The 72,089-nt window shown below is 36.7% G+C and overlaps 1 long non-coding RNA gene and 1 other non-coding gene across 2 annotated transcripts; one reads left to right on the forward strand and one right to left on the reverse strand.

Annotated features, from left to right (window-relative positions):
- The first annotated feature begins 22,435 nt into the window (after nt 1-22,435).
- Nucleotides 22,436-41,495, forward strand: LOC145583212 (uncharacterized). Its single transcript, XR_014100093.1, has 3 exons — nt 22,436-22,689; nt 25,314-26,786; nt 40,903-41,495. It is a non-coding gene; the product is annotated as an uncharacterized LOC145583212 (long non-coding RNA).
- Nucleotides 41,496-42,938: 1,443 nt separating this feature from the next.
- Nucleotides 42,939-43,043, reverse strand: LOC145566601 (small nucleolar RNA R71). The gene has a single exon (XR_014095456.1). It is a non-coding gene; the product is annotated as a small nucleolar RNA R71 (small nucleolar RNA).
- Nucleotides 43,044-72,089: the final 29,046 nt, after the last annotated feature.

Here is a 72,089-nt window from a genome sequence, read left to right on the forward strand (position 1 = left end):
GCGCGAGCATCACCCTCGTAGCATGATTTTGATGAACACTAAAGTATGCAGTAGCAAAACACCTTTTTAATGGGTTCAAGACTACCCGGTTTGCGAGCGCAACTTGAGAGCGCAAGGACTTGAACTTGGAACAACCACCTACAAATCACAATTAAAACCAAGGAAGAAAATCAATTAAAATAAAACTAAAACCAACAAAAAATATAAAAAGAAATAAAATGAAAATGAAAATAATAAAAGAAGGACAATATAATAAAATGAAAATAAAATAAAAGAAAGAAAATGAAATGAAAATGAAAATGAAATAAAATAAAACTAAAATAAAATAAAACTAAATCTATAAAATCTAAAATAAAGGAAAAGCAACTAAAATAACGAAAATAGAACAAATAAAGGAGAAAATACTAGAAAAACCATGGAAACGCACAAAAGCCGTAAAATACGAGGAGAAAGGTAAAATAGAGAGAGAAAGCATAAAACTAAACATTTATTGAGCAAGAACGCTATGAAAAGAGGATAAAAACGACCTAAATGCTCATCAAATGGCTGCCATTTATGAAACTGATCAGCTGTAGTAAGGAACTTGGATGCACAATGGAGAGATAGAGAAGATGATCTTCCATTCCATTTGTCATTAGGAAGCAAAACTGTCATTCGGTCTTTGGATCCTGAAGGAGAAACAATTTACCCCAGATATCAAACAATTGATTCTAATCCAAGCATCCCTGTCGACGATGACAGACATTGTAAACAGACTATATAATTTACATATACAACCATAAAATCTGTAAATTATATTAGAATGGCATAATACAGAATATAAATATTTAGTTTTTTTTACTTTTCTGTTTCAGATATTCTCGTGATAGTTCTCTATGCATCAGAAGAGCCAAGAAGAATAGTGATAGCAGCTAACAAAGAGACATCAATTCGAGATCTTATGGTGATAAATCACAGGTAATTGCTGATAAAGACAGACTAACATCTTTTCATTCATTTCAATACATGTTATACTAACACAAGTGAATATTTTAAATATTCTAATTTCAATACTGATCAGCCAATGAAAGTATGCACTTGGAACGACCTTGCTGGAATACAACCTGAATCAATTGTCTCAAACAGTGACTCTTTCAAAGTAATTGGTATCACAGCTCTACGACCTGTTACTCGACAAGGTGATATAACAACTTAGATCATATTTAAATGTTCAAATGACAAACATATATAAAATATCAGAATCATAACATGAGCTTTGGTATTTTTTAAAATATCAGGATTTTCTCTTGAATCAACCATGTCAACTTTCATTCTGAATGAATGACCCTTAAGGTGAAAAGGCAGAAGCTTTAACTGAATGGTAAATTTTTGTATAAAGGTCCGTTTAGAATATAGAAAGTGTTTGCATAATAATTTCTTGAACATGAATTCGAAAATTTATGAGAAATTCAAATTACAGTTTTGGTGATTTGTATAAAACAAACATTGATATTTCACCTGTTAATTTGATTTACTAATAATAGCTTAAATGTTGAAGTTTTTCTCAATATTGAACATGCAGTGATTTACAAGACCATAATCTTCTTACGATTTTTTATTATTCTTGAAAAAAGGGCAAAAAGACATCGATGTATGCTGATTAATGAACAACACCGAATCAAGGAAGTCTTTAATCCAACAGCAGAAAAAACTGTGACAACTATTGGCCGCCTAAAAGCCAAGAAGGTATATTTTTGCAGCATATCTTTGAAATGGTAACCAGTATCAATAAACACAGCAAGCACTATTTCAGAACATGTTAATATCTAACATCATAACAACCTTGATTAATATATGCACAATGCAGTCAGCAGGTACACTTCCACAAGAAGTGTTTTGGTTGAATGTTGTAACTACTGATATAGAATTTGAAAGATTAAGAGCATATATAGGATGCTCCCACTGTGGAAAGCGAACAGATCTCGCTCTTGGAACTGTCTACAGCTGCAAAGCATGCTCGAGGAAAGACATACATGCTTCTCACAGGTGTAATAGTCATTATAATAGTATATTCAATAATTTTTTCACAAGAATGTTGTCATACATCTAATCATGCTAACACTATTGCTTTCATTGAGCAGGACAACCATAACTTTCAATGTCTCTGATGGAACAAGATCATTGGAACTCACTGCATTCACTGAAGTTTGTGATAAGCTTTTTCGAATGTCAATTCAAGACATCTATGAAATGAAAACAATGGTATACAACATGTTTTTCAATAATTATCACTTCATTATACAACACTAACCTCACTACATATTACAAATGTGAATTTTTCTTTATCCTTGATTTCTATGTGATCAGGAGCTGCTTGACAAATTCCAGGAGGTAGTTTACAAGTTAACTACAGAGCATTTACTAATTAAAGTTGGACCCACAACTTCACTGTCAAAGAACAAAGTCTTGCAATGGGGACTTAAGGGTGTGCATAGGATAGTGGAACCAACAACAGCCACTAATGAACAAGTGAGCGCATCAAATGTTATTTCTGGTTCTGAAAACAAGAAAGCAGCGACAGACACCATCACAAAGAATGCAGAGGGTGAAGTGATTCAGAAGACATTACTCCAGTCAGCTAAACGTGCAAGTACAAATGACACGAAAGAAACGCCGCATGAGGATGATCTTACAACCTCCAGCCAAGAGGAAGAAGATGCTTGTGTTTTTGCTGAAAGTTTGATTACAGGTAATAATGTAATACCAATAACCAAGACAGTGTTGAAGATATCAGCCAGAAACGGAAGAGACTTGAAAATGAAGCAGAATCAAATATCCACACACCATCGAAAGAAGCGATTGAAATGGCGGCTGAAGACATAGCTACCAAAATAGTCATTGATAGTGTAGTTGAATCAGATCGGGCTTCTATAGGTGAGAAGAAAGGCAAGGCTATCGGGTCTGAGGAGCAGGTGAAATCTAAAATCATGTTACGCAAAGTCAAGCAGGAGAGGGTTACCAGGCGCCGAACACTCATATTGCAAGATGATGATCAAGATGATTCCTAAGATCATGAATCTACTCTCATAGAAGATCATGTGAACAACAACTTCAACAAGTATCAATAGTCTCAAAAATATATTTTATAAATATTTTGTAATGTGTGGCATTAACTAGGAACAAGTACACTAAAATTACTTGTTCCTAAATAACACCACTTATTAAGGAATTAGCCTAAACTTGGCACCTAAATATTTTGCAACCGACTAGGAACTATAATGCTTTTGGGTGTTAAGACTAATGTAATAACTATATAGTATGCTATATGTGTAAATAGGTAGCAATCTACAATGTTAAGTATTAGTTATATAAAAAATCAGCAGCTATGTATATATTATGCTTGAAAATGTAACCCATATTTTTAGTTATATAAAAATATATAATCGGATTATAGTATATCATTTTCCACCTGTACTTATCAATAGCTCCCTTTCAGCTCACTATGTATTTTCATAATTCAACTAAGATAATGTGTTGTTTGATAAATGCAATATAAGATCTCATATCACCAAATGAGTGATTTCAGTAGCTTATGAGTTTCTCTTAAATTCAAGTGTTTGAATGTTCATTTGGTCTTTTGTACATTGCTTTGCAGGTATATGAGCTGTGAGACTGACATTCTTCATTTATTTGTAGGTCTGTAGGATAAGTTTTTCTGGATGTAGGCTGCAGGAAGTAAAACATGCTTCGGAGAAGACATTTGTAGTTGAATATATTAACAAATTATTGAGTAGCTAACTCAAAGACTAGCATCTCAGGCATCCATCTGTTTATGAGTTGAGTATTATAACATAAATATGCCTCACCCCACAGGTAATTCAAGAATTTAAAAGCTTACAAAATTACAAGTAGAGTAGTAAATTAAACATCATTATATTAGTTCATTTTTCATAAGAAAAAAAAAACTTGAATAAATAACTTAGGGTTCGTTTGGTATCGCTGTGGTTTTCTGTTTTTTGGTTTTTTGTTTTTAAAAAGTATATTATATATGTCACATAATAAATTAAAAATTATTTAGACTTATTAAAATCATGATAATTTTGAAAACTGACAAAAAAAAGTGGAAACACCTTTTTCTTGTTTCCTGTTTTTGGTTTTTAGTTTTAAAAAAAAACAGAAAACTGAAAACAAAAAATGATGCCAAACAAGCCCTTATTTTACAATAAGTCTTTTTTTGCAAAAGTAAATCTAAGGTTTTACAACATAAACTACAATAAAACATCAAAATTCTTACGTAATCATCCAATAACAGACTTACAATACTACCAACATTAATTAAGCACTAGATCAACATCAAATATATTAGGTTCACCTTTTATAAACTTGATAAGTACATTTTTATCCTCTTGAACATTGTATTTTTTTTAAAAAAAAAAGGGAAACTTAACAATAACAAGGCCTTAATTAAGATGGTCATTCCATAGTATTACATTGAAACTAAATCAATGTCAAACACAATAGGGACTCCTTTTCTATATTTAATCAAAGCACCTACATCTACTTAAACATTATAAAAATCAATGAACTGACTAACACCATTTCTAATGGAACATTTACTGATAGCTCCCTGTTTCTTCAAGACTTTCAGCTGCACGTTGAAATGTGTATCGGCAAGCTGAAGAATGACATCAGTAGTCTCAGGGAAATCAATGTAATGTCGTTTAACAAAATCGAATGGAACATTCTGTCATTGAAAATAAAACACAAAATCAAATAATCATGCCAAGAGAAAGAAGAATAGTAAAAAAAAAAAAATATAGTTAACAAAAACCATACTATAATTCCTTGATCAACATAAGCTTTGGTAAAAGTGAATAAGAAATGATGTTCACGACAGGCAGTTGCAAGCTTGGCAAGGTAAGCATTAATTTCGATCATTTTAGATGAAAGCCTCTCAATAGTAGGTTTCCTCCCATGCTTTTTACCTGAAGTACCCGAACTTCCACCACCATATCCAATTTCCTCAGCTCTCTTACTTCCTCTAGGTCTGCGGATTTCAACATCAACTGAGCTATCCCCTAAATAAGTAAATATCAAAGCATCACCAGCATCTACACCATTATCCTCTACAAAATCAGACCACCCAGCATCAAGATATGTTCCCCATCCACTACCATACTCTTCATGCACTAGAGTAACAAACCATGACTTGTCATTACCATCCATTGACAACTCTATGTTTAAAAAACGATCATCTAGGACATCCCCGAAGCCATCTGGAATACGCTATTTAGAGGCACACAAAAAACACACACCACAGTACAAGCATAAAATCAAAATCCAAAATCAAAATTCCAAAAACTAATCATCAACAAAAATGAATTAAATAGCACAAATTAGCAATCACAACACAACTAAAGAAAACAAAAACAGAAACAAGAATGCATACCAACTTTTCATGTTGTTGAATATCATTTTCATACAGAATGGTAAACGAAAGAGAGATTCTGTCCATGAAAATTTCTAATGTCAGAATACTTAGAACTCAAAACAAATGAATTAAAATGTAAATCTATGTAATAGCTTTACTCATAATACTTTATACCCTTCACAAAATTATTCAATATATAGGCTAAGTCAAAACTTTGAAATTACAACACCATTAATTTAATTCAAGTATGAACTAAAACTAACACTTCTACAAGAAACCTTCACAACACAAATAAAACTTCAAATTCCATTTCACCAATAATAACAACAATAAAAACATAAAGTCAAGTAAATGCCATAATAGTCAACTAAATTTACATTTAACTTACAATATTATAAATAAATGCCATAGTCTGTATTCATGGACAAATTGTGATGTGAGATAGAATCAAATAGCAATTACAACATTCATACACAGAAGAGCAGAAAAACTCCTTGTCAGCACATTCACACAAAACAATTTAAACCAATATTTCCTTCTAAAACTAAGAGTTCTGCACCGGAATTAGAAATCAAGGGTTACCAATATCAACTCTTTTAAATTATCGACACACTCAACAAACCACTAATGTGTAAAGCAAATTAACTTTACAAATTTGGATCCTTTTTCAAACAGACTTTTGATTAGGCTTCACACTCTAATTATCAAGCATTCATTTTTAGCATTACCTATCAACAAACTTTTCATTAGGCTCAACACTCTAAACTTCTTCTCTAACTTATAGCTTCTGACTACTGCAATCAGACAACGGATAGAGGAGCCTAAGATGAAGATATTGACACCTTTGACAAGTTATTTTAAAGACAACTAAACAGTAATATTTTAAATGTCATTAAAACAGCCTAAATGTTTGAAATGCTTTAAATATTTCACTAAGTTTTTTTCCCTAATTTGTGCATGCATTTAGATTATTGTAATATATGTGATTTTACTCATATCTTTTAGCCTTAGATTCTGAAAACTAATAAACTAACAAGCCACAATATATACCATTTAGACATAAATTTACTAATATTATACTCTCTAAACATCTTGGTATTAAACATTTTCAAGTTATTACTAATCACTAACCAACTCTGCCATCTTGCCCTAGATATCTTAATTGCATTTTAAATTATCACTATATCCCTCCCTCTCTCTATCGCAGAACCTCTTTTTTCTCTTAAATCATCATTACATCCCTCCCTTACTTTATCTCAAAACCTTTTTTCCCTCCAATATACATTTCTTTTTCTTTAAATCACTAAATTATACATTTCTTTCTCTGTAGATCTCAAAATAACTCCTGAATATGGATAGAAAGACAAATACAACAATATAGATAGTGAAAATTTAAAAATGAAATATTTGATTAATAAATGTAGAAAAATCTCAAACAAAACTAAAAACAATAAACATCAAGTCATGTAAAACTTAAGCTTTACAAAATTATATAAATAAAAAAACCAGAAACATCAAAAATCTTAAATTTATTAAGTCATCAGATATAAAAAGTTCAACACTCTTGCCTACAATATTAATACATCAAGAATAATTACTCAGCTGTAAATTTACATATAAAACAATAGGATTCCGCTGCAAAAGCTCAATTACAACACCTTCATCAACCTGAACTTCATACTCATCGATCACTGCATCAACTCCATCCTTAATAAAACATTGCACCATTATTCCATCGCGACTCTTTATCTTTAATTTGGCTTTGAACTCTATATGATAAAGTCGCAACACAGCATCAGTCGTCTTCCCAAGTCTACGAAAATGCTTTCTAGCAAAATCTATTGGAACATTCTGCATCGCGAAAACGTGTTAATGAAAAAACAAACATATGATTGACTAAAACATAAGCAAACTACATTATAGATACAACTGTCCAAACAACACATACAATAATTCCATTTGAATGGTAGCACTCTGAAAATACAAAATGAAAATCTGCCCCTTCACAACTAACTGACATACTATTTGCCCAAGCATTCGCCTCAATCATCGAAGACGACAAACCTTGAATCAAAGGCTTTCGCCCACGTTTTTTTTACCATCCTTACCAAAAGCGACCACAAGACCAGAAAAAAAAGAAGTATTCAATTTATAACCAGAATTTCAACTAACAATAAAAGAGTTTAAGCACAAGTCAAACATGCTATTAATTATAATAACATCTCCAACATAAATATTTTACTTAAGAGCTCATGCAACCTGATCACACTCATCTAAAGGCATAAATGTAGGAGTATTTGATTCAGACTTTGTAGATTGATAAGAAACTTAATCAAAAGACCTGAAAATCCAGAATTTCAACTAACAAACAAAGAGTTTAAGCATGAGTCAAACATACAATTAATTATAATAACATCTCCAACATAAATATTTGACTTAAGAGCTCATGCAACCTGATCACACTCATCTAAAGACATAAATGTAGGAGTTTTTGATTCAAACTTTGTAGATTAATATGAAACCTAATCAAAAGACCTGAAATTTAGGAAAAGACCCATTTTTTTCAAAGGCTGACATTCTATACTTAGCATCAAGTTCCATGGATTCAGCATACAGATATTAACCTTTCAAAGCTTTTAAAACTTAGTTTCTCTAAAAACATGTATAGCATTAGACGATCTTTGAATTGTGTCACCATTAAAATTTCTGATCCAATAATTAAGAGTGCTCGAATAGTCTAAAATTTTTAAAGCTACTACCACTCCGCCACAATGTTAAGTTAGGCCTCATTTTTTATTACCTCGACACTCTCATCAGTATTTTCAAGATAGCTAATCACAACATAAATTTGCTTGAAATGCAAAGTGACCCTAATAAGCCATACAAGTTCAAAACAACAAATCTTTTGGAAGAAAAATAATAACATTATACGTCAAGACCAATAACACGTCTCAAAATACTATCACAACACACAATGTTACAAAAGATACATATACTATTTTTAAAACAAAGGAACAGAACAAAACAGAACTCCAAGAACAATAATCTGAATATTAACCATATTTCATTTACTTAGAATTTTCAATTACAACCTACTACCTAATAAAGCTATATAGATTTACATCTAATAAACTAAAAAGATACTAACAACTTCAAACTAATACCAAAAACTATAATCTAAACTTCAAAAACTTGCCAAAAAAAACAACCTAAACAAGCTACTACCCGAATTACTAGGGCGACGAAAACTTATATGCTTCCGAATCTACATCAGAATCCCCGGGAGAGTAGTGATATATGTTACCACCAATTTCATCCTCAGAGTTGATATCCCACTCCCCGGGATCCACTTGTTGTTCCTCATCATCATCATCCCCTGCCTCTTCTTCAAACACTTCATCCTGCACCTGCTCCTCCTGAGGTTCACCCTCCTCATTCACCTCATCTTCTTCTTCCTCATCTCCTTTCTCATCTTCCTCATCTTCTTCATCATCTTCCTCCTCATCTTCTTCCTCATCTTCTTTCTTCTCCTGTTCTACTTCAGGCTGAACTTCCTCGTGAATCACCGGTGGTTCCTGTGGTTCCTGATGAACCACAACAACAGCCTGATGAGCACCTTCCACTTGCACCTCCTCGGCGACTCGACAAGGGACCTCTGCAATAAACTGAACATCCTCATCATCTGAGGAAATGTCCATGTCAACAACCCCACCCTCGACATTAGCCACCGCACCCGACATCTCTCCTAAAGCACCCACAGACCGAGACGCCTTTAACTTCGAACCAACTTCCGCCTCACCATAGCTATCACTAACAATTTATATAACAGCAACACAATCACTATCAATCCTAACCCTCTTATGCCCTGTTTTTTTTTCAAGATCCTTAAATTGAGACATTTCAGCCTCCAACACAACCAACTCCCGCCGTAAAACTTTACATTTCTAATCAGCCTCTGTACGGACACGCAAATTCACGGATAAAGAATCTTCATGTTCAGATTTTCTCCTAGCCAACGAAAAAAATACAATTTTTCATGTTCGCTCAAAACAGAAGGGAACTTTGACGAAGAACCGCCATTAAAATCAGCCATTTTAAGCAGCAAATGAAAATTCAGAGGAACTCAAAGTTTTTTTTCTCTAAAATCGCTTTTGGGAAGTAGTATTCACAAAGAAAACCACTTATGAAAATAAATAAACATTAAACTGAAACCATTATGTCAATTTCATGTCTCTTCATCTGCAATTGCTACAGTGAAATAGTGCAATTGAAAATCGTAATGCATGTATCTTCATATTCTGTTTGTAATAACACTGCAAACGTACTACACAAGAATAAGAATAAGAACATTCTAAAAATAGCTTTTATACAACAAAATTAGTACAAAATTAGCGTACCACAAAAATATCGCGCCAAAAAATCACCCGGTAGCATGGACTTCTAAATTTGAATGGTTCATTCGAAATTTTAAATTTTTTTCGTCTTTAAAAAAAAGGCACGATAATTTCCACTTATAACTAGCAAAACCTTTACACACACTTTAAAATCACACGGTTTTTTTTTTGTTTTTTTTTATTTTATTAAAGTAATCATAACTGATACGCGCCCTTTCTGTAAAATAGGTTGGAACGCCTTTACACAATACGAAGTATATATTTAACTAATACATCAAAATATCATGATTGTGAGATTGAAATACCACTTATTTTAATAAAAATAACATACTTTATTCCATTATACAATACAAATTATTATTACATTTAAAAGAAAACACTAAATTCTCAAAGTATATACAGAAACTTAAACTAAGAAAAATGATAAACAATATCAACTCCCATTTTAACCATTTTGGACTATAATCCTATGGGACAACTAGTATAAATAAAAATCTATAATCCTATGTTATATGATTTGAAACGAATTAAAGGACTTGGCTAAGACTAGCTTGACACTAAAAGATATAAAAAAAATAAAAAATAATAAAAGAAAGAAAGTTGAAGCTAAAAAGACAACTAAACTGGACAGGCTGTAGTATATAAGTTATAACTTTTTATCTGTGACTCTGATTGAGACGAAACCAACTTTAAATGAAAGATAAAACTCGGGGCTATAGATCCATAAGTGGCACGGCACGTAACTCTTTCTAGAACTCTGGCTATAACCAAAACAAGTTGACTCTTGTACAGGATACGAGGATAAAAATCCGGGTTGACTAAAAAAAAAATTTCTTTAAAAAAAAAAATCTATGACTCGACTCTAAAAAAAAAAGGGTTTGATAAGAGAAAAAAAAATTAAAAAAAAGTCAATACAAAAAATGTACATATAAGCACATCGTCAAGCATGATGCAATGAAGTTCGCAACCTAAAGTCAAGATCTATGTTCCACTATGGTCAAGCTTTTGGGTGTCAAAGGGTACCATGGTTAAGAGTTTGGACGCGTTAGCAAGGCAGCCTCCCTTGAGGGTGTATGCCAACGGGCGGCTCTGCGAGTTCGTGATGAAATCAAACTCGACTCCATGGTTTAGGTGGATTTAAAAACTCGGATAAACCCTTATTGTCATGAACGTTTTCGGGTTGATAGAGCTTAAATCCCTCGGGCTAGCCACATACATAGAACACGTACTATAGTGGAAAAATAGGTGACCTAAAATTGCATATGCATGTGTGACAATGCCAATTAAATCGCAGGAATACAATTCAAGAATCTTTCAAGTCTCATCCACTCTTCTCAATTAAATACCGATCACTCAAATCAATAAATAACCTAGAATCCTAAAAGGCAATCACGGATCATAAAAGGTAATCACGAATAAAGGGACAACGATAGGCAACAACGATTGACCTGTGAAGGTTACACCCCATTCATAATCCATGAGATTACAAACTCCATATGGTTCGGAACCAGAAAAGGAGGATCGGGGATGATGGTACGAAGTGAGTCATGTAGTCACATTCGCCCGTATTGGCCTCTACTCGATTCTTATAGTGAAAAGTGATTCATGCGATCTCAAAGGCATGCAAACAAAGATTCAATTTGCTCCAAACTATTATTATGCTAAATTGGTTGAATATTAATGCAACATATAATTCTAAAATATTGTTATCACTTGAATTAAATAAAAACATTAAAAAGGAACCTAAACCGGTTGTCCAAATTATCTTATTAGGCGTGATTTTCAATTACATATTCCCTTTAAACATGCAATATGGTGATCATAATAAAAATAATAGAATTAACATTAATATTGGAAGCAATTCAACAATAATATCGTTAGTCAAATAAAATCATAACCCTAATCATGATAATAGAAATATTAAAATAAGAGTAATTAAGCGAATCAATTACTTACTTTTCCGCGTTTCCTTGAATTGCTACATCATGAATAAACTGTTAGTAACTTCAATTAAAATATAAATCGAATTGAAAAAATTAAATTAAATAAATGTAGAGTTGATTTGGTCCAAACCCTTTGTTAATTATAACTTTCACATCTTAGTTTAAGTATAGAACTTCGGGTATTGTATGGACTCCTTGGAGCGCTTAGGGGAAGTATTATGAAAGAATATGATGGCTAGTGTTTAGGCAAAAGAGGGAGAAAAGAATTATTTTGTGATCAACCTTGTTGATGATTGTAAAAAGGGGAGATATGACCTCTATTTATAGAGAAAAAAGAAGGGTCGAAAAAAACAAGATAAGATCCGAATTAAATCGGAATAAAACTCGATAGACTGCAGTTTTTGTGTTTTTGTTTTTATCATTTCTTTTGATCTACAAATCAGAATAAGATAAATAAGACATAGTTGGAAAGCTCTTGAAGTCTAATTTCTAACCCAATTAGAATCAGATTAATATATTTTATAGAATAAAAGATATGGCCTAAATAATGAGATGGTGTCAGTTTTGGATAGAGTTTCATATCTTATTCATATCTTTTCCGTTATAGCTCGGAATTGATATTATAATATATCATTGGAAAGATAATTTCAAGGGCTATGAGGCACAAAAATAATATCTGTCTATCTTTGAATGTGTTTCAATTCGAATAAAATTAGGACTTTAAAAAAAAGGAGTTTTATTCAATTTAAAACTCTTTAATCTTATATTTTCAAAAAGGATAACTAGGATCTTTTAGAAACTTATATAAGTTTCTAATTAATCCTAATTTTTTTAGGAATTTGATTAAATCATTTGGACCCTCCAGATGATCATTGGGTCATAGGTAAGGTGGGCTTAGGTTCGGTTTGGGCTTAGTTTAATATTTTGGCCATAACTTATTCGTTATAACTCGGATTTGGGCTTATAATATATCGTTGGAAAGATCTTTTCAAACCCCATCCAATTATTAAATCATTTGACCTAGATAATGGACCAAAATAAACTGTACTAAACGTTTTTTTAAAAGGACACGAAATGAATGATTTTAAAGGACACGAAATGAATTATTTTGGGTTTAAAGGCACGAAAAGAGGAAAGTAAGTTATGGTTTGGGGAAATGGGCTAGGAATTGAATTTTTTTTATGAAATGGAAATTTGGATTTAAGCACTCCAAGATTAAATACCCAACTCGGCCAATAATGGCGGTGAAAGTTTGTTCCTCGTCGGGTTTGGTTTTGGGGAGACATTTTTTGGTGTCTACACATAGAGAACTCTAACATGCTCCACTCCCCCCGCATTCCATACATTATTACCGCGTTCCCTCATCTAGATTAAAATCCACCCTTGGAGGTAGCGTCTCATTAATCCACAAAGGAGCCGTAACAAAGGTAAAACAATACAAAATAGGGAAGCCCGACATCTTACCAAGTCATGCCTTCTCCATATGCTTGAAGTCTAGCTCCCTCCACCGACTAGTGACTCAACTAATCCAAGTCAAAAGGAATTTTTAAAGGGGTTGTAACGTAGGCTAGGGGGTAGAGGTGAGGAAAAATTTGAAAATTTTGGTGGTATCTCCTAAGTGAAGCAAAAGAGCGGCCGTCTCTCAAAAAGGAACTTTCGAAATCACCAAAACATAAAACAAAAATGCCAAACTATCATCTCCCTCCCCCAAGCTTATTCATCTAACACTCTAAATGCAAACTAAGAACCACTCCCCCAAGCTTGAACGGAGCATTTTCCTTAATGTTCAAGCTAAGGAGAAACGATCACAACTAAAAATGGTTTTATTGCCCCTTTTTTTTTTTCTTCTTTTTTCTTTTCTTATTTTTTTTTATATGCACTTTTCTCAACTTTTTTTTTGTGCTCTTTTCTATTGTCTATTCCTGTAGCATTTGCTAATAAACTAAATATACAAATCTCAACCTTGTCATACACTTTGAACTTAAACTAACATGAAGTCACTTCCATCATCAAAACCAACATCCAACCAAAATTTGCTTCACAAAACTAAGGGTAAAGGTCGTATGGCTTGTAATGAGGCTAGTAACAAAGAAAGGAAATAAGCTCAAAGGGGTAGCAAGAGGATGAATGCAAATGGAAACAAGAATGTAACAAAAAAAGGAACATAAAATAAAATGAAGAGGTGCCTTTGTCCTCCCTAGATTTAGTTCGGTCGCGATCTTAGGTACCTAGACGTCAAGTTCTCGATCTCAGCATGCCTTGGTAAGGATCCTATGCCGCTCATAAAAAGAATTATTGGAGGCTTGAACAATAAAGCTCACATCGGGTTTACAAAAAGTACCTTTAGGGCTTCAAATCCCCTAATGAGAGCAACACCTTGTTACCACAAACAAGCGAATTTGGGTTCGATGGGCCTTACGAGTTCTAAACTGGCTACCTTAGCATAGACATATCCTAAATTCAACCAATGACACTCTCAAACTGTGCACACATTTACCACTTAGGAAGGTACATATTCAAGAACACAAGTCCAATCAAGGAACGTCCAAAGTAAGAACATACAAATCACATTTTTGCTAAACTTGTCTTGAAGTAAACAAAAATAGTTTTGGATTTTCCAAAAGCATGAAAAACATGGAAATACATGTACTCAAGTGCATGGCATAAATGAATCCGATAGAGAATATCCATAGAATATTCTCATCCTAAACCTAGGATGAGAATATTCTATGGATATTCTCTATCAGAATCAACATCCCACCAAACATGATAGAATACCCTCCCCCAAGCTTGAATGAGACCAAGCTCTCAAATCATATATAATGAAACCAAGGAGAGGAAACAAGGAAAAATTCATCCAACATTACCAACACCTGATCTTCAAGTCACAATAAGTAAGAGAGAGGGAAAACAAGGATATTACCGGATATGGGATAAATGCAAAATCACACAAAAACCCGAAATAACTTCATAGGAGCCACAATCTCTATAAATAAGGCTTGAACTCTACATGATAGGCAAGTTGAGGTAGATTTCCTTGATTCTTGATCATCACTAATGCGCAAGAGTATATCGAATTGTGTACCTAGCAAGGAACACAAACACGTCCATGAGAGAAAATATAATCTAAAAAGAAAAGAAAAAGAAAGCAACAAAACACGGGTTACTTCCCGCAAAGGCTTGTTTAACGTCCAAGCGAGACTGTTCTAGGAAATAATAATTCAACGCACGCAAGAGCTTATCAAATGTACTACTACACATTTCATGGGGGTGACGGTAGGAAAATGACGGAAATAGAGTGTGCAACAAGAACATTGCACGCAAGTGAGAAGGGAGATGCAAAAAGAAAGAAGAAGATGGATCGAAAGGAAACTCAAGAAAGTAAGAAGTAGAAGAGGGAATAGAAGAATGGAAAGAGTAAAAAGGCAAATCCTCTCACTAAATTTTTTGTTGACAAAATTCCTCTCATCCTCAACAATGATGGAATGAGGGACATGAAAATACTCCATAGAATGCGACTCCCAAATAGGCTCTTTGAGATAGGAAGGGAGAGAAATAGGGCAAGGAGGGATATGGTCGAACCTTAGAGAAAAAGAGGTGTGAGAAACAAGAAAAGGGGTAGCTACTTCCTCACCACAAGGTCTCACATCGCCAATGAGGGATTGAAAATCAATCATAGAATCTTGAAATGAAGGACACTTAAGATCTACACTTCCCTCAAGCTCAAAAACTCTAAGGGAATCAACCTAAACCATCTTTTCACCACAATAAACAACCTTTCCTTTAACTATCACAAAACCTAAGGTCCCAAAATCGTGCATGAATGGAGGTAGATTAATCTCAAACTCATCTAAGTCCCAAGGAGTGTTCTCGATGAAGTCATCCAATAATCTATAAGTCCTCATATGACTCTCGAAAAATATGTGGGACATTACCTCAAAAGAGTCTATATACTCATAGATTGAAGGGTCACAAACATACACTTGAGACTCATCAAGATGGTAGAGGGGGTTAGGGGTCACAAATTCAACATTAGATTCATTCTCAACTCCTTCAACATCACTCAAATGCTCTCTAATGGGATCCTCACTCATATTGGGGAAGGGAGAAGAAGGAGGGGCAATAGCTCGAGATTGAGCTAGGTGGGAGATTTGGCTCTCAAGCATCTTCATTCTAGCTTCCGTCTCCCTATTCTCAACTTCCCTCATCTCTTTATCAATCTCCATCATCTTCATTAACTTCTCCATAATCTTTTCTTTCCTTAAATTTTCCACAGAATTACCCTCATCAAAGGATTCATTAGAAACATACGGGAAATCATTTGGAGCAATGAAAGAACAAGAAGATGAGGATGGAGGATCATTCACATTATAAACACGAGCATCATCATATTGGGGAGAGGGGGCATAATCAAGCGAATGAGATTCATCATCAACAATAGGAGAATAAGAGTTAAAATCACTTGTTCTAGGTTCACATACGAGATCACAAGACAAATCATTGGGATTCATGCCACCAATATAACTATTATCACATTGAGAATCAAAATTAGCAACATTACATGCCCTATTGCGTACATCCTTAGCAAACCATATAAAAAAGTTCCAAGCACTATGAACCAATAATGCTTGAAATTCGCCATTAATCCTACTTTCAACTTCATATCTCGTTTGTTCATTCATGCCATAATAACAAATCTCACAAGCTTCACATGGATTACAACCATTATAGTTCAAGAACCCTATAAGTCTATGGAAGTAGACATAAAAAGACTCACCATCAAATTGAGGAAAAGAAAAACATATCATTTTTCAACCACAAAAACAAAACAAAGAGAACAAAAACAAATCAAATGAAAATTAAATACAATGGATTAGTCTCAATAAGATAACCCTTTGTTGCTCAGAGCGTTCAATCAGGTAGATGGAGCATGAATTCCCAAAGGGTTATGTCAATATGTAGAACACATATGGGTTTTAGAAAAGTGAGAAAAACTCAATTAGGAAGTAGAATCGGGACAACAGTGCAAGAATGGTCGAAATTAGAACTCATATTTCTGGCTCGGTATTGGAAGAACGCAGCGCCACCCAACAGGGACTGTCGCCGTGATATAGCCCTGTCGCATGGCAATAGAATTGTCGCTCGGCGACAGAGCCATATCCTTGGCGATATGCTCTGTTTTCTAGACGCTAGTTCCTACATGCCTCAGCTCGCAGCTTTCTGTGTTCGTAAAATTTTTCAGTTTTTCACAGAATTATTTCGGTTCTAGTTGTGAAAGATATTCCTCTAATTTCCTACGTGTAAAAATCCTATGTTTTTGATTCATTACGGATGGTCTTTCCAATGAGAACATTTCTTATGCATATGACAATAATGTTAATCAAAATTACGCACATGAAATACTTAGAACTTTTTGAGTCTCATCCAGTCATTCTAAATCATTGCCAAAATAAATTTAAGGAATTAAAAGAGAAATCCTCCCCAGTGTAGTCGCCAAAAACTGTAGGGAATATTTCAAGCATTACCCTAAACTTGAACCCCACTGTAATCATAAACTTAAGCATGGTGGCGTCCAAAGGGAAGGAAGCTAGAGCAAAAGAGTCGCCAACAAGTTTTGGGAACTTGTAAACCGTTCACAGGGTGAAGGGTACACCCCTTAACGATCTAAGAGATCGTTAACGCCAATAGGTCTGGAACCATAACTTAAAGTTCGGGGATGAAGGTACAAACCCAAACTAAAAGAGATTGAACCTGTCTTAATAATAGGCCTCTACGTTATTCTTCTCGTATTCATGTGCGCTTTCAGACTAACATACAATCAATAGGTTTACCCTAAATTTGTTTATCTATGTTGGTTGAATATTAATGCACAACAAAACTATTATTGGCGATCACTTGAATTATAATCAAATTAACCCTAAACAAGATTATTAATTATCTTATTGAGCGTGATTACAAGTACCAATTCCCTGTAAACATACATAAAATGTTTGATCAAGCAATAAAAATAAATAACAAGCAACAATAATCATCATAAATTATAATAACCATAGTAATAGAGCATAATAATAGCCAGATCCTAGGCATGATATTAACAAGAGTAACAACAAACCCTAGCATGTCACTAAACAATAAAAATCAAAGCTTTAGCCCAAAATTGATACTAACATGATGTTAGGAAAGAAAATAAGAAGCATCATAGAAATCATAATTGATATAAGCAAATCACCTTAAACATCATACTAAGAAAAGCATCCTAACATTATACTAGGAAAAACTTCCTAAACATGATACTAGGAATCAAAATAACAATCTAAATATGAATTCTATATCATAATATCAATTAAACAATTAAAGTACTTACTTGGATGCCTCGTACCTCTTTCTTTCACGTCTAGGGCGAAGGCAATTTCGAACTTGGCTAGGTGTGTCTAGATCTTGTGAATCCGGAATTTTGTTTGTAAAAAGGTGGTTTAGAAAAAGAGAGAGAGAGAGTATTAAGATTTCTTGATGAGAATTAGTGATTAAAAACGGAGGTTTAAGGAGGATATTTATAACGAAAATCATCCGGAATATGATAAAAAAGAATTGGAGTTTCGAGAAAATAAAACACGACGATGTCGCCGCACAAGCCTCTGTCGCCGAGTGATAGACGTGTCGCCGTAGCGACAAGTATATCGCCAGGCGACTGCCTGTGGTGCGGCGCTGCAGATAATTTTTTCACACATTTTCATATTTTGATAGAATTTAAGCGTACGAGGGATAAAACTGTAACACTTAAAACACTTCTTTTGTTCTAAATAAAACTCTTAAAACTCAATTATCAATGCTAATGACATTAGGATTCAAAAGAACCTTCTAGGAAATTCTAGAAGACTATAATCAATCTTAATTGCATTAGGAATGATAAATCATAATAGGCCCTCTTCTAGATCATTGAGCCGCATATAAAAATCAAACTAGGCCCAATTTAGTAATTTGGCCATAACTTCCTCATTATTCATCGGAATTGGGCTTATAATGTATCGTTGGAAAGCTCTATTCAAACCCAATCCAACTACACTATTATTGGAACTTTTCCATGGACCAAACTAAACTGGGTTGGCTATTTTCATAAAATTAGTTTTCAAAAATAGAGAGATAGAAAATTAATAAAAACTAACCGCAACAGTAGACTTTCCACACTTTCACTTCATTCGATTATGATACGACGTGAAAGGTATTCATCATCGGGATTGGTTTTGGGGAGAAAAAAATGGGTCTACAAAGAGTTATGGGTTAATCTCTTAGGAAACCCTTACGAGAGTATTACTCGTCCTCTAGGACGATCTAGGGGTTTAAACGGCTTGTCTTTAGCTGCTAAAATTGACCGTGATTCCTACAAAACTGAGTTAGTGTATATTCTTTCTTATCTCGTGTTTTGTTGTGTTTTTTTTAATAAACTCGTCATTTTCTTTCCCTTGGTTTTGTTTTGCTCGAGGACGAGCAAAATATAAGCTTGGGGGAATTTGATGGGTGTCATAAATGGCACCCATTTAATGAGTATTTAGGTTGTTTTTACCTACTTTTCATAGCTTTTGCTCTATTTTTTTTACATTTTCTTTCTTATTTTGCGATGTTGTGCAATTCTATGGTTTTTCTAGTGTTTTATCCTTTATTTGTTCTCTTTCATTGTTGTAAGTATTGTACGAGGTTCGGATCTTGATATGGATGGATTATTAAGGTGGAAGATGCATTTGGAGCAAGCTTGTAGCATTGGGAAATCTCAAGGTGCAAGGAAGTGGATTCTCCAATTTCAAGCTCTTGCGCTCTCAAGCCGTGCTCTCATGAAGATGTGGTGTTGAACCCACTGTCAAGTGCTTTTAGTTACTGCCTCTTCATAAATGCGTGTTCAGTCAAAGTCCTTTAGCGAACACACGAAGCCTCGAGAAGAACCGTAGAAACCCAGAGGAGCGCGGGCGCGCATCCCATCTGAGTGGGCATACCTCTTCGAATTCCTATTTTTGCTCGATTTCGTTTCTTTCCTCTTATAAATATCTACTTGTAACCCGATATTTTTAATTAGAATTAGAATTCATAATTTTAGCTTAGTTGAGAGCTTCTCTCTCTAGAATTAGGGTTAGTTTAGGAGTAGATTTTAGAGAGAGAAAGTGAGGAATTTCAATGGTGATTGAGAGATTGAAAATTCAATGGTGACAATTGTGTTGAAGATCTTCTCTATTATTAATGAGAATTTCTAACTCTATCTCATTTTATTGTTTGGTTTAATTTCACCTTTGTTTGGTTTGATTTTGATGATTGGTTCTTGATTAGTGTTATGAAAATGATTCTAGAGTAGTTTAGCTAGGAATTGGGTGAAACTTGTATGATTTATTGATTGTGCATAATTTGGGGATTATGTTGATTAATTGTTGATATTAAAGTGATTAATGGAAATTGTGCATGTGTATAATTCGATTAGGCCTTGAGAATTATGCTAGATTGCATTGTGAGTCTACATTGATACGGACCATTAATTTGTAGCTTGCAATTGTCGATTGAGCTTGGTTTGTGACGTTTTTAGTTTGAGTCTCTTGTAGTTGGAGCTAGCTAGACCTCTAAGAGTTAGCCTGTCGAGCTCTTTTGATTGATGTAACCATTAATCTTCGCAACTATTGATTTTCATGTTGTTCCCGAGTTGCTACAATTTCCATGATTACTTGTTGATCCCAATTCCCTAGTGCTTTATTTTTTTTGTTTCTTTGTTTGTTAGATGTTAGTGTTATCTCATTATCTTTGTCTTCGACCTAGCTTAGGCGCCTAAATTGAAAGCATTTGAACGTTACCGTTCATTTTGGTTCGACCCTTGACTTAACTCTATACTTGTATTTAGGTTTGTTTAGTGTTTATAAATTTAGTTTTACCAAGGGAGGATTAGTCAACGACCTAGTTTCACCTCTCGTCAATTGCGCTCCCAAGTAAGATGAAGATGTGCGCCCGCGCTCTCTGAGCAAGACACTTCTTTGGTGCATGCGTGATGTGAATGGTGCACTCCTCGTGATAGTCACTAAGAATGGAAGAATCAAATAGACTTGATGGTGGGTTCAACACCATGGTTTCATTAGAGCACAGATTGAGAGCGCAAGAGCTACAGCTTGGAGCATGACGCTTTCTTAATTCTGTATCATTCCCAATGCTATGAGATTGCTTAAAAGGCATCTTCCAACTTTGTAAGCCTCCAATATCAAGACCTGGATCTCATACAATACCTACAACCATGAAAAAGAACAAATGAAGGAGAAAACACTAGAAAATCCACAAAATTGCAAAAAACCACAAAATAAGAAAGAATAAGGAAACTCAAAAGAAAATGAATTAAATTAAGCATTTATTTAGAAAGAAAATTATATAAAAATAAGGTAAAAACAACCTTAAAACTCATCAAATGATTGCCATAAATTGCAGTCATCATTTTTTAGCCAATTTTGTATAGGAGTTACTTTTATCTAATGTTTGAACATAAAGTCATGAAAGCGAAAAGTAATTTAGGAAGAATCAATTTTTTATGGATGCCATTTTTATCTAATGTTTATTGATTAAGTATGATTGTTGCCTTGTAAATCCTGAGATCAGAGGGAGTTACGACAGTGACGCCTCCATCGAGTTAGGTTAATTTTGCTGCTAAGATTCTCATAATAACTGAATTAGAAATCGGGGCGTTACACAAATTAAAGTCCCAAACCTTATACCGGCACAAATTAAACACCTTACAGAAGGTTAGAGCTCTTTTTGCGTTATTTCATTGTATGAAATAGTTGTTGTTTCTACAGGTTTTCTAGGGCTTAGTTACTTTTGTGACAATTCTTAAAGAAAAAAGAACTCTTCAAATTTAATTTGCTAATAATCGAACATTCTAATGAGCTCATTGTACTAATACAATGATAAACTATGTTATATTCTCTTGCCTATGACTTGATTTTATTTTATTTTATTATAAAATGAATTATTAATTTTGTTTCTAATATTTAAATAAGCAACAACTTTGGTGTATTGTTGGCCACACTGTGTGGCCAGCTAACACACAAGTAAGCCCTGACTGACCGAGCAACCCATGACAGACCTAGTAACTCTGACCGGCCGAGTAACTCACGACCAAGTAAACCCTGACTAACTGAGTAACCTCTTTTCTTCATTTTATTCTTCAATGGATATCCTTCAAAGCTACTCCAACAGCGCCAAAGATGACGACGACAAAGAAATTCAAGTCCACCAAATCAACCCAGAATCTCAACAACCCCCGTTTTATGCCTTTTGTTGCGAAATTGGTTGAGAATTATGCCGAACATCGCACGTTAAAACCCTAAAAATCGATTTTGAGGTTTTCAAATTACTTGCTCTTTGTGTAAATTTCTTACATGAATTCGTTCGTAGATTGTACCAATTATACACTAGTAGAAAAATACTAATACGCACCGATAAATTGGCACCGATTCTTTAAGACCGATGGGAAAAAAACAATGTAGAATTTAGTTTACTAGATTAAGCATCGGTTCAAACCAAACCGGTGCCAAATACCTTAAAGGCCACCGGTTCAAACCAGTGGCATTTTTTTAAAAAAAACCCGACCGTTTTTTCCCCTGTCCCTACTCATTCTCTTAATCTCTTTCCCTTTCTTTTTTTTATTTTCATTTTCACTCCTCATATGTCGCTCCTCCTCTCTTTCTCTCCTTAACCAAACCCATTGAAGCTCCATTGAAGCTCCGTCTGCAAGATTAGATATGCAAGCTTTATTGAAGCTCCGTCCCTTCTTCTCCCTCGAACTCCCTTCTCTCTCCATTGAAGAGTAGAACCAAGCATAATGGCGGTGGTCGGTGGTCAGTGGTCAGTATAACCAAGCACAATGACGGTGGTCGGTGATGGTGATGGTGGAGTCTGATTTCTAGGGTTCAGATTGATGTTCGTGGTATGCGCTTCTTTAAACTTTCCCATTTAAATTCCAAATTTAAGGTTCTTTTGCATAATTTCAAGTTCAAATCTTATATTTTGTTTGATTTATAGTGTTTTGATTTAATTTCTAGTTCAAATCTTAGATTTTGTTTGATTTATAGTGTTTGATTTTGTTCAATTGCATGTGGTTTCTGTTTTAATAAAAAATTTAGGGTTTTATTGAACAAAGTTATATTGGGGTTTTGATTATGATCTTGCTCATCTATTTTGAAATTAGGTAATCTGATGATAAGAGGTGAGGTAGTCTATGTGTTTTTTTATACTGGATTTTGTGAACTTGTATTAAGAAACTTTGTGAATTACCTCGCCAAAAGCGGTTTTCAATGTCCTGATGTTCGATCGTGGGTGTTTTTGTTATATGTTCCATAAAGAAGCACGCCATTGACAGTAATATTGAACTCCCTGACTTGATTAGCACTGAGTGTCCCACTCAGCCAAATGAAGGTAGATATAAAATTCAATGCTCTCATTAGTAGTAGGTGTGTAGGTGAAGTGGATAGGTTCGCTAACATTTACTGGTATGATTGTTGCTTTTATTACTGATGATGGAAATTGAAACACATTGAGGGTAGAAATAACATCAAATTCAGTACTGATTTGGCTCCCATTAATCAAGTACATTGGTTCCCAAATTCGATCATATATATCATCATTGTACCTAAAATATGGTGAAAAATTAATATGATGATTCAATTAATAATACAGGAGGTAAACTGATCTTGTTATAATATACTGAGGTACAAATAATGAACTATGTTACTTCTACATGTTATATTAAAGCCAAATTATACCAAGAATTAAAAACTAGGAAAAATTGCTCCCATTAATCTGAATTTTGCCTCGTCCGCCGAAAATAATACCAACTTTCGTTTATTATCTATGGCACCGAACTTTGGGGGGTATTAATTTTCGTTGCACCCAACATGTCATCTAACCTGTTGTAGCAAGTTACCTAGACACGTGTCAGCGTATGAGCGGCTTTAAAAAAAACAAAAAACAAAAAAATAAAAAAAAACCCTAAACCACCCACGCCCAGCGGCTGCCACCACACCCCCACCCCCATCACGCCAGAAAATCACCCCCACCCTCGAAAAAGCCCTCCCCTGCTGCCGGAAACCGCCGCCCAGCCTTCCCCCTACCTCAAAACCCACCCTTTCCCTTCCCCCACCCCCGAAAACCATTCCCCCACCCCCGAAAACCCCTCCCTCACTCCCGGAAACCGCCGCACAACCCTCCCCCTTCTCTCAAAACTCCCCCTTTCCCTTTCCCCACCCCCGAAAACCCCTCCCCCACCCCTATTTCCTCCCCTCTCCCCCGCCGTTTTCCGACCCGAATCCCCTTCCCCTTCCCCTTCGTTTTCGTCGTTTCCCCCTCCCCGTCGTTTCCGCCCCCTTCCCCTTCGTTTTCGGCAGGTGGGGAGTGGTGGTCGGGGGTGGGGGCGATTTTCCGGCTGCGTGGGGGGTGTTTTCAGGTGGGGTCTGGTGGAAGGGGTAGGGGAGGGCTGGTGGATGGGGTGGTTTGGGTGGGGGGCTGGTGGTTAAGGGGGAAGGGGTGGGTTTATGTTTTGTTTTTTTTTTTTTTTTAAATTTTGTTTTTTTTTAATTTTGTTTTATTTAAATTTTGTTTTTTTAAATTTTTTTTATTTGACCATTCATGTAGTGACACGTGTCCAAAAAAATGTAACACACAAATGTTGACCGGATTAACCGGTTGCAGGTAAGTTGGGTGCAACGAAAATTAATACCCCCCAAAGTTCAGTGCAATAGATAATAAACGAAAGTTGGGATTATTTTCGGCGGACGAGGCAAAGTTCAGATTAACGGGAGCAATTTTTCCTAAAAACTATAACATTGAAAACTTTGTGATAAACTCACCTTATGCTATTGACAGATGTTTTGTGAGAATAATATCGATAGAGAAGTTCAAGAGATCCAGATTCCGTTTTATAGATTGAGCCATTTAGTTGCCTGAGTTCCAATGCTGATATAAAAGGAGTACCACATCCAATGTTAGCAAGACAAACATATAAGAAATCTGTAGATGGTTACTGCATCTTTGTGAACTTTGAGATGTTTAAATTGAAATGCTTGGATTATATTGCAATTGTTCCTGTTTGTGATGAATTCAACATGTTTAGCTGTTTGTTGAATTTGGGACGAAACTTTTTTTTATTATTTTTTTTTTGCCTTTTGCTATTAAGTTTTGATGTTTGGTTGTTCACTAACCTGATGATAGGAATACAACTACTATTTTTTTTTGGTTGAAAGGGGCAATTAAATTATGTAGTAGATTATGATAAACCATATTTCATTTAATAAGCTTACATAGTTGATGGAATAAACTCCGGAGGGTTTCTACTTGCAAAGTTTTTCTGATTATTGAAATAATAAATGAGCTCCTTGCTTCCTTTTCTAATTCATTTTCTACCTTATTTCATCCTTTACTCTTGAAGTCTTTTACAACTCTCTAATTTCTTTTGCTACACATTTTTTAATTTCTTTTGCAACTCTCTCTCTCTTTTGATTTATTTTGTTATAAAATTTATTTGGTTAATTTGTCAATTTCTTTTACATCCTCAAGGTTTATGGAGATTGATTCTGGAGCATGGTCTGGGATTGAAGAGACTACCGGCGCTTCACATTCTACTCATCATGTTGGAGCGGTCATTCTCTTTCTCTTCCTCCTGTTCTTTTTATATTATTCATATTCATATTATATGCACTAGTAGAAAAAACGCATTAGGCAGCGGTTCAAACCCGGTCTAAGGCACCGGTTTGAACCGCTGCCTATTTGAGGGGTGCCAAAAACCTACTTTTTGGCACCGGTTCAAAACCGGTGCCATAGGGTTTAATAGGCACCGGTTAACCGGTGCCATAGGGTAGAATAGGCACCGGTTAACCGGTGCCTAATACTACTCTCCCGCCATTTTTTTTTTGGGTGGTAGATAGTTTAGGCACCGGTTCCTGCCTAACCGGTGCCTTTTGTATAATTTTTTTTTTCCTTTTTTTTTTCCATCGTGCAATAATATTTTTAAAAAAAAACCTGCAATAATAATAACCTGTAATTCCAGCAATTATATTAAATATAATAATTAATAATTTTATTATTATAATAACTAATAATAATATTATTTATTATTATATACAAAAATAATATTAGATACAAGAATTCAATTATATATATATATAGATATAAATATTCCCAAACGCAATACAAAAAAAAAAAAGTTGCTTACATATACAAATAATAGTAAGTACACATATATAATGAATAATAAGTTATATATAGTTCAAAAGTTAACATAAATAATTTACAATTACAATGCATGCCATTTACATGTTGAAGGTGATGAAAGACGCCAACATGTCACGAACATTTGAATTACATATTCTAATATTCTGTTTTGATTCCCTTTTTTCCAAAGAGTCTTCGACATTTGAATGCATGATTATTTCATTAATAACACATTATTCATTGTTAGTGATTCTTTGTAAGGCTAATTTAATATTTAGGGTCTCTATAACATGTTACAAATTCTGTTCATTAATTTTTAATAGAATGCTTTCAAATCTAGTTTAATAATTTAATCTTAACATCTAATACCAAATATTCAATTGACCTTAACGTTTGAGTGATATGGATTCATTGATTAAGCTTTTTAGGTAGCATAATTTGAGTTGGCAACAACCCTCTTTTTATAACAACTTGGTAATATGGATATGAGTCATATGACTATATGAGCTAGATATTTATATAATTTTCTATTATGTTTTTATTTTTTTGTCTTTTTTGAATTTAATCATCTGTGTTTCTTAGCTTTAAATTAAAATTACAGCTTCATTTAGTATTAATGCATGCCTTTTATTTTATAATCTCTTATAATTTTTGTTACTACTTGTGACTCATGGAAGTATCTGAGACTGCTTTCAGAAGAAAGGGAGGAAAGTTCCTCCGGAAAAAAGGATCAAGAGCTTGCTTTGGCAAAAGGTGTTGATTGTATGAAGGCTAGCATGGAAGCTTCTACCAATTTTGTAAATAAGAATGGTAAACAACGTGAGAGAAATCAGTCTAGGTGAGAGAAATCAACACTCTAGGTGAGAGAAATCATCCTTATGGAAAGGTAGGAGGGAGAGTAAAGTATGAGAAGAGAATATAATAAGCAATGAAGGAGTGAAAAGTGGCAAAAAAAAATTATTGTGGATGGCCATGCATTGTTGTCAACCACATATGAAAGTTGGTGTTAAAACCTATGATCTATAATTAATACTAAAATAACAACCGCAAACATCATCCTAGAAACGTGTCAAGTTGTTATTTAAAATTTTCCCTTCAAAATTATACATGATGACATTATTTTATGAATTTTATTAAAATTTTGATTAGCTATATTATTATTAGTATTGGCTTTCTAAATACAACATAAATAATTTAATTTCTCTTCCTTAATACCCCTTTCATCATTTAATTTTCTATAAGATATTTTTTCTAAAAAAAAATATTTGATGTAATATTTATTTTGGGTTTTTTTAAAAAAATTTTGACAAATTAAAAATGAAACAAATTTAGAAAAATTTGTTTATTTATTTTGTGCATTGCGCGAGTTTACTCTAGTTCTTAATACGAAAGAATAATATTTTGGATCAAGGGTTACACAAACTGTTAGGGGTTACACAGTTCATGTTTTAGTGTGTCTCAATTGGCCACACGATATGGCCAATCACACAGAAAACCTGCTGATGTAATTTTTATAATCAATATAAAATTTTAGATCTAAAATAAACTACAATTACTTTTTTTAATGGCAAAAATATAACATTTTCCTATGTGATGTTCTAAAATATCTAGAAAAAAACTCTACTTTATGTAATTTGTACGTAAAAATTTATCAAAATTTTTGTTCTATTAATCAACCAAATAAATCATTTAATTTTATTTATAATAATTCTTATAAAATAATGATCTTATGTATCACTTTAATAAATTTTTATATTTATTTTATTCAATCCTACTTAGCGCTTTAAATACTAATCTTACAAGGCATAATCTTATTGTAGCATTTTTTATTATGATCCTACATATCGCTTTTAAAAACATTAATCTTACTTGGCGTAATCCAATTACAGCGTTTCAAAAATATTAATCTTACGTGGCACCCTAATTAACTTTTAAAAATTGAAATTCTACGTGGTACTCTATATATAATAGTTTTTTGCCCTGATGATGCTTGAATTATTGATAAATTTTAGGACATACTTTTTGGCTCGAATGTTAATTTCGGTCATATAATCCCTTTTGACATATGATATCATATTTCTTATTTATAAAATAGTGTACTTTTTGTAGTTTGGAAATAGGTATCTATGTTATTATGAACTTAATTTTTTTTTTATTAAACTTAAATTAATTTTGCCGAAACAAAAGTATTATTACAAACTACATTGTTTTTTCTCACTAAAACTTATTTTACAAGTTTTTCTATTATTTTTTTTAATTAATTAAATATATTATATATGGATCTTATTTAGCCGAGTGACGAGGGGAAAACTAGGTCGTTATCTAATCATCCCTCAGTCAAACTAAATTTATTAAAACTTAACAAACATAAATACGAGTATAGAGTCAAGTCAAGGGTCGAACCCAAAGGAACAGTAATGTTCAAGTGCTTTCGATTTTGGGTGCCTAAGCTGGGTCAAAGCCAAAGATAAAGAGAGAATACTAACAACTAACAAAACAAATAACCAAGGAAATAAAACACTAGGATCGGGGATCAACAAGTAATCATGTCAATTGCAACAACTTGGGAAGATCATGCCAATTAAAGGTTGTGAAAACTAATGATAAGAGCAGTCAATTGGAATCAAAGATCTATCTCCTAATTGTTAAGCTTGGGTTCACTATGAATAACAAACTACGAGAGTCACAATCAAAACCAATCAATAATTGCAATTCCTAAATCAATTGGTCGTGTCATTAGCAATTACAATGCAATCTAGCATAATTCTCAATGCCTAATCGAATTACAAACATGCAAACTTCATTAATAACTTTAATCTCAACAATCAATCAACACAATTCCCAAATTAATCACAATTAATCAGTCATATCACCAAATTCCTAGCCAAATAACTATTTAAGAATCATTATTTATTAACTAACAACTATGGAAATCAAGAATCAACAAAATATCAAGAACAATTACACTATTAAGAATCAAACATCAAAATTAAACCAAACAACCATGAAATTAAATAAAGCAATAAGGTGAGTAGAGTTAAGAATTCTCTTTGATAATAAAGAGGATATTCAACATTATTGTCACCCTTGTATATTCAATCTCTCAATCACCATTAAACTCCCTCACTTTCTCTCTCTAAAACTACTCCTAATCTAGAGAGAGGAACTCCTAATCTACCCTAATCCTCCTTAGAGGAGAGAGAAACTATTCTAAAACTAAAGAATTTCATGTATGAAGACTAAAGAAAGTCGTACAAAATATATACAAATGGAGAAAAGAATTAAATCGCGAATAAAACCCAAAAAGCCGCGCCCGCGGAGAAATGCGCTGCACCCGCAGAGGAGAAAAGCTGAAACAGAGCACCCGAGGCCGCGCCCGCGGCTGAAACCCACGCCCGCAGGGAAGGGGCTTGAGCCCGCAGCCATCCCGCGGTGGCATTCTGCTTGAATATGCTGCTTTTGAGGTGTAGCCACTCGCGCCCGCTATGGCAGACCCTGCGCTCGCGCTGGCAGCACCCGCGGCCAGCTAGCCCGCGCTTGCGGCTTCTAGCTGCGCGCTGCTCGGCTTGCTCAGGTGTGCTGCGCGTAAGACTGCTCGGGCTGCTGCGTTGTGTGTCTACACGGGGCTGCTGCTTTGTTGCTCGGGGTCGCGGAGCTTGCTTGGTTTCTTGACTTGCATACTTGGCTTCCCGAACTTGGCGTTGTTGACTTCCTTGAATGCGCTTGAGCTCCCTCTTCGATAATAAAATACCGGGGAACTCGACACACCTACAAAACAAGTCAAATAAACGGAGAAGTGAGAGAAATAGCCGAGAAATGAATAAAATAATAAGAAAACCATTAAAAGAACGCATTTCCTTATACTTACACACAAACACACAATTCAAGCATTATTACCTAAAAACACGACATAAAAGACTAAAAATGAGCATAAAAATAAGAAGAAAACCTAGCCTAAGAGTTCCATAAATGGCACGCATCAAATTCCCCCAAGCTAAACTTTTGCTTGTCCTCGAGCAAAACGAAATCCAACCCAAGGGATAAATGATAAAAATATTCACGCAAAGAAAGAAACAAGAAAACTAGAAAGGATGGGAATATACACTAACTTACTTTCATAGGAATCACAGTCCATTTTAGCAACTAAAGACACGTCATTTAAACTCCTAGATCGCCCTAGAGGCTGAGTGATGCTCTCGTAAAGGTTTCCTAAGAGATTAACTTATAACTCTCATAATAATACAAACAATGCAAATAACACATGTTCGTGAAAGGACTTTTCAAAATGTACAAGCACAAATGAATGCAAATCATTCTAAACAAGTAAGGGAGTGCATGATGAGTGGCATTTATGCCACTCTTTTATCCTTTTTCTCTAAGGATTCTGTTAGGGTTTGGTGAGTCCGACTCACCGCGGAAAACAAACCCAAAAACAAGACCGCACTCGCAATAAATAAAACCATAAACATAATTAAATTAATCACAAGATTAAGATAAGCTAATTACCCTTGACGCGTGCTTCGCTCCAAATGAGCTCTTACTTGAAAGCTTCAAGTCCCGCTCGCACGGAGACCTCCAACGAAGTCCACCCGCACCAACAAAACCGACTAGGTCCAATGTCTTGGAGTTAGCAAGACCCGACCAACAAAACCCGAGTAATAATATTGAGTTCAAAGGTTTTCACTAAATGTGATGCCTTTTCCAACTCTTACTCAAGCATCTTTCCCAATGCCCATACTTGGGTATTTATAGGAAATGATGGGAGTATCATTTGCTCTCCCATCAATGTGGGATACTTTGATTTTTCCATTTTATTTTAAAGCTAAAATAAAATTAATAATCAAGCTAGTAATAAATCAACAAGTGGCAAGCTCATGTGAGTGGTTAGGTGAGGACCATTTGGAGAAGGGGGGGGACCAAACTTGCTCCCCACTCCCTCTCCCATAGCCGGCCAACACACTCAACACACACACATGGACCACAAGCCACATGGCACCCACCCTTGGGCACCAAGGCAGCCAAGGTGGGCTGCCATGTGGTGCTTGTCCTCGGCAGCCACGTACAGCAGGCCCAGCAAGCATGCGGGCTGCTGCTGCTGGCCTTGTGCCTCGGCCAGCACTGCTAGGCAGCAAGCAATGGCCTAGCCATGCTGCTGCTAGCTGTTGCGGGCTGGCGCGCCTAGCGTGCTAGCTCCAGCAGCTTGTTGCGGCATGGCTTGCTAGCCATTGCGCGCACAAGCCTAGCATGCTAGCACGCACTAGGCAGCGCCTAGCCTTGCGATGCTAGCATGGGTGCGCTAGCACGCACCAGCCAGCCTAGGCTCGGCTTGGTGCGCATGCTAGCCACCATGCTAGGCCATACGCCCTTAGCACTCGGTTTGCTAGGGCATTCCGATGCTAGGGGTATTTTGGTCTTTTGTTGATTTATTACTATTTCTCGTCTCGTCTTTCACTATTTTTCGACTCGACTTCCGACGCTCGGTTTCGACGCTCTAAGCTCGAATTTCCGACGTCTAAATAAATATTACTCGGTTGACTCATTAATTCCTTCCGAATTAATTCGTCGATTCGGTTTGTTGAATGCTTGGGTGTGACCCGAAGGGTTCAGTCAAGATTAAGCTGTAACATTAATTATCCATTAATATTACTGATCGGAAGCGGCCTCCACCCAGGCATTCCGATCACTTGACCTTACTGAATATATTAGCTTTCTAATAATTCTGAACCCGCTAACGGAATAGTACACTTGTTCGAAGGACACCATTCCTTTCAATCTCCCACTTGTCCTTCCGGACAAGTGCTCATTTTGTGTACAGCCCTTTCCTATGTCGCTTAATGTCTCTTCATGAACTATAAGGTAAGATTTATCTTGTCATCCTTATTACGTCCAGAAGTGTTTCCCGATTCCGAGTCCGACTGTCAATAAACAGATGATTTCTAAAATCCATCCGAGCACGGCCATGCATTTTACAGTCTCGCTCTACGAGAGGCCTTGAATACAACAAAGACATCTTCCCTATTTTACTAGGGGGACATTCCCAGTCTTGTAATGTAGCTCCTCTTACTGAGAGGACCTAGCCGCCCGAGTGTTGCCGTTATAATCCCCTATTACGGCAGACGTTTGACAACATCAAAGCGAACTAGTACTCAAACAAGAGAACTCACAATACTCATGGTCGAGGAAATAGGTTCCGATAGCCATAATGAGAAGTATACTTATGACAAATTTTTAATTTCTTAAAGTATTCTCATAGGTCGATCCAGTATGGTTCTAAACCAATACCTGTGCAAATGATTTATGACAATCATGTCCTCGTAGCACATGAAACGGTGCTATAAATCAGACTACACACTAATCTCAAACGGTCATTAATCGTCCATCGTTTAAATGACCTTGATTAGGGATAATTTTCGATTATAATATTCAATGTTCACTTAATAGGTGTTTCCTTACCAAGACTGGTCTTGATACCCTATTTTGAATATTCTCAGAATCGAATGGACTCATTATTTAATCCTAAACCACAATTAAATAGCATAACGGAGTAATAAAATGTTGCATGAAATTTTATATTACTCCAAAACATGAATGGTTTTCCTTAGTGTCTTACATTAACTTTTTCTCAAAATTAACTAAAACACTAAACAAGGAAATCAAAGCCAGTCTCCTACATGCTTGATTCCCATTGCCTCAACGTGCTTGTTGTGCTTCACTTGAGGCAAAGGTTTAGTAAGTGGATCGGCTACATTGTCATCCGTTCCAACTTTGCAAATTCTGATTTCACCCTCTGATTTCCATTCTCGAATCATGTGAAATCGCCGCTTGACATGTTTGACCTTCTGATGTTCTCTAGGCTCTCTGGCCTGAGCAATAGCTCCATTGTTGTCACAATAGAGGGCTATTGGACCCTTTATAGAGGGTACAACATCAAGTTCGCCAACGAACTTACGAATCCAAACAGCCTCCTTAGCTGCTTCAGCAGCTGCCAAGTATTCGGCTTCAGTTGTAGAATCTGCAGTTGTACTCTGCTTTGCGCTCTTCCAACTAAACGCCCCTCCATTTAGACAGAACACATATCCAGATTGCGATTTGAAATCGTCTCTGTCTGTCTGGAAGCTTGCGTCGGTATAACCTTCCACAACCAAATCCTTTGTACCACCATACACCAGGAATTTATCCTTGTTCCTTTTCAGGTACTTTAGGATATTTTTGGCCGCAGTCCAATGCGCCTCTCCTGGGTCTGATTGGTAACGGCTCGTAGCACTCAAGGCATACGACACATCTGGCCTAGTACATATCATGGCATACATGATAGATCCAATAAGCGAAGCATATGGAATCTGATTCATTCTTACCCGCTCATCAGGTGTCTGTGGACACTGCTTCTTGCTTAGGGTTATGCCATGTGACATTGGCAGGTGACCTCTTTTGGCCTCCTCCATGCCAAATCGAGCAAGTACCTTATCAATATAAGTACTCTGACTCAATCCAATCATCCTTTTCGATCTATCCCTATAGATCTTGATGCCTAGTATGTACTGAGCCTCTCCCAAGTCTTTCATTGAGAAGCACTTTCCAAGCCAGGCCTTTACAGACTCTAACAACGGAATGCTGTTTCCAATGAGCAATATGTCATCGACATATAAGACTAGGAAGGTGATGTCACTCCCACTGACCTTCTTGTAAACACAAGATTCATCTGGATTCTTGATAAAACCAAACTTACTGATGGTTTCATCGAAACGCAGATTCCAACTTCTGCTTGCTTGCTTTAATCCATAAATGGACTTCTTAAGCTTACAAACTTTCCTAGCATTGTTTTGGTCGACAAAACCTTCAGGCTGTGTCATATACACAGTTTCTTCCAAATAACCATTAAGGAAGGCGGTTTTGACGTCCATCTGCCATATTTCATAGTCGTAATATGCAGCAATCGCTAGGAGGATCCGAACGGATTTAAGCATTGCAACTGGTGAAAAGGTTTCATCGTAATCAATACCATGAACTTGTCTGTAACCTTTTGCCACCAATCTAGCTTTGTAAATGAATACATTTCCATCTTTGTCGGTTTTCATCTTGAAAATCCACTTACATCCGATCGGTGTATAACCTTCGGGTAAGTCAACCAAGTCCCAGACTTGATTATCAAACATGGAATCCATTTCAGATCTCATGGCCTCTAGCCATTTAGCAGAGTCGGTGCTTGCCATCGCTTGCTTGTAGGTTGCCGGTTCATCTCCATCCATAATCAGGATGTCCTGATTCTCGGTTAATACTAAACCAAGATATCTATCAGGTTGAGATCTCGGCCTCAGAGACCTACGTAGGGTAATGGATTGAGCATTTGCATTGTCGGTTCGACTTTGCACATTTTGATCATTTTGACCTGCGTCAACAGATGCTGTTTGAGCACTTTGACTGTCATTATGATTTTGTTGCTCATCCTCACGAACTTCGTCGAGTTCGATTTTCCTCCCACTTGTCATTTTGGAAAGATGTTCCTTCTCCAAAAAGACACCATCGCGAGCAACAAACACTTTGTTCTCCGATTTGTTGTAGAAGTAATACCCTTTGGTTTCTTTTGGGTAGCCCACAAAGTAAACCTTGTCAGATTTGGGATGAAGTTTGTCAGAGATCAATTTCTTGACATATGCTTCGCATCCCCATATCTTTAGAAAAGATAACCTAGGAGGTTTCTTCGTCCATAATTCATATGGAGTCTTTTCTACAGCTTTTGATGGAGCACGGTTCAGTGTTAGTGCCGCAGTTAGAAGTGCGTGTCCCCAGAAAGAGATAGGAAGATCACTAAGACCCATTGTTGATCGTACCATGTCTAACAAGGTCCGATTTCTCCTTTCGGATACTCCGTTCCATTGTGGAGTTCCTGGAGGTGTCAATTCTGAAAGTATACCCTTTTCTTTCAGATGGTCATCGAATTCTTGGCTCAAGTATTCACCACCTCGATCCGATCGAAGGGCTTTGATTTTCTTGCCAAGCTGATTTTCAACTTCACTCTGAAATTCTTTGAACTTTTCAAATGATTCAGATTTGTGCGACGTGAGGTAGACATAGCCATATCTACTATAGTCGTCTGTGAAAGTGATGAAATATCGATGTCCATTTCTTGTGGTTGCATGAGCTCATTGGTCCACATACATCGGTATGTATAAGACCCAATAAGTCACTTGCCCTTTCTCCCAACTTGGAGAATGGCTGTTTAATCATCTTGCCTAATAGACATCCTTCGCAATTCTCAAACGATTCTAAACCGAAAGAGTCAAGAACACCTTCTTGTAGAAGTTTCTTGATGCGTTTGATGTTAATGTGGCCAAGACGACAATGCCACAAGTAAGTCTGATTTGACTCCATGGTCTTAGCTCTTTTGGTATCATTATAAACATTATAAACTTGTTTGTCTAAAGAAAGCACATAAAGACCATTTTCAGAATGTGCAATACCATATAAAACATTATCGAGATAAAATGAACATTCTTTGTTCTTTACTCGAAATTCAAAACCTTTGGCGTCCAACGCCGAAATTGAAATAATGTTTTTGGTAATGTTAGGAACATAATAAACATTATCGAGTTCCAAAACTAGCCCAGTGGGCAAAGACAAACTGAGAGTTCCTACGGATACGGCACCAATTCTGGCTCCATTGCCGACCCGGAGTTCAATCTCTCCCTTCTCTAGCTTTCTAGCGTTCCTTAGTCCCTGAGAATTGGAACAAAGGTGTGAGCCACATCCGGTATCTAATACCCATGATGTTAAGCTAGTGAAGTTAAAGTCTATAACGAATATACCTGATTCAGAAGCAACGGTTCCGTTCTTCTTATCTTCCTTGAACTTGAGGCAATCTCTCTTCCAATGTCCCTTCTTCTTACAGTAGAAACATTCGGAATCAGATTTAGAAGACGCTACCCTCTTATCCTTGGTAGCTTTAGACTTAGGCGGAAAAGTTTTCTTCTTACCTTTCCCCTTAAAGCCTTTCTTCTTCTTGCCCGAAAATTTGAACGGCTTGCCCTTTTTAATCATGAGCATGTCATGCTTTCCCTCATCCTTGAGCGTTTGCTCAGCTTGCTTCAACATACCATGAAGCTCGGTGAGGGTTTTCTCCATGCTGTGCATATTATAGTTCATCTTGAACTGATCATAGCCTTTGTGCAGCGAGTGGAGAATGATGTCAATTGCCATCTCAGTTGAATACCCCGCATCAAGCCTTCCCATGTTTTCAAACAATCCAATCATTTTGAGTACATGTGGGCTGACTGGCTCTCCTTTCTTGAGCTTGCTCTCAAGGATCTGCCTGTGGGTTTCAAACCTTTCAGTTCGGGCCTGCTCTTGGAACATATTCTGCAATTCAGAAATGATCTCAAAAGCCGTCTCCTTTTCAAAGAAAGTCTTTTGAAGTTCAGGAGACATTGTGGCCAACATGATACATTTGACATCTCGATTGGCACTTTGCCATCGATTTAGGGCAGCTTGAGTCACCTCCTCATTGGGAGTCTCGGGCATTTCCTCATCAAGGACATATTCCTTTTGCTCTTGCATGAGAACAATTCGCAAATTTCTTTGCCAATCAAGAAAATTTGGCCCACTCAGTTTCTCCTTGTCGAGAATTGAGCGTAACGAGAATTGGTTGTTTGAGTTATTTGAAGACATGATTCTACAATTGAAAGAATTTAAAATGAAAAACCATTCATTATACTTAAATAAGATTGAAATCATGCGTTTTAATCAAACTTATTTAAAACGTCTTATTCACACATTAAAGATTGTCCCCAATTTTGGTGAGAATAAGTCGATTCCAAGATCCAAAGAAACAAAGAGTGGTTAAGCATGCTTTGGCTTGTCTTAACACTCAATCTCCTAAGGTAAGCAACGCTTTGCTAATGGCTCCAAGCCACTCTTGGTTGAATAAATCGTCGCATCCCATGCTCTCTAAACAATTTATTCACTTTGCCACGACATGTTAGGACTCCATCACTCATATCGTTGAGTATAACCAAAACCACTTGCATACCTAGTATGCCTTACGTTCCTTGGAGAAGTAGTGATGCCTCGCTTTGGCGTAGCCCACCACTACCCTCGTTCGGTTGGTAAGTGTGTTTTGGAATGGCAAGTTTTACTCAATTTTAAGGGACCTAGGGTTTCTATGTTGGTTGATTTAAGTGAACTTAATTAATCATCTCAACATTCGAAATCCTAACCATGCATCTAACATATAATTCATATATATATAAACATAAATATATATATCGAAAACATAAATAGAGATGCATTTGGCAACTAGCATGACCCCTTGAGATCTTCAAGTCTTCAAAAGGTCTTCTTTTGCAACTTCATGGCTTCGTCTTCTAAGAACTCCGTCTTCAAGACTTGACCAAATAATATAATTGCTAGTTACTACGATTAGGACTAATCTAAATATTAAGGTACAAAAATACTCAACGGTTCGCAGACCGTATTTAGATTTACAAAAATACATCACGGATCACAGTCCGTATTTTCTATCCTAATCGGGCCCCACTAGTTGCCATTTTATAAAACCTGTGAGAGAATTTTACATTCCATTCATCCATTCACTATCTGTGAATGGCCCATGCATTTTACAACGATCAAACAAGTAACAATGCATAAAACCGCGCGGGAACTAGTAATTAATCTAGGTGGTTAATTCAATTAACACGCCTAATTAAACTAGTCAAAGTTGTTTTAACCGGTTATGGTAATAACTAAGAGACGCTCCCACTAAATTCCGCATCCAATCTTAACTAATCCAATTAATTAAGTCGGTGAACCCAAATATTTGTCAAAATTAATTTTGCAAATGTCGCTCATAAACCCCGAGGCCTAGCCTCCAAAATTTTAATTAAATAAACAAAATAATTAAAATAATTAAAACGACAATCTAAGCAAAATTACGTATTCCATAATGTCTAAGTGCCTAGCACTAAGACTTGGAACCCAAAATTGCCCTTATTTACATATTAAGCAATGCTAAAATTAACTTTAAAATAGCATCGCCTTAATGACCCGGGGTTATTGTGCCAATTATGGGATCGTACGTACCGTACAACAAGCACGTAACATACCCATTCGCACACCCGCAACACCAAGCATGCCCATGGGCTGCTTGTGCTCGCACACGCCACGCCCAGCCAAGCCAAGCGTAGCAGCACGCACAGCGCGCACAGCACTATGCTGCTGCTGCGCCATGCTGCTGCTTTGTTGCTGGCTGGTGCGGTAAGTGGCTGGCAGCGAGCAGCAGCCCACGCCCTTCCTCGCACACACAGTCGCACAGCACCACGCACCTAAGCACGAAGCACCCAGCAGCCTCGGCAGCCACATATGGGTTGCGTGAGCAGCCCAGCTGGCCGAGAGCTAGCTCGGGGCTCTTAGGCCTCGTGTTGCGTGCTAATGCTTCGAAAATTATCGAATTTTATGTGTGACATTATAAATTAATTCTAAATTAATTTTAGAATCAATTTTTGAGGAAAAATGAAAAATAACAAGTCCAACTTAAATAATTCATCCAAAGCAATTAACCAAATTTATTACCAAGAATCATTCTTTAATAAAATTGGTCTAACTTGGTGTAACAAAAATAAATAGGGCATTTCTCACTATTAATTTAATCACTTTAAATTAATCTTGAGATTTTGACAAAATAAAAGGGAGTTGGAAAAATGAACATAAGTTCAATAAAGACTCCAACTTTAATACTTGTGACTTCATGAAAAATTATATCTTCCAATATGAAGATAAACCAATTTCTATCACAAGTTTTAAACTTTATGATTCCAATCAACTAAAAAATGATTAAATCAACAAAGTTTAACCAAAATTCATGGAATTTAGTAACTCAAAGTTTCAATCACTTATCATAAATAAAGATTGAATCTTTAATACTTGGAAGCATCAAAGAACAACTATTTCACACTCAATGCAATTAATTTGCAATTATGTGAAAAATAAAACCAAACTTTCAAGCACCAATTACTACCAAGTAATCATGCTTAAAGTGGTCTAAAATTGCATATAAAATAAGGAAAGAACCATTTACATAACCACCATAAATATGCAACCAAATTTCAAGGTTAGAAAGACTTAAAATTTTTCGTCAAAACGAAAAATCCCTCGAAAAATGCATTTCTGGTCGTTTTTTGGCTAAAAACCGAGCCCTAGGAGGGTAAAACCATTTCCAGAACACGTTTTCCACCCAAAATTCACTATTTTTGGGTCGAAATCTGAGTTCGGGGCTGAAGATAGCTCAAATACGAGGTAAAATTTGAAAAACGAGTTACTAATCTAATTAGCAACTTAAAACCAGAAAAATAAGCCATAAAGACACCTTGAAAATATTATGATTTTAAAAATAAACGAGCGAGGCTCTGATACCACTGTTAGGGTTTGGTGAGTCCGACTCACCGCGGAAAACAAACCCAAAAACAAGACCGCACTCGCAATAAATAAAACCATAAACATAATTAAATTAATCACAAGATTAAGATAAGCTAATTACCCTTGACGCGTGCTTCGCTCCAAATGAGCTCTTACTTGAAAGCTTCAAGTCCCGCTCGCACGGAGACCTCCAACGAAGTCCACCCGCACCAACAAAACCGACTAGGTCCAATGTCTTGGAGTTAGCAAGACCCGACCAACAAAACCCGAGTAATAATATTGAGTTCAAAGGTTTTCACTAAATGTGATGCCTTTTCCAACTCTTACTCAAGCATCTTTCCCAATGCCCATACTTGGGTATTTATAGGAAATGATGGGAGTATCATTTGCTCTCCCATCAATGTGGGATACTTTGATTTTTCCATTTTATTTTAAAGCTAAAATAAAATTAATAATCAAGCTAGTAATAAATCAACAAGTGGCAAGCTCATGTGAGTGGTTAGGTGAGGACCATTTGGAGAAGGGGGGGGACCAAACTTGCTCCCCACTCCCTCTCCCATAGCCGGCCAACACACTCAACACACACACATGGACCACAAGCCACATGGCACCCACCCTTGGGCACCAAGGCAGCCAAGGTGGGCTGCCATGTGGTGCTTGTCCTCGGCAGCCACGTACAGCAGGCCCAGCAAGCATGCGGGCTGCTGCTGCTGGCCTTGTGCCTCGGCCAGCACTGCTAGGCAGCAAGCAATGGCCTAGCCATGCTGCTGCTAGCTGTTGCGGGCTGGCGCGCCTAGCGTGCTAGCTCCAGCAGCTTGTTGCGGCATGGCTTGCTAGCCATTGCGCGCACAAGCCTAGCATGCTAGCACGCACTAGGCAGCGCCTAGCCTTGCGATGCTAGCATGGGTGCGCTAGCACGCACCAGCCAGCCTAGGCTCGGCTTGGTGCGCATGCTAGCCACCATGCTAGGCCATACGCCCTTAGCACTCGGTTTGCTAGGGCATTCCGATGCTAGGGGTATTTTGGTCTTTTGTTGATTTATTACTATTTCTCGTCTCGTCTTTCACTATTTTTCGACTCGACTTCCGACGCTCGGTTTCGACGCTCTAAGCTCGAATTTCCGACGTCTAAATAAATATTACTCGGTTGACTCATTAATTCCTTCCGAATTAATTCGTCGATTCGGTTTGTTGAATGCTTGGGTGTGACCCGAAGGGTTCAGTCAAGATTAAGCTGTAACATTAATTATCCATTAATATTACTGATCGGAAGCGGCCTCCACCCAGGCATTCCGATCACTTGACCTTACTGAATATATTAGCTTTCTAATAATTCTGAACCCGCTAACGGAATAGTACACTTGTTCGAAGGACACCATTCCTTTCAGATTCTCCCCTCATTTGCACTTGTTTGGCCCTTTTTCTAAGTATTTTTACTTAGTTTTGCTTCCTCTTTTCTTTCTCCTTTATCTTCCCTTTTCTTAGTCTTCTCGCTTTGTTTTTATTGTGATTTTCATGCTTATGCTTTATAGGAACCATCGGGATTTTCAAGAGGAGGAAGCTAAGCTCAAGGGAAGCTGGAGGAAAAATGAATTAGAAGAGGTTCTGCCGAACCTCCTGAAGGTGTGGCCGAACCAAGGTGTGGCCGAACCTGCTCAGTGGTTCGGCCGAATGTCGAGGCAGGGACAAGATGCAATTTGGGAATTTTGCAGGAGTGGTCGAACCACACAAGTTCGACCATACCAGGATCAGGGAGGTTTGACCGAACCTACCCATGGTTCGGCCGAACCTACCGTGTAGTCCGGCCGAACCTTCTCATTGTTCGGTCGGACCTCTCCTTTTCTTAGGTGGCTCTATACGGACTATATAAGTCCCATCTAAGAACGTTTTGATGTAATTAGATGAACTTAGTTTTAATTTTCTGCACATTTTTAGCTTAATCTAGAGAGAGAAACACTATTAGTCTTCATTGGTAGAGAGAGAAAGTGTGGTTTTCTTCATTGATGAACTTGGGTTTTGAAGAAGGAGTTTGTTCAAACCTTTGTAGACCTTCATCTGCAATTAATGAGCAATCTCTTACTCTTTCTCTTTACCTTTATTTTTTGATTTTGCTTATTTGCTTTGATTTTTCTTCTTTGCTTATTAATCATGTTGATGCTTATTGATTTGATGATTGATATTGTTTTCAATATGATTTGTGAGTAGTCACTTAGCCAAGTGTGTGGGGATGGTGTAGTTGCTAATTGTTCATGCTTATAATGTTGAGGTTATGTTAATGGTGATTAAAGTCTTTGCATGCTTGATATTCTTTGATCTTCTTGCAAGTGCACATTGTTAGTAGATTAAAGGTGAGTCTTTGCTAACAAGTAACGGAAGTTGACTTAGTTGAGATTCATTACCATCGATAGTTCTTTGATTGCACCTTCTAATATATGGTTAGTGTGGAAACATAGAGACTATGTTAGGAGAAACCGATTAACCCTGGAAGGCGGTTAGATTGGGCCTTACTTTGATATTCATGCATGTTTAGTTTACCATTGATTTGCTACTTTGTTATTGCATGATCAAACGACATCTACATCTACCCATTTCCCTTGGTGCTTAGTTATATTAATTTTAATCCATTCACACTACTTGATCCGAGATAGCTTAGACTCTAGGTAATGAATGCGGTGTTTATGCATTTCTCCCTGTGGTTCGACCCCTCTACTTGCCCTATATTTATAATAGGTTGAGTCGAGTGTTATAAATTGTATTTGATTTAGGTGTAGTTGTTTGACGACACAATTATTCCTTTGTCAAATTGGCGCCGTTGTTGGGGAGACGGCTTCCATTGCTATTTCATTGCTTGTTTAAGACTATCTCATCTTTTATTTGTTAGTGTTTGCTACTTTTGTTACTTGTCAGTGCTTACGTTCTTCTTAGCTTTGTTGTATGAACAGAGGATGAACCCGCTCAATATCTTTGATTCCCATCGATCCAGAGCTAGAGAGGTCTTTGTCCCTACTTCGAAGAGAAGCAAGAGCAAGGAGTAGAAATTCTCATACCCCAACGAGAGAAGTAAGAGAATTAGAAGATACTCCACCCTCTTCACCCTCAAGTGAAGAATTAGATAACCCTAACTCATCATCGAGTTCGGAAATCAACCCTTTCTCAACCTATAAGTTCGAGAGTGAACAAGGTTCTAAAATGGGAGAGAATACGCCTTTGAGTCGTCTTGGGGCCCCCGAAGCTTTTAGAGCGCAAAGTGGGATCCTAACTCCTACTACTCAAGACAACAATTTCGAGATCAAGCCTAATTTGATTGCTTTGATTGAGAGGAAACAATTCTCGGGTGGAAAGTTTGAGAGTCCTCATGAGCACTTAAAAGAGTTTGAGAAATATTATGACACGGTAAAGGTCAATGGAGTGACTCAAGAATATATTCGCCTCAAAATGTTTCCATTTTCACTAATTGGGAGAGGTCTTGAATGGCTAGAGAAGAAGGTTTCCCCTAATTCTCTAACAACATGGGACCAAGTGACTACGACTTTCTCGAGGAGGTTCTATAACCATAGGAAGACCGCCGAGGCTCGTTCTTCGATTCAAGGTTTTCGCCAAAAGAGTGGTGAGTCTCTAAGTGCAGCATTGGAACGATACAAAGAGCTTCAACATCAATGCCCACACCATGCGTTACCCAAGTATCAACTCATTCACACTTTCTATGGAGGTCTCACACCTCAAGGAAGAACAAGCCTAGAGGCCGCAGCCAGCGGTCCAATCATGAACAAAGGAGATCATGAAGTGGAGTGTATTATAGAGGAGGACGCAAAGCACTATGATGATTGGTACGAAGGAGAAAGGGAGGCTACTTCTAGTAAGGGTGTTTATGCATTGGAGCAAGCCAACGCAATCAACAACCTTTCTACCCGAATCTCCAAAATGACAAAGCAAATGGATGAATTGATGAAAGAAAGGTCCAACCCTCATGGTAATACCACCCCTTTAACCAAGGGAGGCAATGGTATGGATACTTCCTCCTCTTCTTCTTACAATACATAGCCCCAAGGATGCATGTTTTGCACTAATTGTGAAACCTATGATCATGATAGCTCTCATTGTGTATATGCTTGTGAAGTTCAACCCCCTTCCCATGAAAATGATGATAATATGGAAAATGTCAATGCTATGAATTTTTCTCCTTGAATGGGAAATGTACGGAACTTGAGGCCAAACTCCAATCAAATGGGGAATTGGAATCAAGGTGGAAACCATGGTTGGAACCAAAGTGGTGGTGGTTATGATAACCAATACCATGGTGGGGGAGGCCCTTCCCATTTCAATGGAAGAGGCTACTCTAACCAAAGGGGGTATGGTAATCAAAACCAACAACCTAATTCCAGATACCATGACCATCAAAATCAAAATTTTGGTGATCAAGGTAACATGGGAAATAATCAACAAAGCAATGTTCCTAACCAAGGCACCGGAGGCAATAGGGGCCAATTTGTTTCTAACTATGCCCAAACTAATAGGCCTCCGGGTTTCCATAAACCCCAACTTCCTCCACCTCAACAACCTCTTCAACTTAAAGCCCCTCCAATTGATCCCGTGATGGCTAAATTAGATGCTCTTTTGAAAATGCGTGAGGAGGATCAAAAGAAACATGAAGAGGCCTAAAAACGAACCAATGTTCATATGAAAATGCTTGAGACCCAAATTGCTCAACTTGCATCTAATTCATCCCCTTCTTCTTCTTCTTCTTCTTCTCACATCCCAAGTCAAGGAGTTAACCCAAAACCTTTGTATGCCGTGACAACTAGGAGTGGGAAGGTATTAGGGAGTGACCCTTTAGTTGAGAAAGAACCCCAAGAAGAGGTGGAGTTAGAGAATGAGGGTGAAAAACCCAATGAGCCATTAAGTGTTGAAAAGGAAAAAAATGTTGAGGTGCCCAAGGAAAAAGAAGCCACCCCCTTGCCCCTAAATCGCCAACCTAGAGAGGAGAAGCTACCCTTTCCACAACGATTTGTGAGAGCTAAACTTGATGCCCAATTTGGGAAGTTTTTGGAAGTCATTAAGAATTTGCATATTTCTGTCCCTTTTGTTGATGCTATGAAGCAAATGCCCCACTATTCCAAATTTTTGAAAGACCTTTTGAGTGGGAGAAGGGAGTATGAGACGGTGAGTTTGATCGCCAATTGTAGTGCAATTCTTTCCTACAAACTTCCTACCAAATTGAAAGATCCGGGTAACTTTTCCATCCCTTGTTCTATCAATGGCATTGAATTTGATAAAGCCTTGTGTGATTTAGGAGCAAGTGTGAGTCTCATGCCCTATACTGTCTACCAAAAGATTAGTGTAGGAACCCTCTCCCCCACTAACATTACTCTCAAACTAGCGGACCGTTCCGTTAAGTTTTCCATGGGCAAATTTGAGGACATTCCCCTTAGGGTAGGAAAGTTCACATTCCCCGTGGATTTCTATGTGCTAGAGATGGATGAGGATGAGAGGATTCCTATAATTTTGGGTAGACTATTTCTAGCTACTTCTAGAGCTATCATCGATGTGAAGGAGGGGAACATATCCTTGAACATTGATAATGATTCTATTGAGTTTGATTTGAATAATGTCATGCAACATCCCTCCTCAAGTGGTGAATGCTTTAGGGTAGATGTTCTTGATACCATTCTTAATGAATTTTCTCACTCCCACTTGCATGCTACTAATGATCCTCTTGAAAGTGTGTTGTTGAATGAATCAAAGATAGGTACTCACACAGAAGACATACAATTCTATGAGGATTTGCTTGAGGAAAGCAAGAAGGAGTGCAAGGATGCGGGCATGGAAGAAGAGGCTCCATACATTCATGACCTCTTTCAAGTTGAAGAAAGAGAAGAGAGCCCCAATGGTAAGGGAGCACCAAAGGTAGACTTGAAACCTCTACCTTTGGGCTTGAGGTATGCATTTCTTGGTCCCGATGAGTATTTCCCCGTGATTGTAAATTCTAACCTAACGGAGGAGCAAACCTCCCTCTTGATCAATGTTTTGAGAAAACACAAGAAAGCTTTGGGTTATACCATTGATGATATAAAAGGTATTAGTCCATCTTTATGTATGCACAAAATTAATCTAGAGGGAGATGCCAAACCCGTTAGGCAAAGGCAAAGAAAGCTTAACCCTTCCATGCAAGAGGTTGTGCGGAAGGAAGTGGCTAAGCTTCTTGATGCGGGAATTATTTATCCAATTGCTCATAGTGATTGGGTATCTCCCGTGCAAGTTGTGCCTAAGAACGGGGGCATGACGGTAGTGAAAAATGATCATGATTAACTAGTACTCACTAGACTTGTTACCGGTTGGCGCATGTGTATTGACTATCGCCAACTTAACACAAGTACATGCAAAGATCATTTTCCACTACCGTTCATTGATCAAATGTTGGAAAGGCTTACAAATCATTCCTTCTATTGTTTCCTTGATGGTTACTCGGGATTTTTCCAAATCCCGATTGACCCAAAGGATCAAGAGAAGATGACTTTAACATGCCCCTACGGTACTTATGCGTATCGTAGGATGCCTTTTGGGCTTTGTAATGCCCCCGCAATATTCCAACGTTGCAGGATGTCCATTTTTAGTGATATGATTGAGGATGAGATAGAAGTCTTCATGGATGACTTCTCTGTTGGAGGAGCCACCTATGAAGATTGTCTATCTAATTTATCTCGTTGCTTAGAAAGGTATTAGAGGGCTAACCTCGTGTTGAATTGGGAAAAGTGCCACTTTATGGTGGAAAGTGGGACTGTTCTTGGACACAAAATTTCCTATGCCGGCATTGAGGTTAATAGAGCCAAGGTTGAGGTCATTGAAAAACTTCCTCCCCCCACCAACGTAAGGGAAGTGAGGTCTTTTATTGGCCATGCCGGGTTCTATCGGCGCTTTATAAAAGATTTTTCAATGATTGCTAGGCCTCTCACATCCCTATTGCAACAAGATAAGGAGTTTGTGTTTGATGATGCTTGTCATAAGTCCTTTTGTAGGTTGAAAGAAGCCCTTTGCACCGCTCCTATTGTCCAAGGTCCGGATTGGTCTCTTCCATTTGAGCTCATGTGCGATGCAAGCGACGAGGCCATTGGATCGGTTATTGGACAACGAAAGGATGGGAAACTTCATGTCATACATTATTTGTCTAAAACTCTCAATGATGCCAAACGAAACTACCGAGAAGGAGTTCCTAGCGGTTATCCATTCATTTGGGAAGTTTAGAACCTACCTCATTTGTTCTAAGACAATTGTGTATACCGACCACTCGGCTCTCAAATATTTGATAGGGAAGAAGGAATCTAAACCAAGGTTGTTGAGATAGGTTTTAGTCCTCTAAGACTTCGATTATGAGATGAGAGACAAGAAGGAAGCCAAGAATGTGGTGGCGGATCACCTTTTAAGGTTGGGCGGTGCAAGGTTTGAAGATAATGGATTGCCAATAGAGGACGCTCTAAGAGATGATGTGCTATATGTCCTTGAAGTGAAATCGGAGCCATGGTATGCGGATATTGTGAATTACTTAGCTTGTAGTGTCGTACCGCCGGATTTTACTTCGCAACAACGTCGAAAACTCAAGTACGAGGCCAAGAGATACATTTGGGATGATCCCATTTTATTGAAGAGAGGGGTCGATTGTTTGTTGAGGAGATGCGTCCCCAACGACGAGGTTCAAAGTGTTCTCCATATGTGCCACTCTTCTCCTTGTGGTGGGCATATGAGTGCTCAAAAGACCGCCTCAAAGGTCCTTCAATCTATGCTCTTTTGGACTTCTCTATTCAAGGATGCTTGGATATTTCTCAAGACTTGTGATAGATGTCAACGGATGGGGAATATTTCTAGAAGGGATGAAATGCCGCAAAACCATATCCTTGAGCTTGAAGTTTTTGATGTGTGGGCTATAGACTTCATGGGCCCTTTCATTTCTTCACATGGGAACAAGTATATTTTGGTTGTCGTTGACTACGTATCCAAGTGGGCGGAGGTCGTAGCTTCTCCAACGAATGACTCTAAGGTGGTGGTCAATCTTTTCAAGAAAGTGATCTTTCCGAGATTTGGTGTTCCAAGAGCAATAATTAGTGACGGGGAATCTCATTTCAAGCACCACACCTTCGTACGACTACATGATAAGTATGGGGTGTCTCACAAGCGAGGGCTTGCTTACCACCCTCAAATGAGTGGTCAAGCGGAATGCACCAATAGAGAGCTTAAGGTGATTTTGGAGAAGACGGTTGCTAGGACGAGGAAGGATTGGTCCTCCAAACTTATTGATTCTCTATGGGCTTATATATAGGACCGCCTTCAAGACTCCGATAGGGACCACCCCCTACAAGCTCGTCTATGGAAAGAATTGTCATTTGCCCGTGGAGATGGAGCATCGTGCTCATTGGGCAATCAAGCAAGTCAACTTGGATCTCCATAATGCGGGAGAACAAAGGCTTCTAGAGTTGCACTAGTTAGAGGAGTTGAGGATGAATGCTTATGAGAGTTCAAGTATGTATAAAGCGAGAACCAAAGCTTGGCACGATGCCCAAATCATCAAGAAAGACTTTGTCAAGGGGCAAAAGGTGCTCCTCTTCAACTCGCGATTGAAACTCTTTCCGGGAAAACTACGATCAAGGTGGGGTGGGCCGTACATTGTCACGGAAGTGATTCCATATGGAGCCTACGAAATCTCCCAAGACGGCCACTCTCCTTTCAAAGTCAATGGTCACCGTCTCAAGCACTATTATGAAGGATTCCCTAGTGATGAACTGATTTCTGTGACACTTCTTGATGTGCATCGTCAATTGGACCCTCCTTGATCAACTCAAGGAACGTCAAGCTAACGACGTTAACCAAAAGCGCTTCGGGAGGCAACCTGAGTTTCTAGCCCTTTTCTACTTTCTCCTTTTCTTGTTGCTTTTATTTTTCTATCTACAATTTTGGATTGTTGGGATTTATGAGTTTTGATTGTGTTGGGATTTTTGATATGCTTTGCATCTAGCATGATTGTATGGTGTTTAGATGTGTGTTAAGGACAATTTTTACTTGTGCGATTTTTTTTAAGGGAGTTTAGCCGAACCACTTTATGTTCGGCCACTACAGCATTTTTAAGGATTAAGGCAGCATTCTACCAAAGGGATCAAATTTGCATTTTGACAGAAGGTTCGACCGAACATAGAGATGGTTCGACCGAACTTTTACAGTAGTTCGGCCGAACTGTCCTTGGTTCGATCACTCCTCAATTTTTGAAAAATTTCAAGTCCATTCTGCCAAAATTTGCAAAAATCAAGTTCCAGTTAAGGTTCGACCGAACCTTGGGATGGTTTGACCGAACCTTGGGATGGTTCGACCGAACTTGTACTGTAGTTCGACCGAACTGTCCCTGGGTTCGGTCACTCCTCTATTTTTGCAAAATTACTGTAACATTTTGCCAGGATTTGAAAAAATTGATCTGCAGCTTAGGTTCGACCGAACCTGGGTTATGTTCGATCAAACTTTTACTGTAGTTCGGCCGAACATACCCCTGGTTCGGCCCAACCATACTTCAGTTTCGAAAAAAAAACACTACTGCCATTTTATTATTGTTGCTGATTTTCGTGGCTTATCACTCCCATTTTCGCATCTCCCCTTCTCCATTCTCCTCCTTCTCACTCTAAACTTCCATTACAACCCCTCTTACAACCTCAAATCTCCATCAAAATCACTCAAATCTTCACTTTTTCTCGCTTATTTTCCATCCTCTACTCAATTTCTACAATCTCCACCAAAAATTCCTCACAAAAATCCCATATTTTCATTTTCCCCAATTTCAAGGGTTTGAGTGCTTTGGTGTTTTTAGGTTTCTACTTGCTTCCAATCAATTGTAATATGGTTTTCCTAGCTTTTGCAAGTTTATTTCTTCAATTTCTCATAGTTTTACCATGTTTTACATGATTAAGTATGCATTGTGGTATTCTTGAAATTGTTAGTAATAACTTGTTTGATTCATGTGGTTCTTTGGATTTACTTGTTGCAAATGATTGGTTGTTGATAGTAGAACATGTTGTTATGATGATTATGCATGTTTGCCTTGGTTTTATTTTGATCTCAATGTCTTTGCTTAAGAATGTTAATTTCATGCTAGGGTGTTCATGTTACCATGTTATGATTGAGAAATTCATGAGTTGGATGTTGTTGGAAATTGTTGTTCATTGCTTTGGTTTGTTTTTGATGGTTAGATGAATGGTTATCATGAAAATTAGGGGACATCATGCCAAATTTCACCTAGACTTTGTTAGGACTCATATAGGAATGACATAAGATTTCTTATTCAAGCCTTGGTTCAAATGTAGTCATGCATGCATTGAATTGTATACTCTCTTACATACACTTTTACCTTGGCTAGCTTCTTATGTCATTTCTTATCAATTTGTTCTAATGATATGCTCTTGGTGAAATTGTAGAATCAAAATGTTGGGCAAAGGCAAAGAAAAATATAAGAGGAAGAGAGTGGGAGAATCTTCAGGACCACAATTACCACCTCCTCCCGACATCAATGATCATGGCATTGTTGCTTCGGACGAGCAATTTTGGCCCATCTATGAGTCACTCATCAAGCGTCCAATCCGTTCTACAAGATTCTTTTGCCCCAAAACTTTGAGGAAGCTATGTATTTTGGATGAGGTGGTCAGGTTGGCTCAGAACTTTGGATGGGGTGACTTCATTCAACTACACGCTTAAACTTACGAGCGTGTAACTCTGGAACTCCTTGCCTCTCTTTGCAAGGAAGTCATTGAGCCGGAGGATGTTGATGAGGATCCTCAACTTATGATCCACTTTAGAATGTTCAACGAGAATCACTCTTTAACGAAAAGTGAGCTAAACTAGATATTCTTTTGGCATGCAACCGGACTTGATCACCCATCCGAAATGACCTCCACTCATTGCATACCTTACAACGAGCAAGAGTGGTGGAGGAGTATCACCAACAAGGATAGCTTTCAAACTAATACCTCAAAGGTCAACAATATCATTCACATAGCCTTGAGGTATTTTGTACGGCTTCTCCAATATGCCGTGCTCTTCAAAGCAAACCTCGGCTCCATGGTAAAAGATGAGGTTGCTTGCCTAGTCTTGGCCGATAACCCTCAGCGGCTCAAATTTCAATTCTCTTCCACCTTCATCCAACGACTCTTGGATACTAGGGATAACCGTCTCGGTGATGAGATCTTTATGGGTGGCATGATTACTATCATTGCTCTTTCTTTGAAGAATGGAGCATACAATGATCAAAATGAATTTCTCCCACCCGTGCACCAAACCCGAGAAGAGCTCACCAACGAGTTCCCTCCCTATGCTCTTTCCATAAGTGCCTCCGTCACAGCCGCTTCCTCAACTACACCACTAGCAAGCGCCGACTCATCCTCTTGGTCGATAGGGAGATCAAATGGTGTGTCCTCCCGGACCACGACCTCACTACGGTGGACCACTCCGCTCCTCTCAAAAGGAAGATCCTTCAGCAAAACATCCCCAATGAGCTGAGACGAACTAGAGCCCGGGGTGTTGTTCCTCAACCTCCGCCGGTCCTCCGTCAGGAGCAAACTTCCCCTCCTTAGCGGGGGAGGTGAGGCATCTTCCTCTTCTTCCATTCCTCCTTTCGATTTAAATACCCTTCATAGTACCCTTGATGATATCCGTCGAGACAATCAAGCTTCCATTGAACAATGGGGGTACTACGCGAGGGCAAATTATGACAATCTTGTGCAAGCGGGCATTCAAGCGCCCTATGTGAACTACGCTTACCACCCTCCTCAAGAGGGTCCGGTCAATCATTGGGGGCCCTATGACCCTCAAAACCCCACCCCCTCTTGCTACGCCTATTGGGAAGGTCCCATCGACCCTACCCAACGCATTGGCACCCCACCATACAACCCCTATCGTCCGGGTGGGTGTGATCCGGCTTATGACCCGGCATCCACATCTACCCCTACTCCTTTTGATGGCGGTTGGGGTGACCAAGGGTGGCCCTATGAGCACTTCAACCAACCCTTCCACCCTTTCATGGATACTCCCGGGTTTGATCCTGTTAACCCCCTTGACCTAGGGGGCAAGGAGATGATAACCCGTGATGAGGGTTCCCTTCCCTCCCCCCCGGTCTTCTAACTTTTAACTTTTGCTCGGGACGAGCAAAAGAATAGTGTGGGGGAGGATGTCCTTTTGGTTGGTTGAAGTGTACATAGGAGGGTAGAGTGGTAGGGTAGTAGCTTGCACATAAAGAGGATAGTGAGGATAGTGGCCTTGTTATTGTTGATGACGTTGTGATGGTGTTTTTATGAGATGATGATGTTGTGATGATGATGGTGATGTGATGGTGATGATGATGATGTTTTATGATTATTTTTGCTGATTTCTGATGATTTTCTTTGAAGATTCTTGAGTTTTTGTAGGTGGAGATGCTCCCAAGAAAAAAAATCCAAAATTCCCAAAAATCCAAATCCCCTTAATCCAAACTTTGTATATAGCTTTTTATTTATTTATTTTCTTCTTTTTGTTTATATCTTTAGTCTTTCTCTTTGTTTTCTAACTTTTTCTTGTTTTGTTGTAGTTTCTTTTGTTTGGCTCACCTTTCTTGAAGCTTGAAAGCGGAGATGAAGGACGTTAAGGAGCAACACTAGCTCCCTTGGTCAGATTGGATATATTACCCTGTCTTCTATTTCAAGCGGCATTTGGTGAGACCTTTCCTCTTTTTCTTTTTTTTTCTTTTTCTTTGAGTGCTTAGTTTAGGTCTAGTTTAGAAAGAGTTGAATGGTTCTAGGTTGATTGATTTTGGTTCTAAGGAACCTGGGATCGTTGATGTTGATATCAACGATCACTTATATGTCGATTGGGATTTATTTGATTTACATGCCTCGATTATGAACCTTTTTAATTTCTTCCCCTTTCTTGTGTGTTTTTCTTGTTCTCTTTTGTGTAACAAGCATGACTATGGAAAGTTGAAATATTTTTGATGTGGATTTGCTCATTCTTTTGATTTGAGAATTTGTGTGCCTTTTTAATGACATGCCTTTGAATGCTTACCTTCCTAGTTGATGAGGGTTTACACGGTTTTAGAATGCTTAAGGTTGAATTAGACACATTATAAGCTAAGTTAGCCCGGTTTAGAACTTTTGAGGACGTTTGAACCCCTAGTTCACGGGAAAGTGGTAAGATGGTGTTGCTCTCCGTAGTGAATAGGATTCCCTTTGGTTTGTATTTGCTTATTTTTATCCCATGTGAGCGTCATTTATTCTAGCCTTCATCATTCTTGTGAGCGGCGCTTTGGATCCTTAACTATGCATGTCTTTATCTTTGTGTTGGTATTTAGCTCCCGAGATCGTGACCAAACAACTTTAAAGGAGGGAGAGGGCATTTCTTCTCATTTTTCTTTGTTTTCTTTGTGTTTTGTTACAAATTTGGTTTTCATTTTTACATCCACCCACTTGCTAACCAATTTGGGCCTCATTCCCCTTTCTTGATCTAGCCATATTACAAACCTATCGGCCTATGTTCTACCAACCCTTGTAATTAGTGAAGCATTGGCTTGTGAGGTTCGAATTTGAGAGTGTTGGTTTTGGGGCAAGAAAGTTGTGAATATTGGTTCAAGTGAGATTTTGGAAGTTGTTCATGAAAGAAAATATTTGCAAAAAGTTTGTGAGGAAGGATGCAACGTATGAAGACCAAAAGAAAAAAAAGAAAAAGAATTTGAAAAAAAAAAAAGACAATGAAAGAGAAAATGATGAGAGAAATGAAGTAATGTTGTGAAATTTGTATTGAAGGTTGTAATTTGAATTTAGGTTAAATTCTTAGGTTGTTCTTGAGAGATGGCCACTCTTTTGCTTCACTTAGGATTTGCCACCAAAATTTTCAAATTAATTCCCAACCTTAACCCCTAGCCATGACATTACAACCCAAGTTAAGACCCTTGGACTTGGAGGAGTGCGGTCAAAGAACGGTGGAGGGAGATAGATTTCAACCCTATGGAGAGAGTGTGCATAGTTGAGATGTCGGGATAACCTTATGATTCCACATAAAAATTTCTTTTTCCGGTTCCCTCGAGGAATCATGAGGAGCTAACTTGGGGATGATTTGAAGCTAGTGGAGAGAACGCGGACCGTCTTGGTTGGGGCTAGGACAGAGGATGAAATCATTAGTTCTCTACGCTTAGATTAGGTTTGTCTCCTTCAACCATGAGCATCATAGAACGTGTTCCCCCTCTTTGAGTTGAGAAAAGTAAGCATTCTTTGATTCATGTCCCTATGTTGGAGTCCATTTGGAGAATTTCCCATCGTGAAGCTTGATTGATTTTCTTAACCCTTGTCATATTATGCTTGTTGTGTGTGTTGTCTTTTTGTTTTAGTATTCCTTGTTTGAGGACAAGCAAAAGCCAAGTGTGGGGGATTTTGATGAGTGGCATTTATGCCACTCTTTTATCCTTTTTCTCTAAGGATTCTCCCCTCATTTGCACTTGTTTCACTAGTAGAAAAATTACAAAGGGCACCCCTGTATTGCCACCGGTTCAAAGCAAACCGGTGGCTAAAAGGCTAAGATTGAAGCAGCTTTAAACCGGGCTAGACATATGGCACTGTAGACACCCATTTGTGTCTCCCCAAAACCAAACCCAGTGATGAGTACCTTTCACGTCGAATCATAATCGAATGAAACGAAAGTGTGGAAAGTCTAGTGTTGTGGAAAGTTTTATTTTCTTTTCTCTTCTCTCTGTTTTTGAAAACTAATTTTAAGAAAACAGCCAATCCAGTTTTGTTGGTCCATGATATGGGTCCAATAGTAGTGTAGTTGGATGGGGCTTGCAAAGACCTTTCCAATGATATATTATAAGCCCGATTCCGATGAAAATTGAGGAAGTTATGGCCAATTTACCAAACTGGGCCCGGTTTGAGCTTTATGTACGGCCCAATGATCTAGAGGAGGGCCTAATATGATTTATCATTCTTAATGCAATTAGGAATGGTTTTAGTCTTTTAGATTCTTCTAGAAGGTTCTTTTCATTCCTAATTCAATTAGCATTGATAAATTGACTTTTGTTGACTTTTTAGAGTTTTAATCAAAATCAAATAGCATTTTCGAGGAAATTATATTATTTTATCCTCCAGTACGGTAAACTTATCGGATTTTCGAAAACGCGTTGGAATCAGGCTTGGCGACTAACCCCAAGACATGGCGCCTGGAACCAGGCCTGGCGCCTGGCACTAACCATTGGCGCCTGGCGCTAGTGCTGGTGCCTGGCGCCAGCTAGCCAGGGTTGGCGCCAGCTCTGTTTTCTTAGCGTCAGACTCTGTTTTGTTTAATTTATCTTTTGGTTGATTTTCTCTAAACATATCGTATTAAAAACTTCGTTTTCATGGACCAATTCTCAGCATTCATCAACAATCAGTTTTCATTCAAAAGTTTTTCTTTAGCATTCTCTAAATCATTCATCTCTTTCTTTCATTCTTTTTTACTTCGTTTTAATACAAAATTCCGCATTCGCAAGATCTAGAAACACCTAGTCATATTCGAAGTTGCCTTCACCCTAGACGTGAAAGGTTTTAATTTCTGAGTCCCAAATCTTTATTTCAATTATTTAATTTGATTGTTTGATTATTATTTTCCTTGAAGTTACTAACGTGTGTATTTTGTTATTAGAAAGAGGTACGAGGCATCAAAGTAAGTACTTTAATTGATTAATTGATATTATGATGTAGAAATCATGTTTACATTGTTATTATGATATTCCTAGTATCATGTCTAGGGTAATTTTAATATTAAATATGATTGTTATGATGCTTCTTATGTTCTTCCTAATATTTATGATTGTTAGTATCATGTTAGGGTTAAAGATTTGATTTTTATTGCTTAGTGACATGCTAGGGTTTGTTATTAATCTTGTTAGTATCATGCCTAGGATCTCGCTATTATTATTATGCTTTAATATTAACATGATCATGATTATTATTATAATTGTTATAATTCATGATGATTATTATTATTATTATTTTGATGATGATTATTTATTATGGCTATTATATGATGATATTGATTATTTATTATGTTGCTTGATATTTATTGCTTGATCACACCTTTTATGCATGTTTAAATGGAATTGGTACTTGTAATCACGCTTAATAAGATAATTAATAATCTTGTTAGGTTAACTTTGATTATAATTTCAAGTGATCGCCAATAATAGATTTATTTGTGCATTATATTCAACCAACATAGATAAACAGGTTTAGGGTTAATCCTATTGATTGTATGTTAATCAGAAAGCGCACATGAATACGAGCAGAATAAAGTAGAGGCCTATTATTAGGGCAGGTTCAATCTCTTTTAGGTTGGATTTGTACCATCATCCCCGAACCCTTATTTGGTTCATGACCTTATGGAGTTGACGATCTCTTGGATCGTTGAGGGGTGTAACCTTCATCCTATGAACGGTTTACAAGTTCCTAAAAAAAACTTGTTGGCGACTATTTTGCTCTATCTTCTTCCCTTTTGGACGCCACCGTACTTTAGTGTATGATCACAGTGGGGTTCAAGCTGGTGGGATTAAAGGCTTAAATTGTTCCCTACAGGCACCGGTTCAGTTTTGAACCGGTGGCAAAAGATGTTAAAAAAAAAAAAAAACCGGATCGTCACATACACACATAACCCTAATAACTTCTCAATCCGCCTCCTTCTATTCCATTTTCTCCTCTCTCCTTCTCTCTCATCTCTCCTCTCTCCATTCTCTCACCTCTCATCTCCCTTATTCGATCCTCCTCTCATCTCTCTTATTCGATCTCCTCTCCCTAAGCTAACTTCTTCGATCTTCTTTCATCTCCTCTTTCTAGCTTTTTCAATCTCCTTTCTCTCTTTGATCTTCACCACCACAAATTCGACCACCGCCGCAAAGCCCACCACAACCACATCACCACTGCCGCAAAGCCGCCACCACCACCACAAAGGCCGACCACCGCCACAATGCCCACCGACATCAACATTAACAACAATTTCTTGGTATAATAATTCGAGGTTAGGGTTTAAATCGATTTTGTTGGGTTTATTTAATCAATTATTGGAGATTTTGTTATATTTAAATTTGTGTTGATTTTAGATTTAAATCGATATTTCTGGGTTTATTTTATCAATTATTGGATTTTAATTCGAGTTTTCTCAATTTTTCTAGGTATATTATCCGAATTTAATCGGTTTTGTATTTTAATTCGATTTTTCTCGTTTTTTCTGGGTTTAATTAATCAATTTTTCTGAGTACATGCATGTGTATTTTGGGGGTTTTTTTTTATTTTGATTTTTTTGGGTTTTTTTTTTAAAAAAAATTCTGGGATTTTGTATTTTTTTCAATTTTTCTTATAATTTTAAGTTTCTGGGTTTTTGTTTTTTTTTAATTTTGAGTTTTCTGGGTTCGTGAATTTTTTCTGGAGCTTGATATAAAGTACTTTGATCTTGGTCTCCCAAATCGTGAGGCCACCAATGATAAAGTCATTGTCGAAAGTGGAAAAGCTACACTCAAGTATATCTCTATACTGCATCTTATATATTTATTTCCCATACAAATTACATAGCACCATGAGTATACTTCAAGGAATAGACTCTTTGGGTTCGTGAATTTTGAGTTTGTGAATTTTTTTTTTTTCAATTTCTCTGGTTTTTTGGGTATTTTATTTTGGGGGGGGGGGGGATTTCTGGGTTTATTTCCTTGCTTTTAATTTCGTGATTTCTGGGTTTATTTTTTGGGTTTAATTTTCGTAATTTTAGTTTATTATGAGTTTGTATTTATTTCGTTGTTTTAATTGATGCAGGTAAAGAATCAAGGTGTTGATTTTGGAATTTTGATTTCAATGTTGTAATTTTTTATCCTTCGATGTGTAATTTTTTTTTGCTTCGATGTTTCAAATTGTTTTTTTTGGGATTTTAATGTTGTAATTTATTTTATTTTTTTGTATTGTAAAATAACAATTTAATCATCAATATATTTCTGATTATGTTTCGTATTCAAGCTTGGTTATATGTTTATGATTTTATTTGTTATTTAATGATCAATTTTGATCAATATATCTCTTATTGTATGTCTAAGTGGAGAAAGCAAACTAAAAAAAATAGTTATGGCACCGGTTAACCGGTGCCAAAAACCAATTATGGCACCGGTTTTGAACCGGTGCCAAAAAGGGGGGTAATTGGCACCCCCCACATTGACACCGGTTCAAACTGGTGCCTTAGGCCGGGTTTGAACCGGTGCCAATTTCATTTTTTCACGTAGTGTTTGGCCCTTTTTCTAAGCATTTTTACTTAGTTTTGCTTCCTCTTTTCTTTCTCCTTTATCTTCCCTTTTCTTAGTCTTCTCGCTTTGTTTTTATTGTGATTTTCATGCTTATGCTTTGTAGGAACCATAGAGATTTTCAAGAGGAGGAAGCTAAGCTCAAGAGAAGCTGGATGAAGTATGATTCAGAAGAGGTTCGGCCGAACCTCCTAAAGGTGTGGCCGAACCAAGGTGTGGCTGAACCTGCTCAGTGGTTCGGCCGAACGTCGAGGCAGGGACAAGATGCAATTTGGCAATTTTGCAGGAGTGGTCGAACCACAGAAGTTCGACCAGACCAGGATCAGGGAGGTTCGACCGAAACTACCCATAGTTCGGCCGAACCTACCCTGTAGTCCGACCGAACCTTCCCATTGTTCGGTCGGAACTCTCCTTTTCTCAGCTGGCTCTGTACGGACTATATAAGTCCCATCTTAGAACATTTTGAGGTAATTAGATGAAATTAGTTTTAATTTTTTGCATATTTTTAGCTTAATCTAGAGAGAGAAACACTATTAGTCTTCATTGGTAGAGAGAGAAAATGTGGTTTTCTTCATTGATGAACTTGGGTTTTGAAGAAGGATTTTGTTCAATCTTTTGTAGACCTTCATCTTCAATTAATGAGCAATCTCTTACTCTTTCTCTTTACCTTTGTTTTACATTTTGCTTATTTGCTTTGATTTTTTTCTTTGCTTATTAATCATGTTGATGCTTATTGATTTGATGATTGATATTGTTTTCAATATGATTTGTGAGTAGTCACCTAGCCAAGGGTGTGGGGATGGTGTAGTTGCTAATTGTTCATGCTTATAATGTTGAGGTTATGTTAATGGTGATTAAAGTCTTTGCATGCTTGATATTCTTTGATCTTCTTGCAAGTGCACATTGTTAGTTGATTAAAGGTGAGTCTTTGCTAACACGTAACGGAAGTTGACTTAGTTGAGATTCATTACTATCGAAAGTTATTTGATTTCACCTTCTAATATATGGTTAGTGTGGAAACATAGAGGCTATGTTAGGAGAAACCGATTAACCCCGGAAGGCGGTTAGATTGGGCCTTACTTTGATATTCATGCATGTTTAGTTTACCATTGATTTGCTACTTTGTTATTGCACGATCAAACGGCATCTACATCTACCCATTTCCCTTGGTGCTTAGTTATATTAATTTTAATCCATTTCGTTCTTAGTTTAATCTCTTAGTTATTCACACTACTTGTTCCGAGATAGCTTAGACTCTAGGTAATGAATGCGGTGTTTATGCATTTCTCCCTGTGGTTCGACCCCTCTACTTGCCCTATATTTGTAATAGGTTGAGTCGAGTGTTATAAATTGTATTTGATTTAGGTGTAGTTGTTTGACAACGCAATTATTCCTTTGTCAGTGCACGTTCTAATATACCAGAGGTTGATTGAAACATAAATAAGCTAAGCATAGGAACTAGTTTTCGCAATCCACTTTCATCCCAAACGGTCTTACAACGTTCTCCCTACTAAACTCAAATCTTCCCTTAGTGAGCATCTCAAAACTTCCACGAAGGAACTGGAAAAAGAGATAATTTTGGGCTACTAGACGTCTTGACAATGCATCTCCTCTCCTTAGGCTATGACTCATAATGCCCTCCCCGGGTATGTGACTCAACCTCTAGGTCAAAAGGGCTTTCCCAAAGGTTGTAACGTAAGGGAAAAAGGCTTAGGGTAGGCTTAAAATTCAGAATTTGGTGGTATTCCTAATTAGTGAAGCAAAGGGTGATCAATCCTCAACACCATAATCAAGTAATCACCAAACAAAAATAAACTAACATCCCCAATCTTATTCAAAGCTATAACCACAATCATATATACAAAAAGCGTAAACGATTCCCCCAAGCTTGAACAAAGCATTGTTCTCAATGCTTAAAATAGAGAGAAACATTTACATCAAAATGTTTTTGCATTTTTTCATTTTTTACTTTTTTTATAAATTAGTGCTTTGTCCTTGCCTCTTTTAACTTTGATTGCTTTTTTCATTTATTAATTTTCATTATTCACACAAATATCACTACATAAACTTGCTTTCAAGAAAACCCAACATCAAAACTCCAACACTAATGATCAATTGCTTCACAAACACTAAGAATGAAACAAAAATGAAACAAAAGGCTCAAGATCTAAAGATGCGGCTTGAAAAGAAGGGAAAAGGCTCAAATGGTTAGCAAGAAGGCAAATGTAAACCCAAAAACAAAAGATAAGAAAACTATCCTAGAAAAGAAAAATTACCACCCCGAAAAGATGCCTTTTTCCTCCCTAGATGGTTCGGTCTCGAGTTTGAGAATTATGAGTAAAGATTCTAGATTAGGTACGCAATAGTTAAGGATCCATGCCGCTCATGAAAATATATGTTGAAGGCTTGAAAAATAATGAACCTCGCATGGATGTAGCAAAAACTCACTATTGGTGTCAATTCAACTATAGGAAGCCACTACCAACATTCCCCAAATAAGTAGAATCCGGTTTCATGGTCCCACTAGTTCTAACCAACTACCTTGGCATGCTTTATCCTAGAATCAACCAAGCATACTCTCAAACCATGCACAGCGTTCCCACTTAGGAAGAAAAACATTCAATTATACAAGTCCAAATGTTATTATGTCCAAAGAAAGAACAAAACAAAACACATTGCAAATTTGCCTTGATACAAACAGAAATCTTTTTGGAGTATTTCAAAATAAAGGAACATGGAAAAGCATATACAAAGGTGCATAGCATATATGGATAAATATCCCACTAAACATGATAGAATACCCTTCCCCAAGCTTGAATGAGACATTACGCTCAAACATAAATCAAAGAATCCATGGGAGGGGAAAACAAGGAGATCAATCCAATCAAACCAACATATGTCCAACAAGTCATCATCCACTTGAGAAAGAGCAAGGAAGGATATTACCGGATATTAGGTGGGTGTAAATACCCGCAAATGACCCAATTAAACCTTTCAAAGCTAATTTCCTCGAGAATTGAACCTTGCCTTCCATATGCTAGCAAAAATAGCAGTCAAACTTTCTTGATTCTTGATCGAAATCGATGCACCAAAGTATATCAAGTCATGTACCTAGAAAAAGGCACACAAACATTTCCATGAGAGAAAATCAATTCTAAAAATAAAAGAAAATGAAAGCAATAAAACACGGGTTACTTCCCAAGAAAGGCTTGCTTAAGGTCCAAGCTTGACCGCTCTAGAAAATAATAATTCAACGCACGCAAGAGCTTGTCAAATGCACTACTACATATTTCATAGGAGAGTAAGTATGCACATGAAAAAATAAAGGCACGCAACAAGCCTAGTGCACACCTATCGAGTTGAGAAGAAGTATACCAAAAAGAAGAAAGAAAGAAGGGAAAAACAATAATATAAGAAAAAGGAAGAGAAATAAAAAAAAAGAAGAAGACATGCTCTTCTCAACAAAATATTTTTGGTTGGAGATCCCACCATTATCCTCAAAGGTCATCAAATGAGGCACTTGGGGTACCAAAGGCTCTTCAAGAGAAGGGGATTTGAGAAAAGAATGTAATGACATGGGATAGGAGGGAACAAGATCAAGCTTTCTTTAAAATGAGGTGTATGGTGAAGGAATAGGAATTGGTTGCTCACTTACACCATTAACCATAGAAACACAAGCTCTCTCATCAAATGAACTCACATCCAAAGGGCTCTCATCCAACTCATCATCATTCAAATTCACTACCCCAAAATGGAGAATAAATAACGCATAATACACAACAGTGAAGTTGGAAATGCGATCTCTAGAATTATATAGAACGCCTATCTTAGAACAACGTTTTGTAGGATAAATTATATAGAGCGCCTCTCTATGTTAACCGTTCTATATGTCACTAATAGATTTTTCTATTTTTTTTTAAACATTACCATACAATATAGAGCGCCTGTCAGACTTAACCGATCTATATGATTTTAACCAAGTGAAAATTACACGAGGCGCGCTAAATCCCGCGGAAGGAATAAGTAAATTAATTTTATATTTTCAAAAGAACCTAAAAATCTTTCAATCCAAAAAAAAGTTGGAACCTTCCTCAAAAAAAAAAAAAAAAAACAAAAAAAGTTAGAACCCAAAAATGCTACTGCTTCTTCTCCACCGCCTCTCCAATTGAATCTCCATAGCTTCCACCTCCAAGAAGAACTAAGAGAAACGCTGCTACGAAGCCGACGCTGCTACTGAAAGATACTACTTAACGTTAGGTTTGTTTTAATCTAACTAATTACAATTTTAATTTTTCAAAGATGAACCCTAAGTATGTATTTGCATGTAATCTGTTTGAATCTTTGTCAATTTCGGTTTCTAGTGACGGAATTATTAATAGATATAGACGAATTTTGGTATTTTGTGTTAAATTTTAATTTTTACTGAAGGTTGTCAGTTTTGATACTCCACAATTTCTGTTACGTTCTTAATTTTTACAATTTAGAACTTTTTGTGAATTTAGAAGCTTGCTTTTGGTAAACTACTCTAACATGCATATATATATATATATATATATATATATATATATATATATATATATATATATATATATATATATATATATATATATATATATTCTTGAGTTTGGTGTATATAAAATTTTTTGTTGTGAATTTAAAGTTTGGCAGATTGCTTGATTATTGGAATTATGGATATATATGCTTAGGAATTAGGACCTTAGGTAGATAATATCGTTTATACATATATCGATAAACATAAGGATTTTGGATCATATTACATGATCTTATTAGAATATTAGTGTGTTAAGCTAAGTGTTATTATACCCAATGCCTTTGGCTGCATATTTATTAATATATATTGTTATTATAACTTTTAATATTTATTTTAATATTCTTCTTTTTATCTACTAGTGTTTTGAATGGATAAAAGTTGGATTACAACTACCAAACCCGGGGACCCAAAATATGATCAGGGAGTTGTGGATTTTATTGAATTTGCTGTAACGAATAATGAAGGTCGTGATACTATGCCATGTCCTTGTTATACTAATCATAATCTTAGTTATCACAAAGTCGATTTTATACTTGCTCATTTGGGTAAATGGGAATTTGATCGAACATATACTTATTGGTATCTTCATGGAGAAAGTAGAGAAGGAACATCACCAGTGGGCAAAAGAATGGATGATGGTCATATTGATTATGAAGGTGATAACTTAGAGGACATGATAGATGGGTTTGAGGAAAGGGTTGAGGTGATCCTGATGTGACCGTACAGGAATTAATTAGTGATTCTAAGAAGCTCTTATATCCAGGTTGTGATAAGTACACAAGATTGTCAAGTGTACTTAAGCTGTACAATTTAAAAGCAAGCCATGGTTGGACAGATACGAGTTTTAGCGCATTACTTGAGTTTTTGTATGATGTGCTTCCTCCTGACAATGTTTTGCCAAGTAGTACATATGAGGCAAAAAAATACTGTGTAGAATGGGCTTGCGTTATAAAAAGATTCACGCATGTCCGAATGATTGCATACTTTTTCGAAAAAAATATGAATCTCTTGATAGTTGCCCATAATGTAAGGTCTCAAGGTACAAATTTGAAGGAGTTCCAGCAAAGGTTTTATGGTATTTTCCCATTATCCCTAGGTTTAAAAGGATATATTCAAATCCAGATGAAGCTAAGAAGTTGACATGGCATAAATTCGGGCGAAAGAATGATGGGTTACTTAGACATCCAGCCGATTCTCCTCAGTGGAGACTTGTCGATGAGAAATGGAGTGATTTCGGTCAAGAAGAATGAAACCTACGCCTTGCAATGTCTACGGATGGTATGAATCCATACGGCTCTCTCAGTAGCCGCCATAGTACTTGGCCAGTTATGTTGGCCATTTACAACTTTCCCCCCTCCTTGTGCATGAAAAGAAAATACATTATACTCTCATTGATAATTCCTGGACCAACACAACCAGGAAATGATATTTGTGTGTACTTAGCATCTCTTATTGATGTTTTGTTATTGTTGTGGGAAAGTGGAGGTGAAGTGTTTGATGCTAATCGAAAGGAAACTTTCAATTTAAGAGCATTGTTGTTCTGCACAATACAAGATTTTCCTGCATATGGTAATCTTTCAGGGTATAGTGTAAAAGGAACATCCCTTTGTCCTATATGTGAAGACAATTGGAAGGGAGAGTATATGAAAGGATCTCATAAGACAGTGTACTTTAACCATCGTCCATTTCTCCATGTAATCACTGCTATCGTAGAATGAAAAAGGCTTTTAATGGGAAACAAGAGTTTAATTGCCAGCCACATGTCTCTACCGGCCTTGAAGTGTATAAAAGGGTAAAAGACTTTCAAACTACGTTTGGCAAGTTGAAGAAAAATAGAAACGCCCTTCCCAAACAGGGTTATAAGAAGTGTTCAGAGTTTTGGTGCCTTTCATATTGGAAACATTTGTTTGTGCGACATTGTCTAGATGTGACGCACGTTGAAAAAAATGTCTATGATAGTTTGATAGGGACTTTATATCTCATTTATATTTATATATATATTTTTTATATGTAGTATTTTGACAAAGCTCCTGTCAAATATTCTCAACAAATGATCGACGAGATTCAAGACATGTGGATCTTATTTGTTACAAGACATCACCCAGCCGAGGAGGACGATGATGATCAGTGTGAGTTGTAAGTGGGCAATACATATTAAGTACCTTAGGAATATATTTTGGATATCTTGTATATGCGTTAATTTGATTTGGAATGGAACTAGAATGGACTTTGTTTTTGAACAAACTGGAATGAAACTGTTGACCATGTAAATATTTCTGATGAATGATTTTTTTTTTTTTGGGAAAGTTGTGCAGTTGTATTTATTCTATAAGAAGCAAGTTGTATTTATTTTTAAACATAGAAGGTTGTATTTTATATTTATGCAAAGCAGGTTTATGCAAAGCAGGGTGTATACAGGGCAATATTGCATTTAAAAAATTACCCAAAAATGGGAAACCAATTTTATTATATTCATTATTTTTTTTTTAATTTAAAAAAACAAAAAGATCGATGCCCTATTTGATAAACAAAAATAAATCAATAATCATGTTATTTAAAAAATGAGAAAAAGCTAGAGAACGCCTATCTAAGTTAGGCGTTTTTTTTGTTAATATATATAGAGCGCCTATCACTAGTTAACCGTTCTGTTTTCCTTGTTTTTTATTCCTTTTTTACACAAAATAGAGAGCTGTTATCTTATACAAACGCTCTATATTGTGTTTGATATAGAATGCCTGAAATAGGCGCTCTATAAATGATATAGGGCACCCCCTCAGAAGAGCGCCTCACAGGCGCTCTCTATTCCCTATTTTAGGCGTTCTCTAATCCTTATTTTGTGGTAGTGATTAAACTAGTTCTCAATTATATCCTCCTCATTAACTTCAAAACCTAAATGAGCTCTCAAAAGCTTCAAATCATCATCAAGGTTCAAAGGAAGCTCATCAAAGGGTTCAGGGTCAAACTTGGGAGGTAGTTCAAGATAAACATGAGAAGTGCAATCTCCCTCCAAAAAGGCCTCATCCATCTCGATGGTGGAAAATGTAGAAGATAAAGGTTCATCAAAGGTCAAAGAGGAAGACAATGGTTTAAGAATTGAGATAGGAGTTTGAGACTCAACCTCACGAAATACTTCACTCTCATCTTCATAATCATCAAAAGTAAGCTCTACCTCCTCAACCTTATCATATGGAACCTCTTCTTCATCAAAATCATCAAAGCTTAAGGCCTCGCCCTCAAAGCAACCATGGTTATTAATCAAAGGAGATGGGGTGGAAGAAAACTGGTTTGCAAAATTAAGGAATGGAGGAATGAAATCACAATCAAGGGAGGTGGGGGGGGGGGGGGGGAATAGACTCACCAATTGGTTTTTCAACACTCAAAACCTCTTGGTCCTCATCACCCTGAAACATCCAATCTCCCACGGAGACTACTTCATCCTCCTCATCCTCACTCTCTTTTCTCACAACTTCTTCACGCTTGAAAATTTGTAATTCCCGTCCTTCATAACTTGAATTAACGTTACCTCAAATTAAAAGAATCCAACATTTTTAGTTTCTCTTCAACTCCATCTAAAGGCTCAATGGAACAACATTCAAACTTGGAAGGAGGTTCAAAATGCAAACTCTTTTTAGGAACATCCATCTCTACGCCCTTTTCCTCACTCATAGGCTCTCTTACATCCTCCTCGCATACTTTGGCGCTCTCAAAACAATCATTGTCATTAACTTTCATATCTACCAATGTGGTAGAAACTTTATTTACATACAATATTGATGACAATTGACTCTTCATCTCCTCATTCTTCCTAAAAACGTCCTCATTAATCTCTTCCAACTTTTTCAACATTTCCATTTGCCTTCTCACAATCTCCAAATATCTCATCTCATTTGGTTCCAAATTAGAATTCATCTCCAATTTTCTCAAAGAACCACTAATTTGATTAAAAGAAGACTCAAAGGTAGACTCTAAAGATTGGAAAGATGAAGAGCATTGAGGAGCATCATGGGGGAAATATTTATGTGCAAGCATGCGAGGATCAACATTAGAGATATGAGTGGCATCATCGAATTGGGGAATTGGGGGCACAAGTAGGCATGTAAGATTCATTATTTATGGAACATGGAACATCACAATTATCAATAGAAACATTTAAATAACCATAACCATTATCATAAGTATCTCTAGCAAACCATACATAACAGTCCCAAGCATCATCGATCGACAATGCTCGAAATCTACCATTAAATATGCTTTCAATAATGTCTCTAATTTGCTAATTCAAATCCTGGTAACAAATCTCGCAAGCCTCCCAAAGATACCAACCATGGTAACTAATGAAGTTCTCTAGTCTATAAATGTACACCCAAAACGGCTCATTCTTAAATAGAGAAACCGAGGTACTTTCCAATTTTTTTTTCAAAACAAGAATAATTCAAATAAAAGAAAAGTATATACAAAGACCTAGACTCAAGAAATCAAAAACACTCAAACATAGACACCGTTTCCAAGCAATGACGCCATTTTGACGAGGGGAACACTAGGTCGTTATCTAATCTTCCCTCGGCCAAACTAATTTAATAAACACTTAAGAAACCTAAATACGAGTATAGAGGCAAGTCAAGGGTCGAACCCAAAGGAATAGTAATGTTCAAATACTTTCGATTTGGGTGCCTAAGCTAGGTCAAAGCCAAAGATAAAGAGAGAATACTAACAACTAACAAAACAAGTAACCAAGGAAATAAAACACTAGGAGCGGGGATCAATAAGTAATCATGTCAATTGCAACAACTTGGGAGGATCATGCCAATTAAAGGTTGTGAAGACTAATGATAAGAGCAATCAATTGGAATCAAAGAGCTATCTCCTAATTGTTAAGCTAGGGTTCACTATGAATAACAAACTAAGAGAATCACAATCAAAACCAATCAATAATTGCAATTCCTAAATCAATTGGTCGTGTCATTAGCAATTACAATGAAATCTAGCATAATTCTCAAGGTCTAATCAAATTACACACATGCAAACCTACATTAATCACATTAATCTCAACAATCAATCAACACAACTCTCATATTAATCCTAGCCAACAATATATCAACTAACAACTATGGAAATCAAGAATCAACTAAATATTAAGAACAATTACACTATCAAGAATCAAACATCGAAATTAAACCAAACAAACATGAAATTAAACAAAGCAATAAGGTGATATAGAGTTAAGAATGCTCATTGATAATATAGAGGATATTCAACATAATCGTCACCCTTGTATCTTCAATCACTCAATCACCATAGAAATCCCTCACTTTCTCTCTCTAAAACTACTCCTAATCTAGAGAGAGGAACTCCTAATCTAACCTAATCCTCCTTAGAGGAGTGAGAAACTATTCTAAAACTAAAGAATTTCATGTATGAAGACTAAAGAAAGCCGTACAATATATATATATAAACAGAGAAAAGAAGTTAAATCGCGAATAAAACCAAGAAAGCCGCGCCCACGGAGGAGAAAAGCCGGAACAGAGCAGCCCGAGGTCACGCCCGCGGCTGAAACCCGCGTCCGCAGGGAAGGGGCCTGCGGCCGCGGCCAGACCGCGGTGGCATTCTACTCGAATTTGCTGCTTTTGAGGTTCAGCCACCTGCGTCCGCGGCCAACCTTCCCGCGCCCGCGGCTTCGAGGTGCGCGACTGTGCTGCTGGGCTGCGTGGCTTGCTTGGGTGTGCTGCGCGCAAGACTACTCGGGCTGCTACATTGCGTGGCTACACGGGGCTGCTGCTTTGTTGCTCGGGGTCACGGAGCTTTCTTTATTGCTTGACTTGCATGCTTGGCTTCCCGAACTTTGCTCCGATGACTTCCCTGAATGTGCTTGAACTCCCTCCTTGATGATTGAATCCCGAGGAAGTCGACACACCTACAAAACAAGTCAAATAAACGGAGAAGCGAGATAAATAGCCGAGAAATGAATAAAATAATAAAAAAAAACATTTAAAGCACGTATTTCCCTAAACTTACACACAAACACGCAATTTAAGCATTATTACCTAAAAACACGACATAAAAGACTAAAAATGAGCATAAAAATAAGAAGAAAACCTAGCCTAAGAGTTGCATAAATTGCACGCATCACCGAGTTATAGGATATATATTAAAAGTTATAATTAATTTTGTATATACGAAATATTAGAATTTTATAGATAATAAAACTCTATATAACATTTCTATCTTTAAAATATATTAAAAACTAGCTTATTTAGCATTATATATGTCATAATAGTTTTTATTTGTCGCTTACATGCATCAACACTTGGCGATAAACTGGAATGACAAGTTTTGTTGTCTTGTGGCCTAGCTGCGAGACCGACTTTATTTATTAGTGATATAATATGATATAGATTAATCAAATTAGCTAATTTTCCCCCAATAAGCTTACAACCAGAAAAAAGTCAAATTATGTCAATTACATAATATAAAAGAAATATATATAGATTTAAGAGGTTGTGAAAACATCGCCGTCAAATTTCCAATCAACCCCCACAATATAAAATTTATTTTATGATTTCACCTTCATGTATAAACACAAATTTACTGTCTCAAATAAAATTAAACTCGCTCTAAACCACCAGCACTATGAGTGGATTTATTTCATTGCACTTTATCTTCTTGACCATCATTCTTGAATATACTGACACACTTACTCGATTACTCCAAATAAGCCAAAGAGACTGCCTTAGAGGCGGTCTCTAGCTAAGCGGTCTCTTTGGCAAAGAGACTGCTTTATAGAGGTGGTCTCTAGAATAAAATAGTGAGACTGCCTTTTGAAGAAAAGTGGTCTCTAGAATAGGAAAAGTGAGACTGCTTATTGTAGAAAAGCGGTCTCGTTTTTTAGAAAACTGAGACCGCCTATTGAAATTAGGTAGTCTCTTTTTCAAAAAAGAGAGACCGCTTATAGAACTTAACAAGTCTCTTTGGTGTCATTTTCAAATAAAAAAAAAAGATTATTTAGTTTAATATTCAAATTTTAAATTATAATTTCATTTAATGTTTTATACAAATACAAAAATACTTCGTAAATGGTACAGACTACAAATTACACAACCCAATGTACAAATTATTAAAAAATCTTTAAATCTTAATTCCCATCTTCAGCGTGAGCGTCAAATATTCATATCATGTTGGACAATGTCTTTAGCTTGGAATATGAACTGATCCATATGCTCTTAAGCTGCAATTAACATAAAAGAATTAATTAGGTGAAAAACTCAAATATCTAACCCATAAAATTGTAAATAACAACTACCTCCGCCTAAACCAAATTTCACATCCAGAAATTCAAAAATACAGTAATTAAGTTACCTTTGAAAAACTACTTAGTTTTTTTAAAAAAATTATAAAAATAAATAAATAAAAACTACTCATTCCAATTGATCTAATAAAAATCATTAGTACGAAATATCAAATAACATACAGAAAATGAAACAAAAAAAAAATATATATATATAACACTAAACATAATTTTTTTTTAGAAAAAATAGACAACCAATTCGATGAAATCAAACCTCTCTAATTGATAAGATAAATGAAATAAATTGTGAAAGAGATACAACTTTATTTTTCAATATACTCTTCCGAGTAGACAATGCATGGTGATAAGAAAGTATAAAACAACCTTTTCAAGATGAGATCTAGAAAATTTTGAAATTATTATTGTGATTTTTAGAAGGATTTTGATCTAATTTAAAAACTTAAATGAAAAGATAAGCTTGGTGCGGTATCGAATAGTATCAAAGAAAGTGATAATTTCAGTCCGCTCCATAAAATTATCTCCAAATTTCAAAATTTAGAACAATTCGCCAAACAAATTACACAAACAAAATTTAGAAAAATTACACTCAAATATCAATTCGAAAATCAGCACCTTTAGAAAAATAATTATACAAAAAGATAAGATGAAGAGGGGAGAGACAGACAAACCGTAGAACTCAAAGAGAGAATACCGAGTGTTCGGATCTGAGCAAGGGAATAACGAGCTTATTGCAGACGCTGCCGCCGCGAGGCAGTGATGAGGGAGGGATGCGGTGGAGTTGTTGGCGGTAGTTGGGTTGTGATGAGGAGAGAGAATGGATGAAGGTGAGAGGTGGTTATATGACTTGCATCAAAATAGAGAGAGAAAATCAAGGGAAGGAGGATATAAGAAAAAAAAGGCTGGGGGTTAGAAGCAGGAAGATAGGGTTTTAAGGAGGAGAGAGAATTAAAGAAATAAGAGTTCATATGAGGTAAAGGGTGATTAAAGAGAAACGATGTATGTAGAAGGAAAAAAAAAAAAAAAAAAGCCAAGAGACTGCCTAACTTCATAGGCGGTCTTAAGTTTTAGATCTAAAGACCGGTTATTTAATAAAACAGGTCTCTTTTTTACTATATTTAAAATGAAAAATAAAGAGAGACCTGTTATCTTCAATGAAGGGTATCAATTAGTTTTCAACTCCCAAAGCTAATACCAAAGAGACCCGTTATTTGTGAAATTGGGTCTCTTGAATCAAAGAGACCGGTTATTGAATAAAAAGGTCTCTTAGTTTGGGTCTCTTTGGCCATATTTGTAGTAGTGTTTATAATTTCTCTCTCCCACTAACCCCACTTCTACAATTATTTAATTATTTCTCTTTCCTACCAACCTGTACTCACACTAATTTTTTCTTATTATTTCTATCTTTTAACAATACTTTATATTATAAGTCTAGTCTATAATCTTTTTAAACTATGAGTCAAGCCTACTGTTGCAACTAATGTGAAACAAAGGGATTAAAAAAAATCTCCAATAGCTTATTCCTATTACTATCTTCTTTGGGCAGCCATTACCCCTCATAGTGATTCTTTGCTCGTTTCAATTTTCCACCACCACTTCCTTTTACCCCCACCACTGTGACAATTATACCGTAGAGACAAACTTATGACTGTTACCAGCTTACCGCCGTGTGATTACGCAAGACTACTCAAAATACTTATCTCAATAACAAAACTTTTAGCGGAAAACAGAACTTTGTTTTATTAGTGCTTATTATGAAAATAGTAACATTGTTATGTGTACTCAAAATAAAGACAAAACCATCATTCCTAAAATAGGTGATGTAAATCTTGGGACTACAAAACAAATAGAAAATACGAATCAGAAAAATATGCTAAGTCCGATAAGTGCAAGATAAATAAACTCAATTTATTTGCAAACATGCTTTTAAAACCAAGTCCAATAATTAATCCAATAAATTCCAAAGTCATGATTCAAAACCAATTCTCAAATATTCTCCAAAACGATTCCAATAACTAAATAATAATAATTAAAGAAATAAATTATTTTAAAATACTCAATCTCTTCTCTATGTGTGCACATCCCCCAAACAAGTCTCCTACTATTTCAAAGATATTTTTTGAGAAAGACCAGGTCATACAAAGTCTAGCTTTATTCCTCATAAAATATTTCAATAAATCCTCATAAAATTCCTCTTTGAATAAAATCTAGCTTTATAATAGGTTAGATAAAAATACATTTTAATTTAATTCAACATGCTTTCAAATGAAACCTTTTAATAAATTCTTCAGAATTAGATCTCATATTAATATCTTTTCACAATCAATAACTCCTCCTTTGAAAAACATTTTATTTAACTCATCAAACTTTTTAAATCAATTTCATTATTCAAACATGATATGAAAATCATTCCTTCAAAAGTACATTTATTAAAAATATATTAAAATCAATACCTCTAATTGTCATTTATTTCATAAATCATAATTCAAACCAATATTATTCAATCACCAATAAAATCATATAAAACATGTTATTTAAATCAATCACTTTTAAAGGTACCTATCAACCTAAACGT

The sequence above is a fragment of the Chenopodium album genome, chromosome 1 (assembly GCF_948465745.1).
Source record: "Chenopodium album chromosome 1, dcCheAlbu1.1, whole genome shotgun sequence".
In the NCBI taxonomy this organism is placed as follows: Eukaryota; Viridiplantae; Streptophyta; class Magnoliopsida; order Caryophyllales; family Amaranthaceae; genus Chenopodium; species Chenopodium album.